The sequence below is a fragment of the Cervus canadensis genome, chromosome 5, assembly GCF_019320065.1.
Source record: "Cervus canadensis isolate Bull #8, Minnesota chromosome 5, ASM1932006v1, whole genome shotgun sequence".
Taxonomy (NCBI): Eukaryota; Metazoa; Chordata; class Mammalia; order Artiodactyla; family Cervidae; genus Cervus; species Cervus canadensis.
Genome location: NC_057390.1, coordinates 96,104,883 through 96,174,322, shown reverse-complemented (window position 1 = coordinate 96,174,322; position 69,440 = coordinate 96,104,883). Strand labels below are relative to the sequence as shown.

Here is a 69,440-nt window from a genome sequence, read left to right as displayed (position 1 = left end):
GGATTTCGTTCCATCAGCTCGTCTCTCCCTCCTCAATTATCTCGGCACCAGGAAACTGAGAGAATGAAATGTACCGCGACGACCGCCTCTCGCAGATGAAAGCCGTGGCCTTCAAGTGGGGCTGAAAGCCCCATGGCAGGGGTGCCCTGCTGGAGCGTGGGGGCCGTGGGGGAGAGCCGGCGTGGGTGGGGGTCTCCCCTCCAGCCTCTCCCCCTTCCTGCCAGCCAGCGGTGGGCAGGGTAGGTTGTCTTGGTAACTCAGACTGAGTTGATGTTAGTCATCTTCCTGGGATTTTTTGTTTTTCTTCCCTGTGATGAAAGGTGGGAGCGGGAGGGGCAGGGCAAGGGGGGAAGCCAGAAGGAATCTGACGCCCTCCTTCCACGGGGGCTGCTGACTTAATAAGAATAAAGGCAGCTCTGGGGAAGCTGGAAAACCCCAAGTGCAGGTTTGAGATAGGTCCTGGGGGGGGTGGGGAAGCCAGGCCCGGGTGTGGGGAAAGTCCTCGGGTCCCATATGTCCCCCCAACCCCGGGGGCGGGGACCGAGCCTTGGAGGGACCCCTGTGGGTGAGTGACTCCACAGACTTGGGCACAGCTGTCCAGTGGTTAGAGCTCACCCTGGTTGACCTTGACTCCCCTCTTTTCACAGGCGGGGTGGCCTTTTCCTCATCAGAATGGGGTGGGTGGGCTGTGTGTAAGAGTGTCCCTGCCCCTGGGGTGGGGGGTTGAGTGAGATGCTGCCCTTGGTGGACGCCCCCTCCAATAGGCCAGCACCGCCCTCACTGTGGATGTGGTGGGCTGGCCGGCCTGGCTGGGACGTCCCCCCGAGACCTGGAGGGCACAGGGCCGAGACCAGGTTCCCTCCTCCTTTCCTTTTTCTTTGAACCAGCCTGCAGGGCAGCAGAGTATCTCCCTTGGACTGGGAAGAGAGGCTCGCCCTGGCCTGCTCGGGGCGAGGGCACGTCTCCGCCTTGACCCCTTACTCACGCACGTTGTCCCTCATTGTAGACGTGGCCACAAGCCTGGGGGGCAGCGTGGCTTGCCCCGGGCTTCCCAGCCAGTTAGGTCTTCTCAGACCCAGGCGGGGGGCCTGGGGTGGGGGTGAGGGGGGTCCAGGCGGCCCCACCCACGGCTCTTTTTTCTGACAGCCCATCGGCTCTGCCCTCTGCTCAGAGACCCTCGAGGCCTCCTGGATTGAGGATGGTTCACGGTAAAATGTCGTCACTCTCTAACCCAGAGCCCTGCCTGGCCTCAGCCACACCTCCAGGAGACGGCCACGTCAGAGGCCAAACCCGCTCCCCTAACTGACCACCCCCAGGGCACCAGCCCATGGCCTGAGAGTCGGGCAGAGCTGTTCTAATCACAGAGCCGAGCATGAGAACTCTGATGGGAAGAGGTGGGTGGGACAGGACTCAGAGGCAACTACAGATATTTTCTTTCTCTATTTTTTGGCCACGCCGCATAACATGCGGAATCTTAGTTCCCCAGCAGGGGATTGAACCCTTGCCGCCTGCAGCGGAAGTACAGGGTTAACCACTGGACTGCCAGGAAGTCCCAACAGACATTTCTAAATCTGCTTCTCCCCAGTCACTGGGCAGATGAGCCGGGACAACCCGACTGCCCGAGGGGCAATGCCTCGTTCCTGAGCACCCTTCCTGACAGGGCTGCTGTGTGTTCCCCAGTAATCAGAAGAGATGTCATTTCGTGAGCCCTTACTGTGTGCCAGGCCCTACGCTAAGGCCGCTCGTGCTAACAGTGGGGGGTGTTACGTCCATTTTACAGATGAGGCAAGTAAGGCTCAGAGAGGCAAAGTCACCTGCCATGTTAGGTGGATTCTTCCAGGAGCAGACCTGAGTGGAGGATTTCAGGGCAAGTGATTTTATGAAGGAAGTGCTCCCAGGAGAAGCCAGAAGGAATAGGGGAAGCAGGACCAGGAAGGCGAGAAGGCCAACGAGGGTGTGATTTCAGGTGAGGCCCCGGGCTCAGCTCAGGAACGTAGATTGTACCCTCGGCGTTTGTCTCGTTCGAGGAGCGGCTGGCCTTCTGTGTAAACTGAAGCCAGTGATGGTAAACTGTTCTCAGCAAAGCTGGAGGAGCTGGCGGATGGGCACCAGTGCCGTTAGGGGGCTCTGGGGATCTAACAGGCTTCCCAGGTTGTGCTAGGAGTAAAGAACCCTCCTGCCAATGCAGAAGACCTGAGAGACGTGGGTTCGATCCCTGGGTTAGGATCCCTCAGAGGAGGGCATGGCAACCCGCTCCAGTATTCTTGCCTGGAGAATCCCATGGACAGAGGAGCCTGGTGGGCTACAGTCCATGGGATTGAAAGGAGTCGGACACCACTGAGTGACAGCACGCTCGCACCCAGCCAGACACCAGAGTCCCTGCCTTACTTGCTGCGAGTCACACACCTGGCAGGTGGTGGAGCCAGGATTCAAACCCAGCACATCCAGGTGCCGAGCCCTGGGTTCTCACCCACAGCCCCCTCATGGCCCCTCCTGGGGCTGGCATGTCCTCACTCAGACGTCGGTTCCCCTCTGTTTCCTGCTGTCTGCTAGGAAGCCGCGGGGCACGCTGTAGATGCCCGAGTGACAGGCGCACACATCACACACTTCCACCACTCCACGCGCTGCATCCTGCCTGATACAAGTCTCACCACGGAAAGCATATCTCAGGGCCTCATGTATCTTTCATGCGTCAGGACTTTCGGCGCAGGTACAATGGGGGAGCCCTGGATATATACCAACGTGGCCCTGAATGCCTGGAGCATCTCCCGTGTGCAGGGGGACAGTTAGACACTCCTGAATTAGGGCCCATCTCCTTGCCTGGCAAAGCAAACAGGATTTAAAGAAAAGGATCTGAAAATGATGTGACAGTCGGCCCGTGGATGTGGCGGGGTGACGGAGGTTTGGATCAAGCTGCCCACGCGGCGTTAAGGGAACAGAGGGGCAGGGACAGGGAGCAGGCCTGGGGATGTGGTCTCGGCAGTCATTCCTGCCTACAGCGGGCATCGGCTCGTGCCCTCTGGAAGTTAGACACGACTTGCCCTGGCAAAGGAAAGCTGACATGGAAAGATGGGGCCACTACTGGGCCAGAGCAGGCAGATGGGGTGCAGGAACCCCGGCCCAGCTCTCCCTCCAAATAGTAGAGCGTCTCTTCACCTGGTCCCCACGGCCTGGGAGCCGTAGGTGCTGACACAGACGTCGGGAGGGTCGGTCTGGGGTCCGCACAAATGGGGCGTGGGGGTGGTGGGCCCCGCACCCTCCGGCTGGGTCCCCAGCGGGCTGGGGGGGCTTGTGCAGCCCCAGGGGCCACCTGAGGCCCCAGCCCACCTGCTGCAATTTCAAAGGCAAATGTTCTGAGAAGAAGCGAGGCATAATAAACCAGGTTGATCGATATTCCACTGAAGGAGAGGGACAGAGGGAGGGGGAGAGACTGACCTAGAGAGACCCGGAGAGACACGGAGAGACACAGAGAGACCCAGAGAGACACGGAGAGACCCGGAGAGACCCGGAGAGACACGGAGAGATCCAGAGAGACCCGGAGAGACACGGAGAGACACAGAGAGACCTAGAGAGACACGGAGAGACCCAGAGAGACACAGAGAGACCCAGAGAGACATGGAGAGACCCGGAGAGACACAGAGAGACACGGAGAGACCCGGAGAGACACAGAGAGACACGGAGAGACCCGGAGAGACACAGAGAGATCTAGAGACATGGAGAAACCTGGAGAGACCCAGAGAGACAAGGAGAGGCACAGAGAGACACAGAAAGGCCCAGAGAGACACCAAGAGATCTAGAGAGACACTGAGAGACATGGAGAGACACGGAGAGACCTATAGAGACACAGAGACCTAGAGACATGGAGAGACCTAGAGACCTGGAGAGACACGGAGAGACCCAGAGAGACACGGAGAGACCCAGAGAGACACGGAGAGATCTAGAGAGACACAGAGAGACCTGGAGAGACCTGGAGAGACCCGGAGAGACACAGAGAGGCCCAGAGAGACACGGAGAGACCCAGAGAGACACGGAGAGATCTGGAGAGACACGGAGAGATCTAGAGACACGGAGAGACATGGAGAGACCTGGAGAGACACAGAGAGACATGGAAAGACCTGGAGAGACACAGAGAGACCCAGAGAGACGTGGAGAGATCTAGAGACATGGAGAGACCCAGAGAGACACGGAGAGACCTAGAGAGACACAGAAAGGCCCAGAGAGACACAGAGAGACCCAGAGAGATATGGAGAGACCTGGAGAGACACTGAGAGATCTAGAGAGACACGGAGAGACCCAGAGAGACATGGAGAGATCTAGAGGCACGGAGAGACCTAGAGAGACACGGAAAGGCCCAGAGAGACACAGCTTAACAGGAACGAGAGCAGAGAGACACTTCTGTACGGAGAGGTACGGCAGAGAGAGACACAGGCAGAAATCCACAGAGAGAGGGGGATGGAGAGAGACAGACACAGATAAATACACGAACAACAGGGAGACGCACAGAGAGACGGACAGTGAGATACCCACCAGCCCCACCACACGCCGGACACGTGCGCAGACACAGACAGGGTTACAGGCGGGTTACGCCCAGAGAATGGGGGACACGAGCGATCGGGGGGCTGTGGGAGAGGGATGTAAGAAGTGGAGGAGGAGAGCTGTGGAGTCTGAGCCTCCTGGGGAGCTCAAGTGAAGCTGCTGGAGCCCTGGGCCCACTGTTATTCCAGCCTCAAGGTCTTGTCTTTGGTCCTCCAGCTCTAAGGCAGTGGGGACAGGCATGTGGTCACCCCGACCCCAGTGCTCAGAAGGACGGTCAGAGGGATGGGCAGGGCTTAGACCTCCCACCTGGGGCCAGCCCACCTCTCACCTGCCTCAGTTTCTACATCTGCAAAATGGAAGAGACCCAACTCTTGCCTCCCAGGGTGGTCTTGAGGGTTAAATAAAGTGACAACCACAGCGACCATCAGCAGCTTTCCAGAAACTTCTGATGTGCCAGGTCCATCTGGGGACCCGGGGAGCCCAGCGGTGAGTGAGGCACAGAGACCCTGTTTCCAGATGAGAACACGGGGCCAACAAAAGAAGTGACTCACCTGGGGCCACAGAACTGCCTTCACAGAGATGAGGTTGGACACTGGCCCCTTCCTGTTCTTTCAACCTTAAAATACGTTTCTACCACTTTTAGGAGCAGGCAGCCCAAGTCCTGTGTTAAGTATGGTGAATGGATAGCCTAGAAATAGAAGCAACCTAAAGGTCCATCAACAGAGGAATGGATAAAGAAGACCTGGTACATATACACAATGGAATATTACTCTGCCATAAACAAGATGGGGATGATGCCACTTGCAGCATCATGGATGGCCCTAGAGATGATCCTACTAAGTGAAGTCAGTCAGACAAAGACAAATATCATTTGATGTCACTAATATGTGGAATCTAAAAAAATGATACAAATGGACCTATTTACAAAACAGAAACAGACTCACAGACATAGAAAACGTATGATTATCAAAGGGGATTATCAAAAGGTCAGGGGAGGGAAAAGTTTAGAGGCTGGAATTAACATATAACACGCTGCGTGTGCGCTGAGTCACTTCAGTCTTATCTGACTCTTTGCGACCCCATGGACTGTAGCCGGCCAGGCTCCTCTGTCCGAGGGATTTTCCAGGCAAGAATACTGGAGTGAGTTGCCATGCTCTCCTCCTATATATAAAACAGATAATCAAAAAGGACCTACTGTATAGCATAGGGAACTCCACTCAATACTCTGTAATGACCTATATGGGAAGAGAATCTGAAAAGGAACAGGTATACAAGTATGTATAGCTAAATTACTTTGCTATGACAAACCATTGTAAATCAACTATACTCCAATATAAAATAAAATAAATTAAATTAAAAAAAAAACAGGTGAACATCCACCCTGGAGGGCAGAGAACCATTTACTCATTCATTCCTCCATCTGCTCACTCAGTCATTCCTTCCCTTCTTGAACATGTGTGAATTGTCTGGCTATCACAGATTACTGATAACTAAACAACATTTTAGGAACCAGCTATCTCCTGTCCCTTCTGCTGTTCCTCGGAGGCTGTTCTGAGTGTCCTTGGCCACCCGCGGACACTGGACCTCAGGCCTCCTCCTCCGAGCTCAGCAATAACGCTCATCCTCTTCTGTGCAAGGTTCACATTTTGGCTGGTGTGCCCCAATGTTCTGGCTGGTGTGCCCCCCAGAGATGGGCAGGGGACAGGGCGCTGAAGCTGGACATCTGTCTCAGGGGCCTGCCTGTCTCGCCCCATCAGACCAGCCTGGGCCGCATCCATGCGGCTACCACTGGAGCATCTGCTGGATGCCCGCCCCGTGCCAGGCCCACAGGCTGCCCCCTCTCAGCTTCACCACTGTAGGAAGGGGAGATCTTCACGGCTTTGTTAAATAGCTGGGAGAGGGAGGGGTCAGATCCAGGTCACACGGCTTGCGATGGCAGGACTGGGACCCCAGCCCACGCTCTTGGCCACCCTCCACCCACCAGGCTAGGCCCCTCGCCCAGCAACACCTCCTGGGGCCTGGGGCCTCGCTCAGGGCCCACACTGGTGTGGTCACTTGGGACACGTCCCTGGAGCTTGGTCCTGGAGTCTTGCCTCCATGTGGAGCAAAAAGCCTTCCCCACCCTGGTCTAGGAATTGTCACCATAACCCAGCGAAGCCACGACTGGACTCTCTTTCTTTTTCTTTTTTAATAACTTATTTACTTCTGGCCTTGCTGGGTCTTCGCTGCTGTGTGGGCTTCTCTCTAGCTGTGGCGAGCAGGGTCTGCCCTTTAGCTGTGGGGCTTGGGCTTCTCCTGGCGGTGGCCGCTCTGATCGTGGAGCACCGGCTCTGGGGCATTCGGGCTTCAGTTCTTGCAGCAAGTGGGCTCAGAAGTCGCGGTTCCCAGACTCTAGGCCACAGTGCTGGCACATGGGCTTGGTTGCTCTGCAGCACGTGGGATCTTCCTGGACCAGGGATTGAACCACGTCTCCTGGCACCGGCAGGCGGATTCTTTACCACTGAGCCACCAGGGAAGCCCTTGGACTCTTTTTCTGCAGAGCACCGGCTCAACAGTCCAGGCTTCCTGCAGTGTCCGCACTGCACGGGCCTTGGGGCTCAGTAGAACAGGGTTTGAGAGAAAGTGCTCCCCTCTCTGTCCCATTCCCCCTCTCCCGAGAACTTCCTCTCCAAACATACACTTCCTGAAGATCCCCCCTTAGGTGTCTGCCACCCAACCCTGGCTGCACATCAGAGGCCGAGATTCCTGCGTCTCACAGAGCACAGTCCTGTTCCACCAGCCTGGATATCTCCTGATGACTGTTTATGGTGGTAAAACACCCAAAACAGAAAGCTTGCTGTTTTAACCATTTTAAAGGGTACAATGCGATGGAATTCGATCCATCTACGGAGTCCTGCAACCATCTGCATCCTCTGGCTGCAGAACTTCCCCATCATCCCAGTGGAAACCCTACACCCACTGAAGGGTCAGTCTCCATTCTCACCTCCCCCAGCCCCCTCCCCCACCCCAGCAACCATATATTCTACTTACTCTACTGCCCGTCTCCGCGGACTTGCCTATTCTGGGTATTTCATACAGGAGGGGACATACAGTATGCAGCCTTTTGTGTCTGGCCTCTTTCGCGTGCCATGCCGTCATGTGCGTCAGAACGACATTCCTTTTTATGATTCAGCAGTTTTCCAGCGTACGGGCATACCACATTTTGTTTGTCCATTCATCCATCCACCGATGGACACTGGGTTGCATCCATCTTTTAAAAAATATTTGTATTTCTTTATTTGACTGTGTCAGTTCTTAGTGGCAGCATGTGGGATCTCTAGCTTTGGCGTGTGGGAGCTAGTTCCCTGACCAGGGATCAAACCTGGGCCCCCTGCCACGAAATTTCAGAGTCTTAGTCACTGGACCACCACAGAAGTCCCTGCTTCCATCTTTTGGCTATTGTGAATAAAGCTACTATGAATGTGGCATACAGATATCTCTTTGAGACTTTGCTTTCAATTCTTTTGGGAATATATTTTCTTGGAATGTACCCAGAAGTGCAATTGCTGACCATTCTATTTGTAATTTTTTGAGGAAACACCATTTTACATTTTATCAGCTGTGCCTAGAGATCCAATGTCTCCATAACCCCATCAACATTTGCTATTTTCTGCTTTTTTTATATATATAGCCATCCTAATTAGTGTGAAGTGGTATCTCTGGTTTTGATTCGGATTTCCCCAATGGATGCCTTTTATTTCTTTTTCTTGCTTAACTGCTTTGGCTAGAACTTCTAATACTATGCGGAACAGATGTGGTAAAAGCAGACAACCTTGCTTTGCTCCTTCACGGTGGTTTTGCCCAGAGTACTTTTTCAGGATCAGGATGATTCTGATGGGCAGCCTGTGGTATGTGCTCCTGGCTTGCTCTGGTCAGTGTTTCCCTGTCTTATCTCATCCACTTCTCACAGCAGGCTTTTGAGGCCCCGTTTGCATACCCACTTTATAATCAGAGAGAAAACAGACATCATAAGGTGGCAGTTCTCCACAGGATGGGTGGTGGGCAGCAGAGCCAAGAGGACCCAGGCAGGGAGGCAGGGTAACAGGTCCCCATGTGCCCTGTTCACAACTGGCATCTGTTCCGATAGGTAGAACGAAATTGCACAGCTTGGTGACTATTTCAAAGGTCACCGCTCCTGGCCCAGGTCGGCGTGATTCCAAAGCCCTTTGCTCCTCCCTCTCTAGGTAAGCTACGGTAGCCCCGGCGTTGGCAAACTATGGCCCACAGTCAAATTCAACTCCAGCCGGTAAGCTAAAGGTGTTCACGTCTTTAAAGGGTTAAGATGTACAAGCAGACAAAGCCTAAAGCATTTACTGCCAGCCCTTTATAGGAAAAGTTAGCTGGCCCAGATTGCCCAGAGAAACTCTATTGGAGGGACCCTCCCTCGCCAGGTTAGGTTGGCACGATCAGCTCCCGTGGGTAGCGTCTCCCAGCTGGGCTTTGTCCAAGGACCAGGCACTGGTCAAGGGGCTGGGCCTGTGTCCCCATCCAGGGCCAGACATCAGCTCTCAGCAGCTCAACTCTCGCTCATCCCAGGAGGTGAAAAACGTGACACCTCAAAGTGGGCCATTAAAGTTTAAAGGTGGCGATGCATATTTATTGGGGCTTAACAAAGCATTCTTACAGAGGCTCAGACAGCCCCCCCAGGGGTGGGGGCAGGCTGCAGGAGAGCTGCCCTGCCCATGGCAGCCCCCCTCCCACCCGAGCCCCCTCATCTGTCTGTGGTAGGACAGCTTGGCATTCCAAGCTCCTTCGGGAGCCAAGTGCAGGCCCTTCCATTATTAATATCATGCGGACGTCTGAGGAGCTGTGTGAGTAGGGTTGCAACTCAGGCTGGCCTGGCCCCGTTCCAAGCAGCCCCCAGCCTGTGGGACAGTTGTGGGAAGGCTGCCCCCCATCTCACCTCCATCCTCTGACCCTCCACTTGTGTTAGGGTTCATTGCCAAGGGCGAGAGGTCAGCAGGAGGCATCCGTGGGAGTAGGGCATGGAGACAGCTGTCCTGGGAGTTTTGCTTGTGACAGGTCCCAATCTCTGAGTCAGAGAGCAGTGTCTGGGAATCAGAGGTCACAGATTCCTAGATTCACAGCATCTTAGAAGAGCTGCTACTGACCCTCCTGCATCCCAGAGGCCCGGCAGCTGTGAGTTCTGACGAACCCATGTGAGCCACAGGACTCACTTTGCTGCTCCTCACCATCTGAAAAGCAGAGACATCACTTTGCTGACAAAGGTCCGTCTAGTTGAAGCTATGGTTTTTCCAGTAGTCATGTACGGATGTGAGAGTTGGACCATAAAGAAGGTTGAATTGATGCTTTTGAACTGTAGTGCTAGAGAAGACTCTTGAGAGTCCCTTGGACTGCAAGGAGATCAAACCACTCCATCCTAAAAGAAATCAACCCTGAATATTTATTGGAAGCACTGATGCTGAAGCTGAAACTCCAATACTTTGGCCACCTGATGTGAAAGAAGAGCTGACTCATTGAAAAAGACCCTGATGCTGGGAAAGATTGAGGGCAGGAGGAGAAGGGGACGACAGAGGATGTGATGGTTGGCTGGCATCATCCACTCGATGGACATGAGTTTGCACAAACTCCAGGAGATAGTGAAGGACAGAGAAGCCTGGCATGCTGCAGTCCACAGGGTTGCAAAGACTCGGACACGACTGAGCGCCTGAACCAGCAACCATCCACGTGCCTGTGTGGGCTCTGTCTACGCTCAGAGCCACCCAGAGCCTTCCAGGGACCCCAGGGGTTTCCCACAAGGAGGCCCCCAGTCCTTACTCATGTCCTGCACTGGCCACTTGATGGAGGAAGCTCTCCTTGGCCACACGGCAGGTGCCCCGCCCAGGATGGTGACCTGGAATTCTCAAGCTGGGGGTCCCTGAGACTTGCCACGGCATCTCTAGCCCTTGATCATCCCTTGTTCAGAGATGACACATGACCCGCACCCACAGTTCTGCACGTGGACCTCTAACTGCCTCTAGGACGTGCCTCATGGAAGGTTTCAAGGGTTCCCCCCCAGACTTGCTGCATGGAAGGTTTCAAGGGCAAGGCTGGGGGGAAAAGGCCCCTTCTCAGAGCAGACATGCCAACCCCCACCTCCTTCAGTGACCTCTGCTGGCCGATATCCGGGCCCCTGCTCAGCTGGTCACAGATGCGAGCAGAGTGGCTGGCCAACCTGGCAAGGAGCCCAGGCTCCCTTGGCATCTGAGGAGCTGACCCATTGTCTTAGACTCCGAGGGTTTTCCAGTGTGTGCAGGTTTGATGTTACCTCTGCAGAACATCCCTCCAGGCCAGGGGTTAAAGATGTCTGTCTCGCCAGCTCAGGTTCTGTGGAGCGGCTCTGCGGGGCTGAAGGCAGGAGGGGCTGAAGGGGGTTGCTGGCAGACCAGCAGGGGGGCCAGGGGCCTTCAGCAGCCCCTGCCCACCCTGCCCAGAACAACTTTGCTCTCCGACCACGGGGTTCCATAAAAGATCTCTTTTAAACAGAGTATCTCAGCTAAAATCAAATCCAGAGACCTCATTTGAAGAAGGGGGAGGTGGGGCAGGGCCTGGGGGAGGGGGCGCTGGGCTGGGGGCTCGTCCTGGTCACAGCGGCATCCCAGGCTAGCAGGGACCCAGCCACAGGGGCTGGAGTTAGCAGGAGAAAGTGGGGGCGGGTGGGGGGCTGCGAGACATCTGGAGTGGGTATCAGTCTCTGGTTCCGGCTCAGGAAGCAGCAGGTGTCCTGGCAGCCTCTCCAGCCCCCCCTCCGTGTTCCCACCCCCTCCCAGACACCCCGCACACACCCGCCAAGAGGCACAAAGGAATCAGCCGTGCTCACATTTGGGAAGAATTACCAAATTCCTTTGCCATTTGCTATCTCTCACTTTTCTTTTTTTTTTAAAAAATATTATCCCAAACATCCTGGGAGGCCCATGATTTCATGATTCTAAGAGCCTCTGGTCCTCAGATTCAGCGGTCGGAAGATTCTAGAGGCTGGAGATCCCTCTTCAGTGTCTGGGCCCAGGGCCCCCAGCCCGGCGGTCAACAGAGCCCACCCCGGCCTCAGGCCACCTGCCTTCTTCCCACTTTGAGGCCTCACGACCTGTCGTGTGAGCTGAGAGATGGTCCCAGGGCCTGAAGAGGGGAGAACTGACTTTTCCTTTCTGGACAGAGACTTGAGGTGGATTCATGAGGGTCAGAACCATCTCTTGGCCCACCCTGGTCTCGGCAGTTGAGACTGGAGTCGCTCAGGACTAGACATTACTCCCACAGAACCTTCTGGACTTGGATGCACACTCACGTCCCATTTCACCTCCTGTTCACCATCATCGTCCCTGGAACCAAGCTCCTTCAGGGGCCTCCGGGTTGGGGCGACCAGGGTCTGGGGCAAGGTCCCCGATTTCCTGGCCAAACTGTATCCTATGAGAGCCTCAATTTCACCCCCGTTTCCAGGTCCCTTTGGGGCTGGAGCCCTGGGGTGGCCAAGTGCATGGTTTACCCCATCCTGCTCCTTATAAGCCCTCTCGACTCTGATGCTGACAGTTTATGGAAAACAAGGCAGACTGCAGTCACGTGGGCACCTAAATGGGGGCAGCACAAGGGCCGATGAGGGCACTTCCTGCTGGGCCATCATAGGCGGGTGTCTCAACCTCTCTGAGCCTGGGTTGGGACCCAGCACAGGCGGTGGAATGGGACAACATATTGGTCCATAGGCTTGTAGGAGAGGGCTCACATGGGGACGAGTGGTAGCAGCCCAGAGCCTTGGGATCCACGCAGGAGGCTACCCTGCCACCGATCCCCCCCACCCAAGGATGGACGGTCCTCACCCTAGAGGAGAGGACCCAGTACCTCCCGGTGGGTTAGAAGCCAAAGCTCCCCCCTGCCCACCAGTCTCAGAGGAGGAGCCTCGGAGGTGAGGAGCTGTTCTGAGCAGCTGAGCTATGGGTCCCGGGGATACCAGGCAACCCAGGGCTCTGCCTGGCTGCCTGGAGGAGGTCATCACACATAGAACCCACTGTCATCAGGGTGGCAGGGCCTCTTGGCAGGGGGGACCTCCAGGCTGGGCTGCAGCCCCCTCCGCAGCACCCAAGCTGTTGATAATGGGGAAAACTGGAAAAAAAAAACAAAACCAGATGCTTCTCTGAACATTTTTGGCATTCATGAGTTTCATCCCAAACGCAGCTAACTTCCGCTCCTCTGCTGCTGCCTGTCTTCTGCCCTACGCGTCCCCCACCCTCCAGGCGGGCAGCAGGACGAAGGGAGGGCCCTCTCCTCCCTCCGGGTCCCCCTCTGCCCCCTTCCCCTCCCTCTACCCTCCTTCCCCACCCCCAGCCCCATCGGCTTAGCCTCCCCAGGGAGCCACATTTCTGGCCTGGCAGCTACAGCTGGCCCCCTGCCTGGGTCCCTGTCTGATGGCCCCTCACCTGCTCCCTCCTCCTCACTCGGGAGGCCGTGGCCTCTGCCAGCCCCTGGGAGCCTCCAGCGGAGCCAAGGAGGCCCCAGCTGTGCTCTGGAGAAAGGTGACTCACGACAGGAGCTTGCTCAGCCAGCAGCCGGGGAGGGGCGGGTCTCTGGGGGACTTCTGAGGGGGCTTCAGTTTCAAGGGAGGTGGTCCCATCTGCCAGTTCCAAAGGGGCAAGAGATCTGGGCTCCGGTCTTTCCTGGACACCTGCCCCGGAAGGAATCTGGGGAGGGGCCTCTGCCCCACGTGCTGAGGGCCTTGTGGCCTCAGTTTCCCCTCCGGACATTGAAGGGAGTTAGGCTGGACGGCCTCATGGCCTTTCTGACTCTGACAGTGCAGGATTCTAGAGCAGCGACCCCCCATAACCTCACCTCCATCGCTAAGGAAAATAAAAGGAAAAAATAACACCCACCCCATCTAATCCTTTGCTGGCTTATACCACGCAGCTCAGCTCTCTCACCGGCTCCTCTGGGGGATGATGGAAATGTGAATTTAAATAGAGTTAGGCCGAAAGAACATTAGCCAGCATGGCCCCAGCAGGGAGAAGCCCCGCGGAGCCAGAGGCAGGCCACGCGGTCCGCGCGTTCACGAGGAGGCCGGCACCTTCGGACAATTACAATCAGGAGGCTTTGATTAGCCCTCCTCCCGCCTTGCCCCCTTCCCAGGTCTCTCCTTAATAGCCCGCCGCCTCCTCTTGGGGAGCCGGGGGCCGGCTGCTGGGGACCAGCCGGGTGTAGATAATCTCCCGGTGGTACCACTCTGCCATCCACGACGAATGGGGACTCCGAAGCAGCTCTCCGGGGGCTCAGGGCCCCCTCCAGGCTGGAGGCGGCTGCCAGCCTGAGACGGGATTAGCATGGCTGTCAGCACTGAGTTCAGGGCTCAGCCATGGGGCTCCGGGCAGAACAGAGCTGGTGCCAGGAGCTGGGGGCATCTGGGAGGCCCTGGCATCCCCCCCACCCCTGCACAGCCCTGAGCGAACCCCCTCCTCTGTGGTCCCCACACTCCCTGCTCTTTGCCGTCACCTGGGTGCCCGGGAGGGAGGGGACAGTCTGTCTCCCTGATTGCCGGGCACAAGGCAGACCCTCAGGGCGGGGCTGTCCCTGCTCTGGGCCAAGGGTTTTGTGGGGTTTGGAAGGTGGGCAGGGCTGACAACGAGGGCTTGTGTTGGAAGCGCACTCCTTGGGGCGGGGGGGGTCCCAGTACCCCTAAGCTCAGGCCAAGGGGGCAGGGCAGGCCCCAGGGGTGCAAGCCAGGAGGCAAGTGGGGGCCCAGTGCAGTGATGCTGGGGAAGGGGGGTGGACATGCTGGGTGAGCCAGGCCCCAGATTGGGAGCAAGAGGCCTGGACTGAGCCCAGAAGGCAGGACCCTCATGCGGTCAGAGCAAGGGGCCTCTGAGCCCACGCGGGGTGGGGTCAGCATGGGGAAAGGACTGTGCCTCCCACTCTCCTTCCTGACACTGTGCGGCCTGATGTGGCTAAACGGTGCCTGCTTTGGGGTGAGGTTCCAGAAGCTGCTGTTACCACCCCCACCCCCAGAAGCGGTGGTGATAACAGTTATGTGTGGGCTCCCGGGATGAACCAGGTGCATCTAGAGGGCCCCCCTGGCCCAGGGGAGGCCCCAGTCCTCGCGCCAAGCTCTGGTTACTGCTGGAGGTTCCGGGGTGGGCTCTCAAGGCCCCAGGAGCAGGCAGCTCCAGTTCTGTGCCTGCAGGTCCTACTCCAGCCCCCCGAGTAGGCTCCTGGCCGGGGAGGCGGCAGGGCCGAGGTGACTGCGTCCATGGAGCTGTTGGACTCACCCTTGCATCTCAGGTTGGCATGGTGACAAGTCCCCTTCCCCTTGCTGAGCTGAACTTAACCCCCTCCTGCCCATTAGCTACACTCTTGGGTCCAGAGTCTCGTCTCTCCAGGGAACCGCTGCTGGTTCGAATGTTCTGGGTGAGCCTGTACCATCCTCTCCAAATGCTTGCCTTCTAGCCACATGCTAAGGCCTCTGCAGCCCCACCATCCCATCCTGTGCTTTAGGTGAATTAGGAAACGGTGCCCATTTCAGCTCCGCCGCCTTTCCCAGCCAGGTGCCCTTGTTTTTTTCTTTTTGTTTTTAAATAATTTTTATTTTTCTATTTATTTGGATGCACTGGGTTTTCCTTGCAGCACACAGGATCTTTAGTTGTGGCATGTGGCCTCTTAGTTGCAGCATGTGGGATCTGGTTTCCTGACCAGAGATCGAACCCAGGCCGCCTGCCTTGGGAGCTCGGAGTCTTCGAGACTGGAACACCCAGGAAGTCCCATGGCCGAGTGCCCTTGTGCAGTGCACAGCCTGGACAACTGTTCCAAGCAACCCTGCCTCATTTCTCCTCCTGAACACCTAAAGCAGAAAGTCTTCTTGCACTATTTGCCTCTTGCATTAGATCCCTCTTGCATTGGGATCTCCCAACTGTACCAGTTCTTTGAGACTGCAGACAAATCCACTCTGGATCCCAGTTTTGACTCAGCTGTTGGTGCCATTTGACATAGACTTGGTGTTGGATAATTGTAATCAGGTTGGGTGCTGGGTAGATAAAATAAAACAGAGGGTCTGCAGGTGCCCAGCGCCAGGCTCAGAGCTTGTCAGACACAACTCCATGTATTCTCAGCACCCCTGGGAGGCAGCTGTAGTGGGTTTTTTTTTAATCCATTCCTTTCTTAGGGAAAACCTAATTCCCCTCCCCCTGAGTGTGGACTGTGCATAGGCACTCCTTTCTGATGAACAGAATGTGGAGGAAATGATGGAGTATGACTTCTAACCATAAATCATAAAACGCACTGTGGCTTCCCCTGCTCTCTCTGACCCGCTCCTATGGGGGAAGCGGGAGCCCACACTGTAAGGATGCTCATCACCCTCTCGAGAGGGCCATGTGGCAAGGAGGAACTGAGGCCTCCCACCAAGCAGCCACATGTGCTCTCCACCTTGGGAGCGGGTCCTCCAGCCCCAGTCAAGCCTTCATATGATGCACCTCCGTCAGCATCTTCTCTGCATCCTCCAGAGGGGGCCCTGAGCAAGAACCAGACAGCCCAGCTGCTCCTGAAGTCCTGACCCCCATACACTGTGTGAGATGGTAAGTGTTTGTTGTTTCAAGCTGCGAGGTTTCGGGGTAATTTGTAATGACGCAGTTGATAACCAGTACCATAGGCATTTTTGTTCCCTGCTTTGTTCAGACCAGAAAAGTGAGCTCCAAGGTGTCCTGGCAGGGACCTGGCTTAAGCAAAGGTGCCCTGGCTGGAGCACTCATCTCAGAAAGAAAAGCACTTGTCAGGTGCCCAGTGGAGATGGGACCAGGAATGGCTCTGGGGCTTTGGTTGCAGAACTGAGGGATCCCTTCCCTCCTGCCCCCCAGTGGTGGGGAGCTGCCCTGTGGGCATGGCGGCTGGCCCTGTGGGCTCCAGAGTGGGGAAGCTGCTTCAAAAGGAGCTGCTGGGCCACCAGCAGTGGATCCAGGCAGGCCAGGCACCTTCTTTGTTTGTTCATTCATTCAGTGATAACCAAGCCCCTACTGTGTGCTAGGAGCAACCACAGTCCCTCCATGAAGACCCTCCTGTCCTCCCCTCTCCCAACCTTTCTGGAAAAAAAGCTGACTCACTGAGAGCCTCTGGCCTCCTTGGCGGGGATACAAGACAGGACCTGGGATGTCAGGCTGGAGGTCAGGTGCAGATCTGGGCACGCAGGGGCCAGGTGGAAGGAAGCCAAGGCTGGATGCTTCCCGATGATGCTCGGCTCAAGACAGTGTGGGAAAGAAGGCAAGAGATTCCAGAAGCAAGGCCGGAGCAGGGCGATGGGGATGAAGAGTCTTAAAGACAGTCCAGTCCTTTGACCCTGTAATTCTCTTCCTGGAAATCCACCCTAAGGAAGTAATTAGCAAGGCCGACAGCAATAGGGGGTGGTGGGAGGCTGTTAGCTGCACATTGTTTACAACAACTGGAAAATAGAGATAAACGTCCAAAAATGAGGCAGGCTTGTAAACAGCATGTCCCCTTCCCACCCCAGCTCTGGAGTCCCACGACCCGGATGTAAATCTTCAGCCTACAGCGGCAACCTCTCTGTGCCTCTGCTTCTGATGGGGAGAATAACGGGCCTGAGCTCTGGGCACCTGTACGGGTCTGATGAATCAGCGCTCGGAGCAGTGCTGAGCTCAGCTCCTGGCGCAGAGATCCCCGTCTGTCCATATGAGCTAACAGCTTCGTGGCGGTGGCGTTGCTTAGTCACTAAGGCGAATCCGACTCTTTGTGACCCCAGGGACTGTAGCCTGTTAGGCTCCTCTGTCCGTGGGGTTTCCCAGGCAAGAACACTGGAGTGGGTGGCCATTTCTTCTCCAGCGGATCTTCCCGACCCAGGGATGGAACCCGTGTCTCTTATGTCTTCTGCGTTGCCAGGCGGCACTGTGCTGCCTGGGAAGCTTTGACACAAGCCTGACTCTAACAGTGAGTTCTGGAATCATGAAGAACATGGGACAATTCTCACAATCAGGTTACTCGAAGCTGTGTATTGCAGACCCTCCATCTGGTAAAACATGATGTGTGCCAGAAATAACCACCTCTGCCGCCGCCTGGGGCCCTCCTCTGGTTCAAGGGAGAGACCTGGTCACTGGGGCACAGATGCCGGGCCACTTGCATCGGAACATTGGTCGTGGTCCACGTCTGGCACACAGCAGCAAGTAAGCAGAGTGCGGTGACGCTAGAATCTGCTGAATGACTGTGAGAAGGAATGGAGATGCACGTGAAGCTTATACACAGAATACCTGGTTGCCTTATGTGGGCTTTCCCAGAAGCAGAGACGTAAATACAAGCGGTTTGTTTGGAGGTGATCCCAGGAAGCGCTACCAGGGGAGGAGGAGGGTGAGATGGGGGGGAGGCAGACAGCACGGGGCGGGGTGTGTGTGTATCAGATCACACTGCAGCATCTGGGGCACCAACCCCAGGGAACTCTGGGAAATGGGGCAGACCACGCCCTCAACAAACAGCGAGGGAGCTGGGGATTGGCCAAGGGCTGCCCTTGGGGGAGAAGGTACAGCACCTTCTGGAACCATGAGTACCCGCATGGACAGAGATCCAGCAGTGTCCGCTGCACTGATATCTGGTAAATGTTGAATAAATGCTGCTGATATTTTCCCATCTCAGCCCCACCGGCCTGCCCAGAAAAACACTGCCAAGATCCTCTCCTGTCTGTGTTATATATCGGTACATACAGATAGACGCCCAAGCCTTTGCAAGTCCCACAGCCTGTAGTCTCTAGCAAAGACTTAGAAAAAAGACTGGAAGGAAGAACCCCCAAATGGTAACCAGAGTTGTGTCCGGACACAGTTAAACTAGGAGATTTTTACAACTGGAAAAACTGATGAGATTGAAGACAGAAACACAGACGGGACAGATGGCATTAACTGCGAATCTAACCCTGAAAGGCTCCCGTCTGAGTTTTCCCATCCCTGGGCTCCTCACGGTCGCCCCTGCCACAGTCTGTCCCATCTATGTTTCTCAGCCAATGCTCAGCGGGTCTGGTGTTGGGTGCACAGGGCTTCCAGATGGGTCTCCAGAAGGGGACACGGATGGTACGGGAACCACGGCTCTTGAGCCCTGGGCCCTGGCGGAGGGCAGGCCAATCCCCACCGGGATGTTCTGACCCAGAGGAGCTCCCTGGGGCCTGCCTGCCTGCCGGGTTTTCTCTGTCTGGCCTCATCTGTCACCCAGGTGAGACTTGGCGCATGAGACAGAGGCTACCTGGAAGCTCCCACTCCAAGGCCTTGAGATCCAGGAAGGCAGGGAGTCAGAACCCAGCAGAAAGCCAGGGCCACACCCTCAGTGAAGGAGCAGACTGAGGACATTCCCACCCACGGTGAAGGAGCAGGAGTTTAACCCGGAAACATGTCCACCACCAGTGTGCGGCCAGAGCCTTGTTCTCGTGGAGATTTGGGTTTTTGTTTTGTTTTGGCTGTGCCATGCAGCATGTGGGATCTTATTTCCATGACCAGGAATCAAACCTGTGCCCCCCGCAGTGGAAGCGTGGAGTCTTAAGCACTGAACCACCAGGGAAGTCCAATCGGGGCTTTGAATTTTATTTTCCCCCTCATGCTGCTAATGGGAATAGCAAATGCTACAACCACGTCGCGAAGCAATTGGACCACTGTTTCAGGAGGCACGGCCTTCAGCTCTTGATGCCGCTGGGTGCCGGGCAGTGCGGCTAGTGAGAGCAGGGAGGGGCAGACTGGGAAATAGAATGATGATTGACAGGCACTTCCACACGCTGACCCGTTCCTGAGCTTTGAGCAAGACATCAACTTCAGAGCACAGATGACAGCCGAGCTGCCCTCCCGACCACGGCTGCAAGACAGACCCTCAGGCGGGTATGATGGGAGAGGGCACCCTGATGGGCAGAGTGGCACCAGTGAGCAGGCTGCCCAGCTATCCCGAGGCCCTAATGAATGGGACAAAGCAGGGTGGGCAGGCCTGCAGGGGAGGTGCTCAGGAAATGTTTGCAGAATGACTGAGGGAGCAAGTGATGGGCTCCGAGCACCCACATCAGAGCCGCCATCACCCATGCGGCACCCACAGGCGCACTGGGAGGAAGCCAGGTGTAAGCCACAGGGCACCTGCACCCCCCCAGACACTGCTAGTGGGGTGTCAGGGTGTACTGCCACGTTGGAAAGCAACTTGGCTGTTTCCTATAAAGTTAAACTCACTCCCACCCTATCACCCAGCAATTCCAAGGACTGTGTACATGTGTGTACCAGCACGGGCGTACAAATGTTCACAGCAATGCTGGGCTTGACAGCCCCGCATGGAAACAGCCCAAACGTCCATCACCAGTGAAGTGGTTAAGCCAATTATGCAGAACCATAAATAAAATACTATTGCAGTAAAAAGGAACAAACGGCTGAAATACACAACATGGACGCATCTCCTCAGCCGAACGCTGAGGGAAGGAAGCAAGATCCAAAGGAACACACACCATGTGGTTCCACTATGTGAAATTTAAGAAAAGGCAGAACGAAGCTGTGCTGATAGAAGTCAGAGCAGTGGTTACCTCTGCGGGGGCTGTGTGTGATGGGGAGGGGCAGGAGAGAACGTCCTTGGGCGACAGAAATGACAGGAGTGATGGCTGAAGTTCACCAAACTCTACCCTTCAGATCTGTGCATTTTGGGGCTTCCCTGGTGTCCAGTGGTTAAGACGTCTCTTTCCAATGCAGGAGGTGTGGGTTCAATCCCTGGTCGGGGAGCTAGGATTCCTACCTGCCTTGTGGCCAAGAAACCAAAACATAAAGCAGAAGCAATATTGTAACAAATTCCATAAAGACTTTAAAAATGGTTCACATCAAAAAAATCTTTAAAAAGACCTGTGCATTTTATCATACATAAATTAGAATTTATTTATTTAGTTTAAAAAAGTAAATAAGCATGAGAGAAGAAGGGACTTGTGTTTTTAATAATAGGTAGACTAGACACCTACCTGGTGGCTCAGTCAGTAAAGAAACCACCCACAATGCAGGAGACTCAGGTTCAATCCTTGGGTCAGGAAGATCCCTGGGAGAAGGAAATGGCAACCCAGTCCAGTATTCCTGTCTGGAGAATCCTACAGGCAGAGGAGCCTGGCGGGCTACAGTCCATGGGGTCGCAGAGAGTCAGACACGACTGAGTGACTAAACCACCATCACAGACACCTACAACAACAACAAAAGGCTGCAAAAGTTGGATATGATATCACAAATATTCTTTTAAACGTGTAGTTAGACTGAAAAATAAAGAAGGAATCAACAGGGGCCAGAAACCAAAAAGAACCAGGGGCCAGGGAGCCTGCCTGGAGATGGGCAGACTAGGAAAAATTCCACCTTGGGAAGGAAAAAGGACCAGGAAAAAGCTCCCACTTTGGATTAACAAACACAAATCTGTTTTCATGAGGATTTGGGGTCTGAGTTCATTCTACATACAAGACAAGAACTTAAAGTAGCTCTGAGTTTGAAGCATCTTTGGTTGTCTAGTGGAAACAAAAGCCATTCCTCCAGGGAAGGACAAATTCTCAGCTCAGAACACCCTAGGTTCCCAAAGATAAAGTTCTGACCAAGTTGGAATTTGCAATCCAAAATTACAAAACACACGGGGACGCAGTCACCACGAGTGAGGGTCGACAGACACACGACCAACAGGGTTAGCACTGCAGGGACTCGAGATGGTGAACCCAGTATCTTATAGCACACAGAAGAGGAAGCAAGCAGAAAAATAGGCATGCCATCGTTGAAGGTTTGGCCACTTGTAGGTTGGGATGTAGCCACTGGTTGCAAGATTTTTTGTTTTCTACACCCAGTTTCCTTCATTCAACAACAAACATCAGGAACCTGAGGGTTAGCTACATAGGGGTCCCCAAATTCTAAAGGAGTGAGCTCTGGGACCAGAGGGCAGAGGTCAAATTGAAGCTGTGATGTTTATCAGATGTATAACCTTGAGCAAGGTGCTTGACCTTCACATGCATCAGCTGCCCCTTTATCTGTGAAGTAGCATAAGAAATGCTAGCAATCGGCCTCTTAGGTACTGCCCGGGGTTTCCGTGAGAAAATTCAAGTCACTTACACGGTGCATAGTGGGCATTCAGTAAAACAGCACCTATTCCTCTATCACAAAAGCTTAAGTCACCTGCCGGCTGGATTTGTGCTTGGCCTGAATTCTGGACCACCGCCGTAGCATCCCTCCCGTCCCCTGCCATAGCGGACCCTTCACTGTGCCTTGTGGTGACCTCGGTGGGGGCAGGGCCCACTCCCTTCATTTCTCCCAAGCCTTTCCAACACAGGTTGTTGAGCAGAGCAGACTCTTAACCAACGACCAGGGGATAACAGATGGGATCTCCTGTATCACAGCTTGGAAACCACAAACATCCCGCTCGCACTCACATCAGTGCTGGGGTTCCCAGGCCAGCCTTCTCCCCAGGCCTCCACGGACTGGGTGGGCTTCAGCCCCTCCCTCTCTGGTTCCCTCTGGCTCCCTTCCTTTCCCCCATCCCCCACATCCCCTCCCCTTCCAGCTGCTTCTGCCGAAACCACATTTTTCCCTGAGTTTCATGCCTCCCCGTCTCTCCAGGTCCTGCCTTCCCCTCCCCGGTGAAGCTTGCGCCTCAGCGTTTTACACCCAACTAGTCCATCGGGATGTTTTGCTGAATAAAAAGCCAGAATTCTGCCTCCAGCTTTAAAAATACCAGTGTCCCCTCCCTGCTCCGTATTTCCAGAGCACTGATCACGTCTCAGAGGATCTGGAGAAAGGGTTGGGGACACCGAGACCCACAGGGAGGTCCCGTCTTGCCCGCCCGGCCTGAGTTATCCTGCTCCTGGGTTCTGGCCTCAGCCTCGGCCTGCATTTCCCTGGTGCCCCCGGACAGACAGGCGGCAGAGGTGGCCACACACAGCATCCCAAGGGACTCGGGGCGTAAACCCACCCGCCCATGCACAGCGCATCAACGCCAAAAGCTCACACGCTCACACATGCACGTTCACTCCATGCTAATTCCTGCCTTTGATCGCGGCCTCTAGTCTGTCATCACCACTCAGCGTTGACAAAGCAAAAATAAAAAATAAAACGAAAGAAATCCGCCCTGTCATTTGGACTCCCCCCCAACCCCGCCGGGCTTGGCAGCCCCCACCCCCGCCCCCGCCTTTGTATTATGGGTTTATGTCAAGGTATGTTGGATTCTAAATTAAATGTCAGCCCACTGTACGTTTCTGGCTCCAGCCGCAGAAAATGAAGAGCTAGCGCTGGAGACCATCCAGTTGTTCCGCTCCCCGTGCCTAACCGTGAGGGGTGACAAGCCCATTGAATCACCGCACGGTAGCTTTCCATGCCACAGGAAGCCAAGATAAATTTATTTTTAATGATAAATGTGACTGTCAGAGTGAAGTTGAGACAGCTTTACGGTGAGAGTCAAGCGCCCTCGGCAGCGCGGGGCAGAGGCCGGGTGGACGAAGGCCAGAGGTCCCAACCTCCCAGCCAGCCGGTCCCTGGGGCCCCATGAGATGAAGCATATTCAACATTCAGCCCACGTGTGCTGAGTTCCTGCCACAGGCCGGCTCTGTGGCGCTGGGCTCAGGCCCAGAGCTGGCCAAGCAAGAGGACAGAGGTGAGGAAGAAAGGGAGATGCACTCCAGCAGTGCGGAGACCTCAGTTCACATTCTGACTCCGTCAGTTGCTGTGTGATTTTGGCTGAGTGCCTTAACCTCTCTGAGCTTCAGTTGCCTCATCTATGAAATGGGCATATCAATAACATCCACGGGTTTTTGTGGAGAACCGCATGAAATGAGATCTATTGCTAATGAACGGTACACAGCACTTGAAAAATGCTTTCTGAGTGGAACTATTATTTATATCATTTTTGCTAATAGCACTTTTACCCAAGTTATGTAACTTACCTTTGGGAGTCAATTTTGTCATTCGTGAAACAAGGGTAACAATAGCTCTCACTTACGAGGGTGGCTGGGTGGACGCGGTGTGCCCGGCGCAGGGCTGAGTGTAGGAGCGAGGGGCCGTGGATTCTAGCCGGTCGGACAGCAGTAACCCTGCATGTTGTCACCCGGCATCTCTGGCCACGCTCGTCTCCTTGATGAGAAGGCTCTCTTCCTTTCCATCCCTCTCAGGCTGGCAGGCCTCACAGCCTGCCCTGTACCCCCTCCCTGCAAAGAAAAGGGGGTACCATGCACAAGCATCCCTCCTTCACACTGCGGTGGGCACCTGGCCGAGGACAGCTGATGACCTACGAGGGACATGTCCTGGCTCCAAAAGATGAGCAGGATGAATCAGAGCCCTTCTCCTGGGAATTTAAACTAGAAATCCCCCAGGAGGGGTTTCTGTTGGTGTGACCGTCATGTCCCAGTGGCCAAAGGCAGGAAAGACAGGAATACAGGGAATCAGTGAACCAGAGGGAGAAGGGTGAGGGGATGTGTAGCGAGTGGGCAGGGTCCCAGAGCAGCCTGGGGGTCCTGGGTTCCAGCTTCCCTGAGGTCCTGGCTGGAGTGCCCTGTCTCAGGCTGGCTGGAAAGCCCTGGTCCAGCCCTGATTCCACTGAGCACACCTGGGCTCCTCCCTGGGGCTCTGCAGACACCAACTGTGTCCAGAGGAAATTAGAGGGAGGGGCTCTGTCCCCTCTGGGGGGTCAGCTGTGCTTTTGCTCACATAGATCCCTCCTCTCCCCCAGCCAGGGCAGCTTGTAAGGCACTGAGCAAATGCCGGCGGGGCTCCTTCTTCTGGGTGGGCTCTTCTTCTGGGGGTGCTGAGCAGGGGCCATCATCACAGCGGGGGTGATGGGTGAAGACCACTCCCACACATGCACTCACCACACCCCTGCGGGCAGGAAAGTGAGCAATCTGTGGCCCAGCATGTGAGACAGGCTGACCGCAAACAGTGCCAGGAGCAGCCGCTAGGTGGCCCCCGCTCACCTGTCCACGCGCCCTTCTGCAGGCCTGGGAGCAGGTCGTCTGGCTGGTGTCCTCTGGTTGGTACCTGCCTGTGCTGGGGGAACTGTCATTTTCCATCCTCTGCCTTTGCCTTGCAGCTTCGCTGCCTGGAATGCCTTGTCCCCAAAATTCCAGGTGTCTCCACCTTCATAGCCCAGCACCCCACCCCCTCCTCCAGGATGTCTTCCCCGCCCATCCAGAGCAGATACCCCCAAAACTCTGCTGGCCCTTAGCACCCTCTCCACTCAGAATCTCAGCTCAGGGACCCCCAGAAGGGTGACCTTCTGTCTGTACATAGACACTTCTGGAGCTTACCTCCTCTCCCCAAATCGGACTCAGGTTAGGAGTTCCCGCCTCACGTCTACAAACCTCACGAGTCCCCATTTAGAAGGGGGAGGTGGCGATTTCTTGTTCAATGAGGAGACCCAGACTTGGAGAAGACAGGGAATCTGCTCAAGGTCACAGTGGGAAAGTCTGAAGCCTCATCTTGTCAGATGTTTCAACGCACTGTCTCTCAGAACTTCCTGAGAGCCCTCTGAAGAGGGTGCTCTTGGCCCTTTAGCAACCGTGGGGAAACCGAGGCTCAGAGGCACAGCTGTTTGCCCCACGCCACTCGGCCACCACACGCCTCTCCACAAGGCTGATGGCCCCCCTGCCAATCCATTTAACCTACAGGAAAGGCCTCAAGTGAGAGATGCCATCCAGAAAGAGCCCAGGAACCAGGACTCCAACCCAGGTCCCCAGCTCCCAGTTGATGCTGGGGGACCCAAACTCCCAGGTGGCCTGACTGCCTCCCTTGGGCCCGGGGAGTGGGCTGCAGGTGAGGCGGGCAGATAGCTCTGGAAGGAAGAGGCGGCTGGCAGGTTGGGAACCCACCTTCTGTGGGTGAGTTGACAGTCCACTCGGATGCCAGGGGCAGCAAGTGCCCCCAAACCCCAGCTTTCCGGGGCCCCCACCCCCAGGCAGTCTGCTGCACCCCTGAAGGCCCTGGGGAGAGGGATGAATACGGGGCGACAGACTGGGAGCCGGTGGGAGAGAGACGAAGACGATGCCAGGGAACAGCCTGGCGGGCCAAGGCGCCCCGGGAGCCCGAGCATAGCTCTGGGGAGAAGCGTGGGGAAGGGAACACAGGAGTCTATTCTGAAGCTGGGGGAGCCGAAGATTGGGGGGGTTGACGCCCCGCAGAGAGGGGCGGGGGAGGGGCAGTCGGTCAGGATCTCATGGCGGCCCGGGGGAGGGGGCGGCCGGCCGGGAGCTTGGCGTCGGTCGTGTGGGCGCCTCCCGGTCAGGAGTCACAATAGCAGCTCGTTAACAGCGCAGATTAAGGACTTTTGTCAATTACCACTGAAGGCTGCACCGGGCGGATTAAATGCTTTTTAAAGTGCTGCTGGTGGGAGGGGGCCACTAAGAAGCCCCCTCCCGGCACAAATCCCTCCTCTCCCGAGCAGAGGAGGAGGCGGGGGCCGAGGCAGCGCTGGGCGCGCCCGGGGAATGCGGGCGATCGGCCGCGTGCGCGGGCAGAGCGCGGAGCGGCTCGCACGCGACACCGCGGGCCTCCTGGGCGAGAATAAGGCGTGGGGCCGGCTCTCCGTACGCGAGCACCGGACTCAGGCCTACCGGCTCTGGCCGAGGAGCCCCCAGGGCCAGCCTCGCGGGTCGGGGTCGGGAGAGGGCGGTCCCTGGTGGCGGGAGACTCTGGGCCTGGGTGCACTTGCCCCGGGACCTGGACCCAGATCTCAGACACCCGCAGCGGGTGCCCTTCAGCCGGCCCCCACCCCCGGGACCCGCCGGGTCTCAGGGTGCGCCCCTGTGCCTTGAGGGGGCCGGGAGGAGCCCGGCACCTCTCCCCGGAGACGCCCGAAGGCCCCTCGGGGGCGCCCCCGGGGCCTGCCCGGCGCCGCGCTCCCCGCGCACGGTGAGTTGGCGCGGGTCCGGCCCGGGAGGAAGTTTGCGAGGAGGCGGCCCTCGGGGTTCTCAAGCCCCTCCGGGCCCGGCGAGGGGAGGGCTGCCCGCGGCTCTTTGCTGTCCTCCCGGGCTGGCCCCGGGGGTCTGGGCCGGCCCGCCTCTTCTCTATTAATTAGCCTTTGGGGAGGTGGAGTTTCCCCATCGCCGTCCGCGGTGTGTGCGTGCGTATCAGAGGGAGAGCGGGGGAGCAATAAAAGGCAAAGAGAGTCCAAGACAAAAAAGACACGGAGATTGAGAAGGAGGGGGGGAGGAGGGAGGAGCGCGCAGGGGAGGCGCGGGAGCCGGGAGCGGGGACGGCGCGCAGCGCGAGCGGCGGGCGGGCGGCGGGCGGTCGGCGGCTCTCGCGCTCCCGCTCCCGCTGTCGCCCGCACACACCCGCGCACACGCCGGCACGCACACACACACGCACACACACACACTCGCACACCCGCCCGCTGGCCCGGGCCGTCCCGGTGCGGGGCACCGAGGCGGGAAGCCGGCGAACAGAGCGAGCCCGCGCCCACCTCGGCGCCTTTGCGCTCCGCAGCGGCGCGCCTCGCCCGGCGTCCCCGCCTGCGGTCCTGCCGGAAGATGGTCAACGACCGGTGGAAGACCATGGGCGGCGCTTCCCAACTTGAGGACCGGCCGCGCGACAAGCCGCAGGTAAGCGCGGGCCCGTGGCGTGGGGATACGGGGGCCCCGCGCGGTGGGCGAGGCGGTGGCGGCTCCGGCCGGCGGGCTGGGCACCCGGGCTGGAGTTTGGGGCGTACCCCTCGTGAGGCTCGACAGGCCCGAGTTGGGGCGGGCGCCCTCCTTGGCTCCAGAGGAGACACTTGAACTTGGGGTTCGGGCTGCGGATGAGGGCGGCCCCCCTGCAGGAGCCCTCTTGCTCCTCCAACGGACTCAGGTGCACGCCTGCGCAGAGAAAGTAAGGGACCCATAGAGTTTACAGTGTCACCAGCCCTTGAGCGCGAGCCTCTGTTTCCTCATCTCTACAATGGGCATCTGAACCATTTACTAAGTATCCCACCCTGGGCACCACCCCGTGCCAGGCGCCTGGCATGCGACCCCCTCCCCCTCATCTCCTCTGAATCCTCACACTGTAGCCAGCCTACCCCCACCCCATCCAGCAGAGGATCAATAAATATTTGCCTCTTGTAAGAACACTGGGTATTGTGGTTCTCCAGCTTTAAGACAAGGGAAGCAGGATTCAGAGAGAGTTGCTTCTGCCCCAGGCCTTGTGGCTCTGCTGGGATTTGAACCCCCGGTCCTTGGGCTCCAGGTCTGTTCATCCCCCGCTTTGTGCTGCCTCTTCAGGGGGCCGTGGAGGAGGCCCAGGGCTGTGACTGGAAGGGGGGATGAGGACAGAGCTCCAGGGCTGGCCGGAGAGGGGCTGGGGCTGGGAGCCGAGTGGAGGGGCAGCCCCGGGGCCGCCCCAGGCTGGCCTGCCAAGGGACTGGGGCAGGCAGGCGAGATGCGAGGTCTGCTCGCCAAGGAGAGGAAATAATGGAGCTGCCCGTTTTAAATTTCAAATTTCTCCCAGACAGATGTCATTGGGGAAGGAACAGTTCTTGTTTGCAGAGGCAGGAGGGGGGTGGCAGGGGCGGGCCTTGGCGGGCCCCTCACTCTCTCGGGAGCGGGAGCGGCAGCCTGAGCGTTGTCTGGAGCCACATGCCTCCACACTTTGCAGAGCCCTTTCCCAACCGTCTGCACAGCCTCGCGGTCGGCAGCAGCCTGGGTGGGGAGGCAGGGGTGCACGTGCCCTTGTCGCAGGAGGACGGCGGCGCAGAGAAGTCGAGGCATGCCCCCAAGTCACACAGCACGTTAGTGGGAGAGCAAAGTTTCCAAGCCAGGTCTGACGCCACGCCTCTCCCAGCGCCTCCTGGCCCATTCTCCTTTCCTGTGAGCCCCCTCACAGGTGCTGACTTCTTGTCATTTGCTAACAAGCAAATGACACCAGACTGCCTGTTTCCAAACGTTTGCTGCCTCATTGTCCCCCAGACACACACACACACATACACACACACACACACACACACACACACGCTTCACTCAGGGAAACCCTGTATATACTTCAAAACGTACTCAGGTGCTACCTCCTCCAGGAAGCCCTCCCTGATGCCTGATACCCAGTGGGCTCTGCCGTGATTCCCAGCAGCATTTAGCCTGTGCCACTCAGCTGCCTTTATCTCCCTGCCTTGTTCCCTAGCCTTGATCCCTCCTGTAGCAGGAGCTCCCTTTGGACACATGCTTCTTCTGGGCCCCCATCCTGGGGTCTCCCCCTGGGTCCAGGCTCCTGTCTTTCCATGCAGCTCAGGCTGGGAGCTGAGGGATTTTTGCTGAACTGAACTGCATGAAGCCTGGCCAGGAGGAGCTGGGAGAGCAGCGAGAGCTGATGTGTCTCAAGGGGAGGTGGCTTCTGGGGGATCTATTTGAAATGTGGTTTTAAGGCCTCCTGGGTCAGCCCTGGCCTCTCTGCTGCTTCGTGGGGTATATATTCCAGCTGCCACCAGGCCAGAGCCAGCTGTCTGCCCCTTGGCATCGGAGGCTGCCAAGAGCTTGTGGTCTCAGCGACCTGGGCCAGTATCAAACACCACCTTCTCACTCCACCCCTTTGGTGATCCAACATGTAGACAGGCTGTCCCGTTGCCAGCTCCAGGCTAGTCTGAAGCTTCAGGTAGGAGGCAAGCCCTTTCCTGTGCCCACCGTCAGAAGGGTTCCCTTGGACCTGGCCTTCTTGCATCCATAGTTTCATCTCGACCACTGACATGCTTTGTGACTGGGTAAGTTACGTCCCCTCTCTGAGTCTGGGCTTTACCATCTGTAAAATGGGAACAGCAGTCACTGCTTCCTCCTCACTTCACAAGGGCTTAACAAGAGTTGAGTGAAATACTGGTGTGCTTTGCAAATTGTGACGCGCTGCACACCCTTGAGGAAGGTGGTTCTCAGAGTAGCCTGACCCCTTTGCCAGGCTGTCAATGTCCTGATCATCCCTTTGCCCACCAGGGAAAGCAATATGACCACCCAGTTCCCTCCGGAAGGTTCTGACTGAGGTTCTCTAATGAGGCACTTGCTCCAGAAAAGGTGCCAGAGCCACACTGTGAGTGCCCTCTGTGCTCATCTGTATATCTTCTTGTTTCTTAGTCAAACCGCTCTGGGAGTTTGGCAGCAGGAATGATCAACCCATTAAACAGATGAGGAAACTGAGGCTGCGAGTTGCAGTCAGGACTTGAACTTGGGTGACCGATGAGCCTTGTTGGGAAGACTAAGGAAAGAGAGGCTGGCTGCCCTCGACTCCGCCCGCTTGGGCGCATTATGTAATTCCCAAGGAGAGGGCTCTGGTACCTGGTGCGTGGTTCCCCAGGGCGCACACCGTACCCACTGCCATTGAAGGCCTACATCCAAGTGTTGCTGTTTTTGTGGACAGCCTCGGGCCGGCTGTGTCCTGGGCCTGTCCGGCCTCAGCTCCTCATTTGCCAGGTGACCTTGGACAAGGTGCCGACTTCATTAGAGCTTCACTTCTCCCCCTGCAAAGCCAAGGGGCTCTCACACCCTTAGGGCAGCAGGTGATGGTGGAATATTTGCCAGGAGTTCGGAGTTGCTCAGATAAAAGGACCTAGAAATAGCCACAGTTCTCCTAATCACCTAGTGTGGGGCAGAAAGTCACCCTGTAACTATCTCCTCTTGTTGCGGGGGGCTGGGGGTGGAGGCGGCTCATTTCTGAGCAGTCCCTGAGTCAAACCACCCCCCAGGGAGGTCAACCTCTGAACCATCCCAGGCAGTGTCTCTTGATATTTTCAAAACTTTGAAAAATATTCCAGACAGGGAATACAATTCTCATTGGGAAGTTCTTCTTGATGTCTAACCTAAACCCTGCTGCATTTAATTCACTCAGTGGCTATTTATAGAGTCGCTCCCTCCTCTAGGAGAGACAGCTGTAAACCTGTGCCTCGGGAACTTAGAATCTCTTGGGAGGAACACACTCGCATCATGGGATTATGACAAACCACGATGGGCATTATAAAGAAAACCATGCATGCCTCTGTCCTCATTGCCTGGGCTTTGGGTGGAGGTCACTGTGTCCGGGTTGGATGAGAAGGAGGCTGAAGAGAACAGGGACTGCCAGTCAAGGACTCCTTCCTTCTCCTTCTGTTTCCTGGGCCCCTCCCCATGGAGCTCAGCTCCTAGCCCAGTGGTGTGGCTGTGATGAGGAGGCCGGAGGCCAGGAGAGGCTGGGGTGGGAGGGCAGAGACCACTTCCCCAGGGAGGCGGCATTTAAGCTGGACAACATCTGTCAGATCTGTGACGCCAACGTGTGTTGGAAATGACAGAGGGGGTGTCCCAGGTGATGCTAGTGGTAAAGGGCCCGTCTGCCAATGCAGGAGACTTAAGAGATGGAGGTTCGATCCCTGGATGGGGAAGATCCCCTGCAGGAGGGCATGGCAACCCACTCCAGCATTCTTACCTAGAGAATCCCAGACAGAGGAGCCTGGTGGGATACAATCCATAACGTCGCAAAGAGTCGGACACAAGTGACTTAGCACACACACACAGGCAGCTGGAGAGGACTGGACAGGAGTTGGGGGGAGGGGAGGGGACAATAGCGGAGGCTGGGGGTGGGGCGGGACCTGCTCCCGAGGCCTCTTAGTCCCGGAGTGGTCTGAGCGGAGTGTCCTGGGCTTTTTGCCATCAGGAGGGTCCTGGGCCACTGGGTGGGCTATGGGAGGGCCTGGGAGGAGGTGGGGAGGCTAACAGGGAGATGGTTGCGGTGATTTTAAAGTAGACGATGGGGCTTGGACCAGATCAGGGCTGGGGGGGCCATAGGAACAGAGGGGCCCTGGGGATTCGAGGAGGTAAGAGTGGACACAGCCAGGTGCTGGCTGGGGGTGGGGGTGAGGGAGGGGAGCCCAGGGAAGCCCCCAGTTTTGGAGGGGGCTGGTGAGGCTGATACCATCCCTGGGTGGAGGTTTCAGGGTGGCTCAGGTTTGAGGTGGAACAAGCCTGGTTTAGGGGTCAGTGGGCTGGAGGTCTGGAGATCTGGGGGTGGGGAGGGTGAGCAAGACCCTCACAAGACACATCAAGAGACCTTCCCTCATTGGAAATGGACTCAGAACTGAGTGCTCTCTGGGGAGTGAGGGCTGGCGGCTCAGCTCCTCCGGGAGGGGTGGACGCGGGCAGTTCCCAGACCCTTCTTTTTGTCCCTAGAACACCTCCGGCCACTCTTCTGGGGCCTTCCTGGTGGCCTGAGGCTTCAGACGGCCTTTAGTGTGGGTCATGTTCAGAGGCCCCTGGCAAGACAGGGAGCTCTTCCCCCAGGACTCATAGAGTGAGCCAGCAAGCCCTCTTCCTAAATCTTTGGGACCCCCCGCCACCAGAATTTTGAGCAGAACAACCACCTCCTCTTTTTAAGGGGTCTCTGGGATCTTCCTTCTGCCAGGGCCAGAGCATCAGAGCCCAGCCCAGGTCAGGCGCTGTTTGCCTGGCCGGGGAGCAGATGTGTGTTCCTGGGGAGAGAGGAGGAAGACGCCCCCAGGGCCTTTGGGCTGGGCAGGGGCTGGGCTGCCCCGCTTGTGACGATGTGTGAGCCCAGGTGCAGCTCTGAGTCTCTGCCAGGCTCAGACCACACCGCCGCACCTCGGTTTTCCCAACGCAGACCCACACAATGTGTTTCTGGGGCTGGGGTGCTCCTAGGAGGTGGGAGGCTGGGAGCGGCTTGCACCTGGATCTCACCTTGCCTGGCCTCCCCCTGGGGGAGATTTTCTTCTTCCTATCCTGGTATAAGGAGTGTAGTCTCAGCCTACTCATGGGACCACGACCCAGCTCCTTTAAAAAAACAGGGAAAGAGACTTCTCTGGTGGCCCGGTGGTGGCCCCCTGCACACTCCCAATGCAGGGGGCACAGTTTTGATCCCTGGTTGGGGAACTAAGATCTCACATACTGCACAGTATGGCCTTAAAAAAAAAAACAAGGAAGAAGTGGGGTGCGGTGCAGGCAGAGCACTGTAGCCGTGAGCCCTTTCTTCCAGAGCCCTCTTAGCCTCAGCCAGACCCCGTGGCCATCCCTGGAGGCTGGGGACTCAGAGGAGGCAGTTGGGACGCACACCGCCCCTCTAATGAGGCAGCTCCGGGCTTTCTCCTCCCACCTCCCCTGGCATGAGCCCACTGTGTCCTCCCCTGACTGGGGTGTCCTGGCCCGCCTTGGACTGCGGGCCAGCACTAGGAGTCATGCAGGGGATGAAGCCACATCCCCCCAGCCGGGAGCTTGCACAGGGGTTTAGCACCAGCAGCAGGTCTCAGACCCTGGGGTTCCTCGGATGCCCCCCAACCCCCGCCTGGGATGCCTTCCCAATCTACAGGCTCCTTGCCCCTGGGAGATGGGGACCCCAGGTATGCATCACTCTGCCCTGGCCAAGGGCTGATGAGTTAAACACCAGCCCCCCGCACGCTCTACTGGGCTGCTCGCACCTGAAGCCCCCCTTATGGTCTCAGATAGATTTCTTTGCAAGGCACGTAAACTGCAGCCTATAAAAGCGAATAGCACTTCATGTTTAAGGTGATCTCTGAAGACTGATTCTCCTCTGCTGAGTGGCCGGTTTCATCTCCAGGCCCTGCCCCTGGGGGGACCCCCTGCAACCTTCTCCAGCTCCCCCCACTCCTCTGCGCCCTTGGCCTTCCCACCAGGGACCAAGGGCCTGGGTGGAAGCAGATGCCCAAGAGGACTGTGGTCCTGGGGACACACCCGGGGGACGTGGCTGGCCGCTCTGCCTCCCCAGCTGGGGACCTTAACGCTTTCCTGTGGAGGACGTCGCTCAGAGCTGCTCGGGGCAAGGTGTCTCGTGACGGAGTCCGGGAAGGGACTGACAGGGACTCACTGGCTGACACAGGGCTTTGTCTCAAACCCCGGCCAGGCTTCCCACAAGGCAGGACTGCGGTCGGATGGCTCAGCAACAGCCGCACAAACGGGCAATGGGTTTGAACCCAGTCACCCAGGCCTGGGTTCAAATGCTCCTGTGACCTTGGGCAAGGCTCTTCTCTCTTTGAGCCTCAGTTTTCCCATCTGCAAAATGTAACCAACCACAACAAGGGGATGTTTGGAGGTTTCAGGTGGGAAAACAGCATAAACTCAAGTAATAGCGGTGACAATGCGATGCCCGCCCCCGTGGATCCTGCTGCCTCGTGGCAGGGTTGGGGCAGCCTGGAGGCAGCCTTCATTCTGTGCCAGGCCTTCCTGGGTGGGCACAGGGCTCAGTGTGGAGGTCATGATCCTCTGCCCTGCCAATCACCATGGGTCCCAGGGCCTTCACCTCCTCCCACGCCTCCAAGGTCATGGAGAAATGTCCTAGCCCGTCTGCCCTGTCCTCCATCCATCCAACAACCAGTTGCTCTATGCCTTTTGGGGGAGGGTGGGACTCACGGTTTAGAGCAGGTCTCCTAGACCTGGGCTCTGCTGGCCCCAGAATTCTAGCTTCCCTTGTATCCACAGCTTTCATCATCTCCAAGGGGATCCATGCCCCCAAAGAGTCATAGTCCATGGGACACAAGCTCCCTACAGGCAAGGCTGGCATGACTGTCCACTGCTACCCCTCAGGGACTGGCTTGGACCCTGGCTCGGGGGGAACACCAGGTAATACTGAATGGATGTTTGAGTGAATGAATGCAGTCAAAGGTGATGACTGTATTTGTTAGGGCCACTGTGGGGGCAGCAAGGGCTGTGGGAACACTGAGGAGGCGCCTCACCCAAACTGGGAGGAGGGCTGAGGAGACAGTCCAGGAAGGCTTCCTGGAGGAAGTGACATCTACCTGAGCCCTGAAGAAAGAGAGTTTAGCTGTGGAAGAGAAGCAGGGGAGGCTGATGCCTCGGGCCGAGGGAGCAGCCTGTGTAGAGCTGGCGGAGGGGAGCTGGCGTGTTCAGGTCTTGCTGGGGTAAATCGTGCACTGTGTGGAGTCCCAGCATGTCTGAGCAGGTGTGGGGAGAGGTGGGGTAGAATGTTGAGTCCCATCACTGCAGGGACAGGCTAAGGAATGCTCTCCCTCATCTTTCCAACAACACAGACCCCTGACCCCCATCTCCTCTGGTGCCAAATAGGAGATTCAGGGGTTACGTGTAGAATTTGAATTTAGGGAAAAGTAGCTATTTGTTCTGCCATATTTTCTCATAGAAAAACACAGTATATAAGAGGCTATTTTTTTTTTAATTTGGCTGCACCTTGCTGCACATGGGATCTTAGTTCCCTGACCAGGGATCAAACCTGCGCCCCCTGCAGCGGAAGCATGCAGTCCTAACCAGTGGACCACCAGGGATGTCCCTAGAGGCTATTTTATGTATCACCAAGAAAGAAAATTGTCAATCACAATTGTAAGATCCTCCCAAATGTCAGAGACGTTGAGATATGGAGACCGAAAAAAAACCACAAAAAAACCAGGGAAGGGACATTCTAGCATCAATGACACAGAAATAGCACTTTAGGTGGAAAATAAAAAACCCGACACCTCCAGATGCTCTATGCACATTGATCATGAGATAATAAAAGCCGCTAATATTTATTGCACAAACACAGCGTGCCAGGCATGGCTCCAAGTGCTTTAATATACTAACTCATTTAAAGATGCCTCTTGGATTCAGAAAGTTGAAAACGTGGGGAAAATTCAGCGCTTGGACATGCCTGGCCCCGGGAGGAGGCGGAGGCGGGGGGGCCCAGTCTGAGCCCAGCTTCTCATCGGCGGGATGACTGTGGGCAAGCCCCTGGCCTTCTCTGGGCCTCAGTGTCCCCGTGTGTCAAAGGCTGAGTGATCGCTCTGCAGGCTTCCCTTGGGCCATGAGGGATGCGGGCCAGTGAGTCTGGATTTGTGCTCCATCACGGTGCCTCCTTTAATTACAAGCTGCGCTGGGTCCAGGGGGTGGGGGGGTGATTTGTGAAGAGGGGGAGGCAGGCAGGGGAGGCAGGAGAGGAAAGGGGGGCGGGGAGGTGCTCAGGAGGCCACCCCCGGCCTGGGGACTCATGGCAGCTTCATGGGCCTGCAGTGGCTTCAGGACGCGGGGTATGGGTGCTCTGGGTTGAAAAGACCTTCAGTGACAGCAGCCCATGACCCCAAGGCATCCATTCCGCTGAGACAGCGCGATGATTTGTAGCATCGCTGTGTCACCATCGCAGCTGTCCCTTCCAGAGTCTGCATGGTGTCGGGCGCCTGCCTATGCGGTGGGCATGTCATCATTGCCCCCATTTAACAGATGAGGACACCGAGGCTCAGGGAGGTGAAGACCCTCACTCAAGGTCACCCTGCAGGAAATGACAGCTTGGGGACCCGAGCCCGGCCTCTCTGGCTGCAGAGTGGGAGTCCACCTCCCGCTCGCCCTTACCAGACCCAGGAGGGCTCCACGTGGGGCGATGTGCCCGCCTGGGGCAGGGGCAGTCAGGGAGAAGGGACTGTCCCTCCATCTCCTGGCTCTTTGCCCTGGTTCCTCTTGTCACCGTCCCCATCTGTCTCCCTGCCTCTCTTGCTGTCTTGAGCTTGCCGTCTTTGGTGGCGGCGGGTGGGGGCCTGTTTCTCTGTCTCCCCTCTGGGGCTGTTTCTCTGCGACTCCCCTCCCACGTCCCCCAGAAGGGGACCCTGTGAGGCTCGTCCAGGCTTCACAAAGGCCAGAGGGCCCCATCCGAGGGCTGAAGCCGGAGGCCCGGGTCTGCCCCTGACGTTGTTCCTTCTCTCTCCTCGTCTGTCCCTCTGTCCGTCTCTGCGTCCACGTGCCCGGGCTGGCCCGCAGCGGCCGGGCTGCGGCTACGTGCTGGGTACTGTGCTGCTGTCCCTCGCGGTGCTGCTGGCCGTGGCGGTCACCGGCGCCGTGCTGCTCCTGAACCACGCCCACGTGCCCGGCACGGCGCCCCCGCCCGTCGTCAGCACCGGGCCGGCCGGGGCCAACAGCGCCCTGGTCACCGTGGACAGGGCCGACAGCTCACGCCTCAGCATCCTCATTGACCCGCGGTGCCCTGACCTCGCCGACGGCTTCGCCCGCCTGGAGGGCGCCCAGGCCTCTGTGCTGCAGGCGCTGAGCCAGCGCCAGGCCGAGCCGCGGCTGCCGGGTGAGCAGGAGCAGGAGCTGCTGGACACGCTGGCGGACCAGCTCCCTCGGCTGCTGGCCCGGGCCTCGGAGCTGCAGGCTGAGTGCGCCGGGCTGCGGAAGGGACACGGCGCCCTGGGCCAGGAGCTCAGCGCCCTGCAGAGTGAGCAGGGCCGCCTCATCCAGGTAAGGGCGGGGGTCTGCGCCTCCCTTGGGGTCTGGGCAGGGGTGGGTGGGGCGGCTGTCACTGCCTGCTGGCCCTGCTGAGTGCCTGGTGCCCACAGCGCCCCTCCGTCCCCAAGTGCCCCAGGGCCAGGGGCTGTTGCGATTCCCGTCTACGGACAAGCAGATGAGGCTCAGAGAGGTGAGAGTCTCACCCAAGGTCACACAGCTGGTGACATGGGTGTTAGTGTAGCCTCCATGGCATGCAGTAGTCCATCCATCAGTCAAATCCATCCATTGAGTCAAATCCAGGCCTGGAAGGGCTTCCCAGTGCCCCTGGGCAGGTGGACACAGGAGAGGCAGGACATGGCCTCCATCAGGCTAATAGAAGTTCACGGTCACGTGGTGCTCAGGGGCAAGCCACCCCCACCCTCGGCTGGGCCATGTGGCCAGAGAGAGCCATACCCCCTCCGCCAGGTCCCCCCATTCACTGCCACTTGGTGCCCACAGCTTTCCAGGGAAGGGGGGTACCAACTGAGAGCTCAACCAGACCCTTAGTGTGTCCACAACACCTCCGCCCTCTCCGGCCCCCACCAGAGCCCGGCCAGGTGGGTCCCAGCAAGCACCTGGTGGATCTGGGTGAAGGGTTTCTAACACTGACCATGCCTGCAGCACCAGCAAGAATTTTCCCCCTTGTAGAATCAGGGCTCAGGATCAGCTCACTGACCCTCTGCTGTTTTCCAGAAGAGAAAACTAAGGCCCAGAGGGGGGCAGTGATTTGTCCGGGGTACAGTAGCAAGTCTCCCCAGGTGGTGCTAGTGGTAAAGAACCCACCTGCCAATGCAGGAGATATAAGAGACACAGGTTTGGTCCCTGGGTCGGGACGATCCCCTGGAGGAGGGCGTGGCAACTTATGCCAGTGTTCTTGCCTGGAGAATCCCCTGGACAGAGGAGCCTGGCGGGCTACAGTCCACAGCATCACAGAGAGTCAGACAGGACTGAAGCAACTCAGCACACGCACATGCTCAGTGGCCAGGTCAGGCCTGGCATCCGGCCTCTGGAGCACTGCCCAGCCGCCAGCCTTCACCCTGTCTGCTGCCCACCCCCCACCCCCATGACTTAGGTCCTTAGGGACTGAGACGCGAGCCCCACTTCTGCCATGGGTCCAGCCCCTTCCGGACACATGAAATGACCAGGCATTTGGTCACTCACCAGCTCGAAAGTGACGGGCCTTTTCCCTCCCCCGAAGGCTGCAGCTGGAGAAATTACAGTCCTCGTCATCCTGTCTGGGTGACTGATGGGGAGGCGGCCTCCCCATCCTGGGGGGGGTGTTCAGCTGCCCTCCTGCTGCCCATCCATCTGCAGCGTCCCCGCCCCTCATCCTCAGGGCTCGGGGAGACCTCCAGACTTTCTGGGGCATCTGGGCACCTCACTCTGCTCTCCCCGTGGCTCAGCCCTGGACAGCCTGGCCCGCCTGCAAACGCTCACCTTCAGGGCAGGGGCAGAGGACTGGGTGGGAGCTCAGGGCCTCCCACCCGCTCACCTGCATGGAGGCCTGGAGCCGTCCCCAGAAGACTAATGGCTCTTCTGGGGCCCAGCACTGCCTCGGCTCACCTGATATATTCACTTCTCACAAGAATGTTTAATTTGACTCATTTCCCACAGAATCAAGGTGATTTCAGAGACCATGTGTCTTGCAGAGCCGTGTTGCCATAGCTCCTAGTTCCCCTTCTACGAGCTTCCCAGACCCTCCGCTGTCAGCCCGAGACCTGGGCTTCTCAGAGCAATGCCCACGGCACTCCCTGTCGGAGTGACCAGAGCTGCTTGTTAAAAGGCATGTCCCTGGACCTCACCCCCAAACCCCCGGGTCCCAGCAGGTCAACAAGCACCTGGCTGACTCCTATGCACTGATGTACAGATGTCTAAGACCCACTGGCCCGGGAGCCGCAGAGCTGAGTGTTCCTGCCCTCACGGTTTGAGTCAGTAGAGTCAAGGCTTCACCGAGGACCAGCTGTGCATCCCTGAGCACCTCTGGTGCCCTCCCGGGGCGGGGCACTGCCCTCCTCACCAGTGACATGGGGCTAGCACGGTCCATGCCCAGTAGGATGCTGGCGCTCATAGATGTACTGGTCTCGGCGGGCGTGTGGCATGTGAGAGATGCTGTCTACACATCCCCACTTCTTTTATGATGACGGTAGAAACTTTGTAAACTGAAGTTGCAGCCCATGGGGAGCCACCACTGAGAATCTTTTTTTCGGTCCACACTGTGTGTAATAAGCACTTTGCAGTACAGTAGCCCCAGGAGGTGGTGAAGTGAAAGTCGCTCAGTCGTGTCTGACTCTTTGCAACCCTATGGACCATACAGTCTATGGACTTCTCCAGGCCAAAATACTGGAGTGGGTAGCTTCTCCCTTCTTCAGGGGATCTTCCCAACCCAGGGATCGAACCCAGGTCTCCCGCATTGCAGGCAGGTTCTTTACCAGCTGAGCCAGAAGGGAAGCCCAGGAGGTGGAGGGAATCATTACCCCCATTCTACGGAGCGGCAGACTGAGGCTCAGTGTGGCAAAGCGCCTTGTTTAAGCTCCAACAACTTAGAAGTGCTGGAAGCAGCATCTCCGATTTCACTGCCTCTGAAAGTCGCCAAGTCCTCTTGAATGCAGCTGTGCGGCTCAGCAAGCAGGGACTGACTTTCCCCATTAATTCGGGGCATGTTTTTATGTACATTTTCCACTTTAATCATTTGCTGATTTAAACTGAGGTCTTCCTTGCCCGTTAGCAAGAGCTGGCCATGCCTGAGTTTCTCGAGTGTGTCTGCCTTGTCACAGGAGGATGGGCAGTACAGATTCGACTGAACCAATGGGCTTAGTGATCTTTCCTGCTCACATCCCACAGGGCCGCCCCCTGCCCCTGCTCCCTGGGGCTGCCTGCATCCCGCTGCAGAGCTCCTCCAATGGGGCTTGTCTCCAGGACACTGCAATAAGACCCCAGGAGAAAGCTGCCACCCTGCCTCAATGCTCTCTCCACCCGTCTGGGTGCCTCTTCCCCGGGCCTGAGCCCCCAGTGAATCACCTGCTCAGCAGAGGGGAAACTGACAAGGAAACTAAAAGCTTTGTCCGGCCCCTGCTCCCGGACACGCCGAGAATCATATTTTGTGAACTGCTGGCACTGTATATTTCTATTTCCCTTCCTCGAACGAGCTATTATCTGGCCAGTGACAGATTCGGTGTGTAAAGAAAGACCCAGCAAGCTGCATGCTCACTGGCTGGCTGCAGTCTGCCTGTGACCCTGCCTCCCTCCTCCTGGAGCCCTGGGGTGGGGAGGTGGCAGACCACAGACCCCTCAGGCAGCAGGCACAACCAAGAGACCCCAGGTGGAACAGAGCGGCACTAACTGAGCCCCAAACCCCTGGACCGTGACCACAGTGGGAATGGTACAAATCGAGAAAGCAGACTGAGCACATGCTGTCGAGAACCTTCCCCCTCCCTAGAAAACAGGGCCCACCGTGGTGGTTCTCGGGGAGGAGAATAATGCGAAAGGGGTTTGGTTACCCTTCCAGGGTTATTTGAAAGTGATTGGAGGAAGGGCCTGAGCGAAAACCCAGAATCAACACCAGAGCCTGGGTCCAAATCACGGTGCGGCCTGCCCCCACCTTAGGCTCCCTGCACAATGGCACAGTCCTGGGTTCCTTTCCTGCCAGTCAGTTTCCACGCGGGTCATGGCCTGAGTATGTCCTCCACAGGGACCTCCCCTTCTGGGCCTCAGTTTCCCTGTCTGTAACAAGGGGACAACACCTCAAGCCCTTCCACTTGGCAATGCTGTGGGGTCAGGTGAAGGGATGGACATCAGAGAGCCCTGGAAAGTCAAAGCTGGGTTCTCATGGGGATGCATGGGGCGGGGGGTGCAGGCCTCCAGGGTCCCACCTGTGGAGTTCAGACCCAGCACCCCTGCTTTGTAGCCTTGCTCAGCAATGAGAAGAGATGTTGGGTGAAGGTGTTTTGTAATCTGGAAGGTGCCTCATGAATTCCCATACTGAGGCAGGCACCCAGGTGCTGAGTGCTGAGTCCCTGCTGGGGGCCGCACGCTGTGACTGATCCCCAAGGCACCTGGTCCAGGGAGGCTAGGTTAGCCCTGTCTCAAGGCTGGGTTAATCACTCACCTGCAGCCGTGTAACTGGCAAGTGGGTGAGTTGGGGTTTGAACAGTGGGGTCTCCTTTAGTCAGCTCAGCGGGGCTGAAGGCACAGAAATGGATGAAGGACAGGGCCTGCGGGCAGCAGCGGCACAGGGGTCTCCTCCCACCTGGGCCCCCGTCCTTTGCGCACCGGGGCTGAGACCGCCGTGGGTGGCGGCCAGAGTAAGTCAGGAGCTCGCACCAGGAGCATGCCTCCGCCTTGTGTGTGCACCAGAGCCGTTGCTACGCCAGTGCTCCACTCACTCAGGGCTCCGTCCCCCCAGAGCTCCACCCACCTAACGATCCACCCACCTGGAGCTCCACCTACCTGGAGCTCCACCCACCCGGAGCTCCACCCACCGAGTGCTCCACTCACCTGGAACTCCACCCACCCAGTGACCCCACCCCCTGGAACTCCACCCACTGAGCGCTCCACCCACCCAGAGCTCCACCCACCCACCTCTGTGCCCTACAGCTTCTCTCTGAGAGCCAAGGCCACATGGCTCACCTGGTGAACTCGGTCAGCGATGTCCTGGACGCCCTGCAGAGGGACCGGGCACTGGGCCGACCCCATGTCAAGGCTGACCTTCAGAGGGCACCTGCCAGGGGATCGCGGCCCCGCGGCTGCGCCAATGGTGAGTGGGAGTGGAGTGGGGGCTGCCCTCCTTGGATGACCTGGGTGCCCAGGTTCATCCCCACAACGTCCCCCACCTACCCCACTGACGAGACTATACTGCGTCTGTGTGCCGAGGACTTCCTGCTGCTGGGCAGCACTGAGCACCCTACCTATACCCTCCCCCTCTCCCAGCCGGATGAGGTGGAGCTCACTGCACCCATTTTCCAGATGAGGAAAGTGAGCCTCAGAGGGTGCTCACTCACCACATCCACCCAGGGAGAGGCAGAGTCACAGCCTGCCCCCAAGGCCAGTGCTCTGGAGCCCACTTGACCTTGCTGGACAGACAAGTCAGAGACCCAGGGACACAGGAGGGTGGGGAGGAACGTGGGTGCGGGGCCCAGTGCCCTGACGGCCTTCCCTGTCTCAGGCTCTCGGCCACGTGACTGTCTGGACGTCCTCCTGAGCGGACAGCAGGAGGACGGCGTTTACTCCGTCTTCCCCACACATGACCCCGCTGGCTTCCAGGTCTACTGTGACATGCGCACAGACGGAGGCGGCTGGACGGTGAGTCTCCCTGGGTGTGCGGCCGTCTGGGCCAGGCCCCGCCTCCTCTGGGCCCTGCAGATGTCTGAGCAGATCCTGGGGTGACCCAGGAGGCCGTGCACGTAAACCAGGGGTGTTTTTCCTGGCCCTGCCCAGAGGCTCGCCAGCCCTCACAAACCTGCCCGTAATCTCACCAAAGCCTGCACAGGGCAAGTGCGGGGCGTGTGCTGACACGTGGGGGCCACTTGGGGGCAGGTGTCAGATCCCGATGTCTGAGTGGAGCCGCCTTACACTCCCTGCGCCTGCGGCCCCCACCCCCACCCTGGGCAGTGGTTCTGGAGCGGTGGAGGGGTACTGAGGTTGGGTCCTGGGACGGCCGGCTGCTACTGTGAGTTCAAGGGCAGACGTTTTCCGTTATTCAGTAGGTGGTGTGTGTGCAGGAGACACAAGGGGGAGCACGCATGGTTGCTGTGAGCAGAGACCCCCCCAGGGTCTCCTGGGGAGGAGCTGTCGCCATCTCCTTGCACATCCTGGTTCCTGCCCAGATGGGAATTGGGAGCGATGGAAAGTCAAGGGTGAGAGTCGCAGGTGGCCCGAGACCTCCCGGGGCCAAGAGAAGGAGGAGGTGGGCGTGGCAGGGCGGCGGCCCTGGTTTGAACACCTGGAGGTCTCCTGATCGGCCAACGGAGAAGCCCCTTCTACAGCAGGGTCGGCACACAGGTCTCCCCTGGTCTGCGCCACAAGTCCTCAACTCTGCCTTCGCAGGGGGAATGTAGCCACAAAACTAAAACGCCTGGGAGGTGCGTGGTGGCATACGAGGGTGAGGGCAGCGGCAAATGGAGCAGGAGGCGAGACAGGAAGGCCCGAGCGAGGCAGGAGGGCAGGGCCCAAGCGGATGCTCTCGGCGGGCAGATCTGCCATCAGGAGCTGGTGTGAGAGCTGCTGAGAGCCCCCCGAGGACCCCGAGACAGACATTCCTCTAAACGTCCCTACAAGCTCCAGAGAGGGGAGCGTTTAGCACTGGACTCACATCTGAGCCTAAAAGCACTTTTGTTTTCCTATCTCGGAGCATCTGAGTTATGGCCTCCACCTCTGGGACCCCCTCGGCGGGCAGAACAGCTCTGATACGCCAGCCAGAGCCCAGAAATCAGAGTTAAGGGTTAGGACAGGCTTAATGAAAGACCAGGATGCCGACCCAGACCATGCATCTTCCACTCGGGTGGAGTGGAAGCCAATCTCCCGGGAAGTCAATCAGGGTTGGGGCCGGGAGGCGGGTAATTCCTCGGGCCTGGGCTTCGGGGGTGATTAGAGGGGAGTCGATGAGGAGCACTGGCCTGCCCAGCCCTCCCGCCCAGACATCTGGATCAGCCAGCCTGGAAGAAAGGCCATTCTCAGCAGAGAAGGGCTAGCGAGGCCCACAGACGTTAATATCCATTTGGGCTTCCGTCAAAAGCAATCTTTTCCCGGATACCTCTGGGCGTCTGTCAGGATCACCTCCCTGCCACACGGGATCTCTTGGAAACTCAATTGCTGTTTGGGAGGGAGCTGGCTGCCACCTTGCTGGACCCCGATACCATCCATCCTCATTTAGGCTCCATGTCCAAACTGCCGGGCCTTGAGTGCCAACACGGGGGACAGGGTGCCTGGGGCCAGACACACTAACCAGAACCTGCTTCCCAGAAAGCCGGGACTGCAAGAGGTTGGCACTCAGCATCCCTGGTTGCCTCAGGGCACTTTACAGTTTATATACCCTGGCCCTGCTGGCATGCAACCCCTGGAGACTCCCAGGGCAGCCTCAGCGAGGGCAAGCGGTTTGTTCAAGGTCATCCAGGTGGTGCTAGCGGTAAAGAATCTGCCTGCCAATGCAGGAGACAAAAGAGATGAAGCTTCGTCAGTCCCTGGGTCGGGAAGATTCCCCTGGAGGAGGGCATGGCAACCCACTCCAGCATTCCTGCCTGGAGAATCCCACGGACAGAGGAGCCTGGCTGGCCACAGTCCATAGTGTCACAAAGAGTCAGACACGACTGAAGTGACTCAGCACGCACGCACCTGGCAAATAAGCAGCCCGGCCTCATGCAAGTTTGTGGAACCAACTGTTGCATGGTGTCACTTGTCAGTTTACGGCTCAACCATGGGGTGCCAGCCATGGACCTGAGGATTCCGCCGCAAGGTGCCAGCCTGGCAGGGAGCTAGACAAGTCAGCCAGCCTGTGTGGGGGCCACAGGGCTAGGGGTCCAGGGTGACCCCAGAGGGGAGCCCCCTCACCCCGCCTGGGGTGGCCAGAGAGGCTCCTGGACTGGGAGGTTGGGGTGCAGGGGATGAGGTGAGGAGAGTGTCCAGGCAAAGGGAACATGTGCAGGGGTGGCAGGGAGGGGGCAGGGCTTGTTCTGGGACCTTGGTGGCTCTGTTCTGCTGGCGTATCGCTCAGGGGCCCGGGGACGGGTGGGAAAGCAGGCAGTGCCTGGGTCGCGTGGTTTTGCAGATGCTATAGGAGTCAGGCTTTCTCCCTGGGGGCACGATGGGCTCTTGGGAGGAAGTGACCCAGAGACGGGGGGCCCAGGGGGAGAGTGTGCGAGCAGCTCAGGAATGGGGGTTGCAGGGGCCTCGAAGCCTTGCAGAGGGCGTGGGAGTCACCATGTGGGAATGAGGTCAGGGGATAGGGGTACACAGGCCTCAAGGTGGCCTCTCTGATGATGTGGCCACTGGCCCTGGTGGAGCCCCAGCCCCTCTCCACACTCACCATTGACCACAATGACCCAGGCCACACGGGGTCAAGCTGATCAGCCAGGCCGCTGCTGAACCTGCCACATGCACCCCACCCACACCCACCCCGCAAAAGGAGGAGGAAGGCAGGATGGAAGGTCCGCCCCCTGTTCACCTGTGACCCTGGGCAAGGGGCCCAGCTTGGTTGCCGGGTCATTTGAGAGTCCTCCCAGGTCCCCCCTCGTGCTCCCTTTTTGCATCTGTCACAGGTGTTGTCCGTCTGTGTCCCCACCAGGCTAGAGCTCTGCAAGGCGGCAGCTGGTCACCCAGTGGCCCCCATAGCTCAGGGGTCCACACGGTGCTTGCACACCATCTGTGCTCCTAAATACTTGCCGGACGGGTAACCGTTGGCATCTTCTGGCAGCATAACTTCCCCTCTTGGAACCTCAGTTTTCTCATCCATTAAATGGGAATAAAGTAGTGCTCTTCATGGTGGGGGGGTGTCAGAATCCCCCACAGGCTGCTCACTTGTGGGGCAGGGGCAGAGGAAGGGGAAGGGGCACCAAGGGGCCCCCTGAGAACAGAGGAACTGACTCTACCTTGTAGGATCTTATGGTCAAACCGTGTTTTTATTATTATTTTTTACTTTTCTGGCCGCACCCCACAGCATGTGGGGTCTTAGTTCCCCAACCAGGGGTCGAACCCACGCCCCCTGCATTGGAAGGCAGAGTTGTTACCACTGTACCACTGGGGGAATCCCAAGTGGTGTTTTTGAAGAGGAGGAAGATTTGTTAAAAACAGAAGCCAAATTTCCTCATTTGGAAGGGTGATGCGTGGGACGAAGCAGCCATTTCCAGCTCATCCCCGGGGCCCTGAGAGACTGGAAAGGTCACATTCCCTCTGGGGGCGTCCCCTTCCTCCTCTGGCCAGTGGGGTGGCCCCTGTGTGTTACGTGGTCACCTTTCAGGGCCTGGGAAACAGGGTGACCAGGCCCAGGGCCCGGTTGGGGTTTTGTGGCTGGGAGGAGGGTCCAGCCAGCGTCTGCAGAGTGGGTCCCCCACTGTCCTGTCCTTCGACCCCGGGGGCACAGCCTTGCCCCCACCAGGGTCGCTTCAGTGGAGCTGCCAGCCGGCCTGATTGCCAAGCCCTCATCTTTGCATAATCACCAGTTGAGGTCACAGAAATCAGGTCCAGTTCAGCGTCTCCTACCGCCGGGACCTGCAATAGGACTGGCTCTGCTCTGCGTCCCCCGCTCAGATCCACGATGCCGCCAGCTTTCCCCCGGCCCTACCAGCCAAGTGCCCGAGCCTGCGTTCTCTGCCAGGCATTTTACTGCCGTGCGGGGTCAGCCGGCTCAGACGGGCCTCTAATTGGCTCCACGGCGAGAGCAAACCTCCCCTCCCACCGTGTCCATTCCCTCCCTACCTGCACGCCCCAGGCTGAGGAAAATCCTTCTCTTACTGGGAAGACATCAAAAGAACTGAACCCCTGAACAGAGCCCAGCCCAGCAGGGGATCAGGCTCAGGAGAGATGAAAGCCTCAGCCAGGATGCAGGTGATGGGGGGGGGGGCTGTGGGACTCACTGGGGGTGCCACCTAGCAGGACTTGGGGGTCCGCCAGGGTGCGGTCTCCCTGCTGTGTGCCAGGGGCTGCAGAGGCAGGAGGAGACCTGCAGTGACATCAGTGGCTGTCGCCTGGCTCCCCAGTGTTCCGGGGGAGTCCTCCGAGCGCACGCTGATAATGACCGCGTCCACTGCTGATGGCACCCCTCTGGTCTGTGAGTGATCCGCTGGGAGCGGTTAGGATTTTTCAAACTTTGAACGTAGACGGGGTGGGGGCTGCACGTGGAGCTCAGCCCGGCGCCTCAGCATCTGATAAACGGCAGCTCTGAGCGCCGTTTGCCTGGAGCCGACAGCCACCGCCTGCCAAGCCTGGGAAACATGGCGGGGCGCCAGGCCCAGGGGTACCATTTGCAGTCATAGACAAGGAGTGGGCCCACTTCCTTCTGGGCTTCGGCGGCTGGTTCTGAAGGAGAGAGAGGTTAGACATACCGTGCCCCTCCCCCACCCCACCGGGCTCACACCTACCTCTTCCTGCCTGGTGTCTTCACTGTGACCCTGCAGGGCTGACGAAGGGGTTGCTGATGGGGCCTTTGAAAATACATATATTTATTTATCTGTCTGCCCAGGTCTTAGTTGCGGCCTGTGGGATCTTGAGTCACGCCGTGAGGGATCTAGTTCCCTGACCAGGGATCAAACCCAGGCTCCCTGCATGGGGAACTCGGGAGTCTTAGCCACTGGACCCCCAGGGAAGTCCCTGATGGGACCTTTTTTTTTTTTACAGAGAGGGGAACTAAGGCTCAGAAAGGGTCCCGTGACTTGTCTGAGGTTACACGACCCACAGCCAGGGGCACAGCCAGGATCTGAACTCAGTTCGGCCTTATTCCAGCAATTGTGCTCTTGCTAGCAAGCCCAGGCGCTGGGAGTTGCTGCCCAGAGGTGTCCAGAAAGGACTGGAGGAGCAACCGCCTCCTGGGAAAGCCGGCAGAGCGTCCCCAGGGGCCGGCTTTGAAGGGCTGCGTTTGTTCCACGTCTAAGTTCTTTGTTCTTTAGAGACAAGAATCCGCCTCTGCCATAGCCTGCCACCCCTCCTCCCAGAACCGCCTGCTCAGGAGGCCTGGGAAGGCTGGTGGAGCACAACCAACACAGCTCTGCCTGTAATTGGTTTCCAGAGCAGCTTCCTCAGAGTCGAGGAAAAATCTCAGATGCTGCCTCCTGGGGACCCCGCCCACCACCACCACCTCATAGCATTTGGACCCACCCTGTGTCTGTCTCTTGTGCCTCAGCTCCTCTGACCACCTACCAAGACCCTGCTCAATCTGCAGTTCATCTGAACACCTCCTCCTTCAGAAAGCCCTCTAGGAACCCACCCTCCCAACCATCCCAGCAGGTGGCTCATCCTCCTCTGAGCTCTGGACAAATGTAACAACAAGCGTGACCCTGATGGAATGCTGTGTTATCAACCAGCCCATTTAACCATGTCACCATATGCTGGTGGGTTGGAGCTGTTATAATTCCCATTTTACAGATGAGAAAACTGAGGCATGAAGATCAAAAGAACACCTCAGATTGGGAGCTGCTCAGCCCTGAGGCTGCTGGCTTGTGCATCCATCTCTCCTGGGGCTGTGAGCTCTCTGAGAGTCATAGTCCCCCCACCGCGAGTCCAGGCACACCACATGGAGTCTGCAGGAGCAACCCTATCATTTTGCAGAAGAGAGAAACCAAGACTCAGATGGTCGCACTACCCTAGGCTGGAGCCTGGATAGAACTTGAATCTCCTGGGTGCCAGCCCAGTGGGTTTCCTGGGACCCGCTCAGCACAGCTATGAGGGAGAGACAGGGGACTCACAGGCCTAGAGGGGCAGTATCCACCCCCTCAGCCAAGGGGCACCCCTGGGCCACCCACAGTTTTTGTGTCAATCTTCCGACTTCAGGTTTCAGTGGGCCCCTGCCTTGAGGCACTCCTACTCCGCAGAGGTCTCCCCACCTCTCCAGACCTTAGTCTTCTCATCTGTCAAATGGGAGCATGAATCCCTCCCTCCTGGGTTGTGGTGGGCAGGACTGAGATCATCCTTGAAGGCACTGGGTGACCGCAGAGCCAGGCCCCAACTCTCAGGAGGTCTCCGCGCTCTGGGCAGCGTGGCTAATGCGATCAGCTGGGGCCCATGGGAGGAAAAGGCCCAGAGGACACTGAACCTGTGGAGCGCGAGACAGGCCCCAGGAGCCTGTCTGACACACGGGACAGTCGGCCGCTCTGCTGCTCCCCCACCCGCTCCCGCCGCCCAAATGCAGCGGCTCCTTCCTTTGAAACCTCCGGGCACCATCTGCAGGACCATGTGGGCCCAGCGCTCCCTTGGCAGAGCCTCCCCGAGCAGCACTTGGAAGACGCTGGGCGGCAGGCGGCTGGCTTCTGAGAATCTGCAGCAAAAAAAACGCGCCCGTCTGTCTGCCCACTCGTGGCATCTGCCCAGGAGGCCGCGGAAGCATTTCTCCATCAATCACTTTGCAGCCGGAACCCGAGGGAGAGGCCCCAAGAGCTGGGCCAGTGGATATTTTAGCCCTAAAATTCATAGTTTGTTTCCCCACCTTATCCCCACCATTTTTGCCTAAATGGAGACTCCTGTTCCATGGCCGGGATGGAGGAGGGGGAGGTGGATGCCTCAATCCTTTACTTGCCTCCCCCCATTTTTTCATTTGGCTGTGCCAGTTCTTACTTGAAGCATGTGGGACATTTTAGTTGTAGCATGGGGGATCTAGTTCCCTGACCAGGAATCAAACCCGGGCCCGCTGCATTGGGAACGCTGAGTCTTAGCCACTGGATCACCAGGGAAGTTCCAAGAGATCGTTTTTTTTTTTTTTTCCCTGCTACACTGAGCAGCCTGTGGGATCTTAGTTCCCCAACCAGGGATTGAACCCAGGCCTTTGGCAGTGAAAGTGTGGAGTTTTAACCACTGGACCACCAGGGAAGTCCCTTGCTTCCTTCTTTGTATCTTCTTGTCTGGCTGATCCTTGCTCTGTAATTGAAGGTCTTCTGGTGGGTGACATCCGGCCCTCCAGGGTTCCCAAAGCCCAGCTGGTTTCCAGAAATCTCAAGCCACAACTGCAGTTCACCCTGAACCCCGAGTCAGAGAAAACACTCCTGGGAGCCTGGGAGGACCTGCGGATGACCTGTGGCCTGTGCCCACCTGGGACACATGGCATGCTGTGGTCAGTTCAAGGGCAAGATGCGGGCTTTTGAGTCTGAGATTCCAGCCATTGCCCAGCGTGCTCGGTCACCCAGTGTCGGAGCTACGGGATCAAGACAGCTCACGGCAAAGGCTGGCAACTTCAAACTGCGGGTCGTGACCCATTGGCTGGTGGAGAAATCAATTTAATGGGTTGTGAGCAACATTTTTTTTTTTTTTTAATGAAGTGGAGTGGAGTAGAACAGAATAACAGGATGGAAAATATTAACGCCCATCTATCTGAAGGACAGCTATCATTTCGGAAAGCTTTTGTTTCAGATACAAAAAGCTGTGAGTATGCACGTCAGGAGGTCAACTGCATTTCCCTGGGTCACAGTCCGAGAGTCTGAAAGCCGCTTCTTTGGAACTGCAGCAGGGCTGTGTCTCAGCCCCGGAAGGGGTCGGTCACGGTTTGTTACCACTCGGAAGAGCGCCCGTGTTGGCAAATGATGCTCTGACCTCTGAGCTGCGGCGGATTGGAGCCAAATTGTCAAGACGTCTGCTGCTCTCAGCGATGGCAGGTGCTTCCCAGGTGGAGGAGAGAGGCCAGGAGGCCCCGGTGGCCTTGAATGTGTGCTCACCACCTCTGATCATTCACCCAGACCGAGCGTAGCCGGGGCCCTGCCTGCTACTGGCACCCAGCCTGGAAAAGTAGCAGGAAAGGAGGGCTGAAGACAGGGGGATGCTGAGAGATCAGCTCTTGGCCTGAGAGGCCTGGCAAGGAGACAAGGGGGGCAGGTTTGGGACTCCCCTGGTGGGTGGCAAATGAGCACGTGGACGTGGGTGGTGAGACGCGGACTTCGGGTATCCAGCACGGCCTCAGCTACGGAGTGAGGGGTGAGTCAGACTGTCCACTCATAGCTGCCTGACTTCTGGCCAGTGTCCGAGCTTCTGTCTCCTGGAACGGAAAGCGGGGCAGGTCAGGGGACCCAGAACTGGGCTCCCAGAGTAGGGGTAAGGAAGTGTGTGCACCGGACAAGGAGAACTTAGCCTGAGCGTCGGCTGTGGTCAGCTCTCAACCCAAGCCGGCCTGCCTGTCCCAGTGGCTAGGGTTCCTGTCCTGCCTGTGCCTGCAAGCGTGACACGCCCACTTTCCACTTCATAATAGGGGAAACAGGAAAAACAACAGCGATGGCAATAATGATACCAACCACTCTGATTTATTCCTCGCTGAGGTCTGGGAGGCCGGCTGAGCGGTGGGTGAGGCAAGCATGGCCTCGGGGGCAGGAATGATGCTCCTGGGCCACATGTTGGGTCATGCGGGGGCCAGGACGGGCCCTTGCTCCGGGGTCACCCTGGATCCCCTCCCAGAAGCCAGGCCCTCTGGCCATCCGCTATTCCTCTGATCTGCCCTGCTTCCCACCTGGGTGGGGAATCCCCTCAACCAGGCATCACCCCGTGCTACCCTGCCCTAAGGGCCCTTACTTGGATTCCCCAGCTGGTTCCTGACACGGATGTTCTCAGTGGGACATTTGGGGGAACAGACTTGGGACAGCCCCCCTGGGCAGTTCTGGAGGAGACACGCCCAAGTCTGGGAGCAATGTGGCCTAGGGCCAGGGCTGCGAGAGAAGGGAGGCCCTGGTGGCCTGTGTCCTGGGGCTGTGGGTCTCCTCAGCTGGTATGGGCTGACCACTGCCTATGTGCCAGGCCCTGAGCTGACTGTCTGTGGGTGAAAGTTAAAGTGTTAGGACTGCAACCCTTCGCAACCCTTTGGTTGCATGGAATTCTCCAGGCAAGAATATAGGAGTGGGTTGTCATTCCCTTCTCCAGGGGATCTTCCCCACCCAGGGACTGAACCCAGGTCTCCTACATTGCAGGCAGTTTTTTTTTTTTTAAAACCATCTGAGCTATCTACAGCCAATGGGCAAGGGCCGGGGGGTGAGGGTGGTGGGGTGGTGTTGATGCCGAGATCCCCATTTTACAGATGAGGAAACTGAGGCTCAGAGAGGCGTCGTCACTGGCTGGCACTGTAAGTGGCAGAACCCAAGCTCTAGAGCCCAGATTGGGAACCACTGTCCTCCCCGCCCCTGCCCCTCTCCTCCGCCCCTGCAGCCCTCCCACCGCCCCCCACCTCCAGCCCTGTTCTTCCTGCAGAAACAGGCTCTGCTGTCCGAGGCCTTCTCGGGGGAGTGTCTGAGCTTCTGCCAGGATTAGGCCTTTCAAAGGGCACGTGCTCAGGGTCCCAATCTGCAGCCATCAATACCCGCTCTCCACCGGCTCTCTGATCTCTGAGACTGATCGAATTTCCTTCTGCTCGCGTCCCTTCTGAGGGCTTTCACGTGTCAGGGCCAGGCCGGGTTGAAGGTAGCCAAGCAAAGGAAAAAGGTGTCGCCTCCCTCCCCTCCCGCCACCTGACGTCAGAGCTGCCTGAGCGGCCGCTGTGATGGACGGTGCCCCGCGGACAGACCCGGAGCTGCAGGCAGACGCCGCACAGGGCGGTTCCGGGCGGCTGAAGTTGGGCTGCTTAGTAATGGATCGGGCGGCTCTGCTGGTGCCGCGGCCAAACCTCTAACACCTCAGACGCGGGCACAGATGGAGGCGGTGGGGGCGAGTGCTGCCTCTGCAAATGAGCAAGAAAAAGGCTTGTTAGACAGAAAGGCTTGGGGGCGGAGGGGGGGCGGGGGGCGGCAAGCGGGGGAACAGGATTGTCAGCGGATCCTGTAAATACTCAAGGCAGCTCTGGCCTGGACCAGCGTGCTACTTATTTCAAAGCAATTTAACCGATGGGATTCCGGACTCCCAAATCAAGAATGTTATTAAAATGAAGAACAGAGGCGGCCAGCGGCTGGCTGCAGACTCCTGGTGCTCCCCTGAGAGGTGGCCCGGGCTCTGCTTTCCCAGGGCCCCCTGCCGATCCCCTACCAGGGGTTTTTTAATAGGGTTGGCGGGGATGTGCATGAATGTAGCAGGGGTGTATTGAGAGACCCAGCCAAGCCGGTGTGTGTGTGTGTGTTAAGTGCAGTGTCAGTCACTCAGTCGTGTCCGACTCTGCAACCCCATAGACTGTAGCCCATCAGGCTCCACTGTCCATGGGATTCTCCAGGCAAGAATGCTGGAGTGGGCTGCTGTGCCCTCCTCCAGGGAATCTTCCCAATCCAGGGATCAAACCCGGGTCTCCTGCATTGCAGGCAGATTCTTTGTCATCTGGGCCACCAGGGACACCCTGTGTGTGTGTGTGTGTGTGTGTGTTGTTGGGCTTTAAAAACTCAAGAATGGCTTTTTGTTCACTTTTGTTTTGGACCCAGGAAAAGGTACAGGGACCTTTGTTCAGCCCCTTATTATTTGACCAGTGGGGAAACTGAGGTCCCTGCAGGGATGGAATCAGTCCAGGGTCACACAGTGAGGCAGAAGAGTGGGTCTGGAAGTCTGTTTTTCTCCACTGCACCCCAGTCCACCCCGGTTCCTCCTTGAGGGGGCATTTCAGGGCCTGGGGGCATTTGGTCAGTTCCCCCGCCTCGGAATATCATGAGCCTCCCAGGTCCGGGTCCCAGCGAGAGCTGTTGAGAGATACGAGGCTCAGCCCCTGTGCTCCCCAAGTGGGCAGGTGGAGGGGCAGTGGGACGCATGTGGGGTCCTGGGAAGTCTGGGGCCAGCTCTCCATTCTCATCCACTCTCAGGTGTTTCAGCGACGGGAGGACGGCTCCGTAAACTTCTTCCGAGGCTGGGAGGCGTACCGCGACGGCTTTGGCAAGCTCACGGGGGAGCACTGGCTAGGTGAGAGCCCCGCCTGATGCCTGGCCCGCCCTCTCCCTGTGCAATGCAGGCTGTCACACACGAGCCCCCTCCTCACGTGGATGCCAGCCAGGTCTCCGTGACCCCCCCGTGCCCAGGTCAGCTCCCAGGTTCTGCGTGGAAAGGGGACCTGTGCATCCAGTGGAATGTGTCTAGGAGCAGGAAGCCCAGGGCGGTGCACGCGCCGTGGCTGGGTCCCTTGAGGATGTGTGCTTGTCCTGCTGGGGGTGCCCTGGGACCTGGTTGCTGTGGCCGATGCAGGTGCTGGAAGACCAGGATGACCCTCACGCTCCCCTTGCCCTTGAGGGTCAGCGCCCACCCCCCAGAGCAACAGAGGTGCCCCTGCCACCCCTGGCATCTTAACTGAAATCTGTTGGCAGCCATTGAGTGCAGCAAAAGCATCTAAGCGGAGCCTTGAGCACCTCCTGGCAGGCAGGGAGCCCCAATGAGAATGTCAACGGGAGCCCAGTCCTCAGCTGCCCTGTGATGCGCCCTGCCTCTGCTTTTCCACATTCCCCTGCCACCTTTTCATCAAGTGTTTTGTCTTTTCCTATTGAGTTATGAGAGCTCTTTATATATTAAGGTTATTGATTCTTTGTCAGATACCCCTGATACATAGTTACTCCCAGTCATTTGTCTTTCAGCATCTCTTTTTTGGTAACATTATTGCTTATTTCCTAGGAGTTTTAACTTTTTTTTATGTAGTTGATTGCTAGTCTTTTCCTTCATATCTTTTGAGTTTTAGGCCCTGTTTTTCTCTCCCAGTGTCATAAAAATGTCTATTTTTAAAATGCCTTTTCAGTGTTCGGTGGTAGGTTCAGCTCTTTAATCCACCTGGAAGTTCACTGGGGTGACGATGGGGGTCTGAGTATGTTTCCTCATCTTCCTCCTCATGCTCTGTGATCTGAACTCTGATGGATGCTGGGGATGGAACTCCAATCACCCCAGGGGCCCAGGGAAGTGGGGGTTGTGAGCATCCTGGTGGATCGACAAGGACTGGAGAAACCCAGAGGGTAAAGATGAGGGAGGTGGAGGCAGGAGGGAAGGGGGCCTTGAGGGAGGAAGGGTAGAGAGAAGGGAGACCCTGGCCCCTCCCTCAGGACACCCGGGGCCCCCCATAGGCACTGGGCTGGCTCATTAAGGAGTGGAACTCTGCTTATCCCGGCAGAGTGGTGTCCTAATGGGGGTCCGTGGGGCCCACTCGGGGGTGGGGGAAGGAATCTTCCATCATCCCCACGGGGCTGGGCTCCCTCTTGCCCTACACCTGGATCAGATCATCTGTCCTGGGCAAGAACTAAATGCGCGCACACAGTCTGGGCTAAGTCTGGCACTTAGCAGCTGTGTGACCTGGGCCAGTGACTTCACCTCTTGGCACCTCATTCTCCTCACCTATAAAACACGGATAATACTAGCAGTTCGTCTCATGGATCACGACAGCAGTGGCAAACACCTGGACCATGTGTGCAGTGGGCCAGGCGTGTTCTAAGAGCTGTACAGGGACCCTTTAATTAAATCGGACTCACTCGAATCCCCCTGGCTTCATTAATCCACGTGAAACGCTCATAGCAGCACCTGGCATTTGTAAGTGCTGTCTGCGGGGTGGGGGCTTCTGTCAGCGGTGCCTACAGCCTGCCCTTTGCAGCTTGGGAAGCCCTCTGGCCCTCACTCCACGGTGTGCAGCCTGGGGCCCAGAGAGGGCCCCAGCTTGCTATGAGGCTCCAGCCCAAGGAGACAAGGCCCCCGGGCACCAGCAGCCGAGTCCTCGGTGATGGATGCCAGTGGATGCAGGGAGGTTCCAGCTGTCTGGAGGCTTTTGCTCTTGTCATGGTTCCTTTTCCTCTGCCCGGGACCTGGACCAGAGTCTTCCCTCTGGGCTGGTTGGGGAGGAACCCACATAGCCCTCCCTCCCGCCCTGGGGGCGTCCACACGCTGACCCACGCAGGAGAGGAAGGCAGGAGGGACAGGCTGAGGAAATGTCACTTGGTGCCAATAACTTGTAAGGCGTTTAATTAAAAGCCCTCTTAATCAAGAGGTAATCAAACTGGCAGGGAAGCATCTTGAGTGTGAGTGGCGGAGAGGGGGGGTGGAAGGGGAAAGGGAGGGCCTGGCATGAGACCCCAGGGTGGGCACAGGAGAGCGCAGGAGGGGAGGGACAGTGGTGGGAGGAAGGAAGTAGGACAGGGTGTGCTGAGGGGTGTCCGGAGCCAGGCATGGTCTTCTGCCTCTCGTCCACTAGGCCAGTGTTTATTGAGCACCTATTGTGTGCTGGCCCACCTCAGATGCTGGGATTCCACAGTGAGCGGGACAGTCATGCTGATCACATGGAGCTTCCACACTGGTGGAGGGGGGAGCCCAACATGGAAATAGGCAGCTGGAATCAGAATGATAAACACCAACAGGGGGCACCTGGGTTGGCAGAGGTCCTCCACTTTGACAGGAGGGCAGGCAGTCTTCCTGAGGAAGTGAGATCTGAAAATGAACAGAAAGTAACCAGGTGAGGGGGCTTCCTTGGGGGCTCAGTGGTAAAGAATCCACCTGCCAATGCAGGAAATGTGGGTTTGATCCTTGGGTCAGGAAGATCCCCTGCAGAAGGAAATGGCAACCCGCCCGTATTCTTGTCTGGAAAACCCCATGGACAGAGGCGCCTAATGGGCTACAGTCCATGGGGTCGCAAAGAGTTGGACACAACTGAGCGACTAAAGAACAACATCAAAGCAGGTGAGGAGAGTAGGGAAAAGTGTCTCAGGCAGAGGGAACAGCATGTGCAAAGGCTGTCAGGCCAGGGAGTGCATGTGAAGACCAGATCCCATCTAACCGGAGCCCAAAGTGTCAGAGAAGATTAAGGCACCATCACCCCCAACCCAGAAGATTTTCCAGACTCCTCTTGACTCCTGCAGCCTTTTACCAGCCTTCAGCTTAAAACATTTGGAAAGCACAGCCTGATTTAAAGCAAATACAAAACACACAGAGCATGAAAACCCGTCGGTCCTGTTTCCTGCCAAACACAGCTCTGCAGGAAGAAGGAAGTAGCCTGGGGCTGAAAGGACACCCTTGGCGGTTGTTGTTCCTTTCTGTCACCAACCACATCAGCTTAGCTCTCATGTCCCCTTGGTTCTCTCCAGGGAGGTCACTTCCTCAGCCCCCAACTTCTCCCATCATTCTCTCCCCTATTTCAGGGCTCAAGAGGATCCACGCCCTGACCACTCAGGCGGCCTACGAGCTGCACGTGGACCTAGAAGACTTTGACAATGGCACAGCCTATGCCCACTACGGGAGCTTTGGCGTGGGGCTGTTCTCTGTGGACCCTGAGGAAGACGGATACCCGCTCACCGTGGCTGACTACTCTGGCACGGCAGGTAGGGGTCCAGGCTGCAGTGGTGGTGGAGAAGGGCTGGGGCCACCTCCCCACCTGGATGGACAAAGGAAGTCTTTTCAGGCCAGGGGCCAGCATCAAGGCTGCTCATCGGCACCACCAAGGGCCCAGCTGGTCCTCATCCCAGCCCCGTGAAGCTCGCAGGGCCTCTCCCACAGAACCACTCATTTTGCAGATGAGCAAAGAGCTCAGAGCCAGGAATCAGGCAGGACATCTGGAGTTTGAGCTCTGCTGAGCCTCTCCATCGCCTCTGGGCTGGGTTTCTCCTCTAGGGGCCAAGGCAAGAAAACCCTGAAAAGGGTGTGTGACAAGTCTAGGAGGAGAGAGAGGCTGCGGGGACAGCCGCCGGGACCCTCAGGGCGGCACTGGGGCTGCCTGTGGGCACCAAGGGGATGCGAAGGGGCAGGTGCGCGCGCGCTCACGTGTGTGCATCGTGCACGGGAAGCTGCGTGCACGCACCCGTGCCCCACTGAACACACCACCTGTGTACACCTGCGCAGGGGACTCCCTCCTGAAGCACAGCGGCATGAAGTTCACCACCAAGGACCGCGACAGTGACCACTCAGAGAACAACTGTGCCGCCTTCTACCGCGGCGCCTGGTGGTACCGCAACTGCCACACGTCCAACCTCAACGGGCAGTACCTGCGCGGCGCACACGCCTCCTACGCCGACGGCGTCGAGTGGTCCTCCTGGACTGGCTGGCAGTACTCACTCAAGTTCTCGGAGATGAAGATCCGGCCGGTCCGTGAGGACCGCTAGACCGGCGCGCTCCGGCCCTGCCGCATCCCTGCTGCCCCGCCCACCGCCACGCCCCCACCACGCCCCGCCCCCCGCCACCACCACGCCCCGCCCTCGCCCCGCCCCCACCACCACGCCCTGCCCCCTCGCCCCGCCCCGCCGTCACCACGCCCACCCCAACTCCGCTCCTGCCCAGATGCCCGCCTGCCCGTGCATGACTGACCTGCTCTCGCCATGGAGTGGGCCAGGCCAACCCCGACCCGAAGCACCCCCTGAACGAGTGAGGCCACACAGCACCTTCACACTGTCCCCACCCCCAATTTGCCCCTGCTGATGGGGCGGGGCAAATCTGACCACCCCGAATTCTGCCTGCCCCGACTTTAGCTCCACGGGCCACGTGTCTGCCTCGGCCTTGGCCAGGAGTCGGCCACGTGCTCCTGGCAGCCCTTCCACTTTGCCAGCGCAAACATCTGGAGTCATGGACGGTGGAGGAGGGGCAGCTAGCACCCCTGGAGTCCTTTTAACAGACAGAGGGAAGGGTCAGATATTTCTAGTCGGCCCGAGGCCAGCCTCCTCTGACCCTCTAGACCTCCAGTTTCTCTGGCGCCTGGAGGTCCCCCTCTCTCCCAAGGACTGGGGAGTGGTGATGCTCAGGGCTGCCTGTGCCCATGGGCTAGGTGGCCACATCCCTGCACGTCCTGAGGCCAGGCTGGGGTGCAGCTGCCTCCAGGAACTCACACCCCGAGGTGGCTGAGATCCGTTCCCTGGAGCCCTCCCCACCCACCCACCCACCCTGATTCCCGATGTCTTTCCAGGCCTGGGAGGCCCCCAGTCCCCTTGGCTGCTCTGCCCATCCTCCTGCCTTCCGGGCGCAGCTGAAGTCTGGCCCCACCCCATCCTCTTGCCTGTGGGACGCACAGGACCCGTGCTGGGCCAGTGAAGACCTCTTGATTTTCGGGGCATTGGCAGGGCTGTGCCACCCCCACCACCAGTTTCCAAGCAGGGACTCTGGGATCCTAGGTCCTCCGAGGAGCAGGCTGGTCGGAGACGGCTGGACCCAGAGGGTTTGGTGGCTGGTACCAGTCAGCCTGGACACGGCTGTCTCAGTGGAGAGGCTGCCCCCTGCTGCTGACTGTGGGTGTTGCCACCTTGGGTCAGGGGGAAGGGAGGGCGTCACTGGGCAAGTGGGGGAGACTGAAGCACCTCCCAGGCACTCAGAGACCTTTCTCATCAAATTCTCTCAACGCTCAGTGCACGGTTACTGCTCCTCTGTAACAAGAACCGCAGGTTCCCCAGGCCAGCGGCCAGGAGGGGCAGGGCTGGGACTCCAGCCCGTGGCGCCCTGTTCAACCAGCCTTGGGATCCTGGTGTCAGAACCAAGCCCGACGCTGTTTTGCCGAGTTTCTGCCTGTCCGGACCTGAGAGGGTCAGGAGGTCAGCCTGGAAAGCGGCCCAGAGGGTGGGCATCCCAGCGACCCCCTCCTCAGGCAGGGGCTGGGAGTGATTCCTAACTAGGACACCTGAAGGCAGCCGAGTGGGGGAGTGTGGGATCCAGCCCTCCCTTCCCCTCCTGCCAAGGTCTGTGCTTCAATAATAGTAAACTGGAGTTGGCCTCGGACAGCAGGAAAGGCCCCAAGGGCCTCTGACGTGCCAGGGGACCTGGCGGGTCCCCTCCAGCACCACCTGGTTGTTGGGCATTTGTCAGGCTTTCCGGACAAGACCCAGTTGCTGCTCTCCTGGCCCTCAGCTGGAATCAGAGACAGCCAGGGAATCAGCGATGACAGCCCAGAGTCACCGGGGCAGTAACAGGAGTGCCAGGTGCAGGCAGGGTGGGGACTGTGTGCTGGAGATGTGTGCAAGACGACCACACGGGCCCCCCTGCTGGCCCCTTGCCCATCCTCTAGAAACCAAGAGAGCCAGTCACCCCTGCCCCCGGCCGCTGGGACCCCCCCAGCCAAGGAGCAGAGGCCATGTGGAACCCTGCATCCTCCTCCTGGGGACCCCCCTCCCCCCTCCAGCTCCAGACCAGAGCTAGCTTCTGCTGCCAGCCTCGCGGTGCCAGCCACTGTTTAGAAAGTGCCAAGTGCTTTCTGATCTGTCATCAAACACGCTCCTGGTGAGCGTGATGTTAATGGATTCACAGATGTGCGTGTGCGTCAGAAGGCTCAGGGGCGCTCATGCCAGGGCTTGGCCCGGGAACAGACGAGCCACAGCTTCTGCCTGGTCCGGGGCTGGGCGAGGGTGGCTTTTAGGAGTGTCGGACCAACCTGGAGACACTGGTTCGTTCCTGCTGGGGATCCCCGGTGCCCCTCCGCAACCCAGGTTTGGCATTACTAGGGACACGGTCGCACCAAAAGCTGGCTAAACAGGCACACGGCCCGCTGTGGTGAGGACAGCCAAGGCCAGTGCACCCCCCTTCCTAAAGGGCACCCCTTCCCAGGGCCAGGAGGCTGGGGTGCATGAGGCAGGCCTGGACCCCGGCTTGGAGGAGCCCACAGCGTGATTCCAGTGCCCGTGGCTGTCACCAGAGATGGGGGTGACCACGGAAGGAAGGTGGTGCTGGGGGAGCCGGAGGGGTAGCAACAGCACGACAGATGGAGAGATGACGGATGCGTGTAAGGGCCACCCGGGACCCACGGTCACTGCGCCCAAACGCTGACCCACCATCACGATGACGGAGTCGATGGCTTGATGGTGGGCTACCTGTGACCCAGCTGTAACACGCTGCCTGATCAACCCCCTCCTGCTGTCCTTCCTTCTCCGATGAGGAGAGAACCAAGCGGGGGCGGGGGGCTCTCTGCCCTGGGACCCTCAGGTGGGGCATTCACCCTCCCTGCTTCCGAAAGTCCCTTTCCAAAGGCACAGGTAGGTTCTGTGGGATCAGCCTCAATCCTTGCCACTCAAACTCTGGATCCATCTCTGAGACGCCACCCAGCCAGCCACCCCCAGCTCCCCGAGTCCAGAGGGTGGACGGGCCCTGGGTTTCCAGCCTGAAGGCCTCAGCGTGGTGAACAGGAGCTGAGCACGGGGCCGGGGGCCGTTCTCAGGTAGCATGTCCCCCTGCAGCCGCATGAGAATAGGTTTGGTCACGTTGGTCTTGGAGCAGAAGTGACAGCCACACACCCCAGCACCCACCGCCTCTGGGTCCCCCAGGGCCACACACCCTCATCCACGCAGACCTCTGGCCCTGAAGCTGGGAGCCCCGTCACCCAGGGCTAAGAGGATTCGTGAGGACCGTCGACAGGACCCGCTGGCCACGTGCACTTCAGCAGGAGGGGAGGGAGGTGGGGATGCCGTGTGCGCTGCCGTCGGGAGACCGGGGCCAGGGCCCTGATGTGGAGTTTGAGGACGGACACGCTCACGGGAGCGGGCAGGGACGTGCGGACAAGGACATGAGGCTTCGGTCCGACAGGCCGGCCGGCACCTCCCCAGGGCCTGTTTCTTCATCTGTGAGGAGGGAGAGGGCTGCCCCCAAACCCTGAGTGCCCACGCAGCTGGCAGGACTTGGCAGACCCGGGGGGCTGATGCTGGACCTCGGTGGGGATGGGGCAAGCAGCGTACACTGGGCTCTCACCTGGCCACGTCCGCCTGATGCCATGCCCACAGGCTGCCCGGCTGTCCACACGCGGGACGAGGCCCGGCCCGGGACGGGTGCTTGTGGGGCCCGTCTGCACTTGGCGTCATGTGTGGTCCTGTCTCCAATAAAGTCTCGTGGTGACCGGCTTGGGCCTCTGCCTCCCGCCTGCTCCGTGCCCCACAGGGTGGGTCAGACACCCCAGGGTGCCAGGACCGCCTCGTGCACACGTCCCAGCGCGGCTGTCTCGACGTGGGCAACCCCTCTTCCCCAGACAGCTCTGTACCCCCAGGAACCACACGAGGCCCCAGGCAGAGCCGGCCCCACGCCTGGCCAGCACCCTGGGCGTCAGGGTCGGGGATGGGAGGCCTTCCCCCCTCAAGAGCACACCTCCCGGGCCTGAGCCTGAGCCCTTGTTTCCCATCACGGTCCCCAGGGTCCCAGGCGGTCCCAGTGGGTCTCTCTTGTGGCCGGGCTGCAGTCCTGAGGAGTTGAGACTCTTCATTCAGAAAATCAGTCCCTGTGCTCAGGCACTCAGTCGTGTCCAACTCTTTGTGACCCCATGGACTGTAGCCTGCCAGGCTCCTCTGTCCATGGGATTCTCCAGGCAAGAATACTGGAGTGGGTTGCCATTTTCTCCTCCTGGGGATCTTCCAGACCCAGGGGGCGAACCCAGATCTCCTGTGTCTCCTGCATTGGCAAGTGGATTCTTTACCACTTCCCTGGTGGCTCAGATGGAAAAGAATCCGCCCGCAATGTGAGAGACCTGGGTTCGATCCCTGGGTTGGGAAGATCCCCTGGAGAAGGGAATGGCTACCTACTCCAGTATTCTGGCCTGGAGAATTCCACAGACTGTGTGGTCCACGGGGTCGGAAAGAGTCGGACACGACTGAGCAATTTTCACTTTCACTTTCCCTGGTGGCTCAGCTGGTAAAGAATCCGCCTACAGTGCAGGAGACCAAGATTCGGTCCCTGGGTTGAGAAGATCCTCTGGTGAAGAAAATGGCAATCCACTCCAGTATTCTTGCCTGGAGAATTCCATGGGCAGAAGAGTCTGATGGGCTACAGTTCATGGGGTCGCAAAGACGTGACTGAGTGACTAACATGACACTTATTTACCACTGAGCCACCTGGGAAACCCCATTCAGAAAATCAGTCCCTAATGACTGTTTATTCATAAAACAAATTTGAAGCTTAAAGACACGGCAGTGCCGCGAGTTGCTGTAATGAAATCCAGTATTTATCAAGCGCCTGCGTTGGGGACCTGGTGGGGGCCAGGAGACGTGAATGTGCCCAGTGTCCCGCCTCGGGCCGGCCTGCGAGGGGACCCCCGGCTGGGGCGTCTGCACTGCTGGCCTGTGTAGATGGACGTTGCGGCCCGAGGCTCCCTGGACCATCCTTAGCATTGGTCCCCTGCACAGAGTGTCCTCGCTAACAGGCATGTGGTCCTGCCCGCTGACGGCTCCGTATCAGGCCCACGGGGATGCCGCGGGGTCAGACCTCTGAGCCAGGCTGCGGGAAGTCACCAAGGTGATCATGGCTGCCTGGTTCCCACGGGCCACACCCACCCCCCCAGGGGGACCCCTCTGCTCCACCATCCAACCCAACTCCTCTGGCCCGGCACACAGCACCATTCTGAGGTCCGGTGACTCAGGCACACAGAGGCTCTCCGAGCTGACGAGCGGTGTTGGCATTTTAGTCACAAATAGTGAGCTTCCTTAGTGGCTCAGCTGGTAAGGAATCTGTCTGCAATGCAGGAGACCCAGGTTTGATCCCTGGGTTAGGAAGATCCCCTGCAGGAGGAAATGGCAACCCCCTCCAGTATTTCCTGCCTGGAGAATTCCACGGACAGAGGAGCCTGGTGGGCTACAGTTCATAAAGTCTCTACGAGTCAGACACGACTGAGTGACTAAACCTACCCAGGGGAGAATCCACATGGTAAGAGAGTCCCCAGGGCAGGGAGGGTTCAGTTGGCATGCCCCGGAGCTCTGAGGGGGGTGTGCTGACCTGGGAGGCCCATGCTTGTGAAGAGGGCACCGTCCAGGCTCCCCTGGATGCCAGCAGCCTCCACCCCGGCCCCACCGGCCTTGTCCCCTGTGGTTCACCCTCCCCTCCCCATGGTGTGGGCTCTGCTGGGGGAGTTGGAGGTTCAGACAGTGACGAGACTTGCCCGAGGCCACAGCTGGCTCATGGCTGAGCAGTGGGGAGCCCAGCCCTAGGGGCTCACGTGAGGCTGAAGGGTGGCGGGGTGGGGGGGAGACATCTGAGATCCGAGTCAGGGGCCTGGGCTCAGCACAGCCAGGCTGTGTCGCCCTGCAGGTTCCTGGCAGGTTCTGCCAAGGCAAAGGCCGCCTGTCAGCTTGGACATCCCGGGACACAGCCCCGCCACTCCGCAGGGGCGGCTTCCCAGGGAGCCTGGTGGCCCCGGGACCCCCCTCCCCCACAGCCGCCCGCGTTCCCTTGGGGGTGCCGGGGAAAGCCTTTGCTTCTGGAAGCTGATCCTGACAGATCCCACCCACCCTGCTACAGAGTGTCACAGTTGTCACCTCCACGGGTCACAGTCACCCCCGCGTGTTACCGTTGTTACCCCCTCCTGCTCAGGAGTGGGGCTCATTCCCTGGAGGAAGTCCAGGGGTTTTGTGGAGCCCGGGAAGGGACTTGAAACCAATCTTTTGGGCCAGGTGTCCAGGGGAGCTGCTGGCAAGCCCCTGGGGTTGGGATGTTTGACACCAAATCTGACATCAGACTTGGTTCCAGGTGCCCCTACTCCAGGGCTGGGGTGGAGGACTCCTGATCGCCCCCAGTCTTGCCCCCTATCCCGCCCACGCCCAACACTTGGGACCTTCTGTGGCCACTTCTCCGAGCCCTGGGCCCCCCATCCTGAGAGGGAACCACACGGGGGGCTGTTTTCACAGCAGAATTGTCTTGGGCGCCGTGTGTTAACAGTCAGGTGGAACTTTCCTCCTGGCGGTGGGGGGGCCCTCAGGGCTCGCCCCCACCTCTGCCGTCCCCACTGTCCACAGCCGTCCCTGAGGATCCGCAGGGCACAGCTTGGGGACCACACCTGCTCATTTGATGCCCATGGGAACTGAGGCACAGAGGGCAGGCATCCGGCTCAAGGCCCCACAGCGAGTCCGTGACCCCGCGGCAGGCTGCGCTCCGTCGTCAACCAGCACCCAGTGTCACGGCCGGCCAGCACTCACCGGGGACAGCGCACCTCCCAGCTCACAGGTGCACACTCACACACGTGTGCTCACGTGCACACGCGCACACACCTGCCTCTGCCTCTGCTCCAGTTGGCACATGGCGTGCCCTCTGCCTGCGCCCGCCTGCAAAGCCCTCGCCCTCATCAAGCAGGCCGAGCACACCCCTCCGAGGGGCCCGGAGGCAGCCCGCGCCGCCTGCCTGCTCTTGACCTCGTTCCTGCCACAGACGGGGCTGGAGACAGGAGCGCCAGGACACGGCTCTGAGTTCGGCGCCTCTGTCCCCCGACCCCATCACCATGAGGGGAGTAAAGACTCTAGACCCTTCCTCAGGTTGCTGGGCGTGGGGAAGGCCGTCTGTTCCCATGTGGGGTGATTCCCACCCCTCTCCTTAGCACGTCAGTGGCGCAGTGGTAAAGAACCCACTAGCAATGCAGGAGACACGGGAGACGCGGGTTTGATCCCTGGGTTGGGAAGATTCCCTGCAGAAGGAAATGGCAACCCACTCATCTTCTTGCCTGGAGAATCCCATGCAGAGGAGCCTGGTGGGCTGCAAAGAGTCAGACACAACGGAAGCGACCGAACACTCATGCACACCAGCACCTCACAGGCAAAGGTGATACAGGTCAGCTGGGTGAGGGCCCTGGAGCCACAATCCGCTGGGCTCAGTCCTCAGCCCGGCCTGAATAGCCGCCCCAGACAACCGCCGGGCGGCCGCAGCCTCGCCGCCTGGCGCACTCTGGAAAATCTAGGCCGGGCGAGACACAGAGGCTGGGACTGTGCTGGGCACCTCCTGCTGGTCTCCCCGGAAACTGACGGTGGACGGTGGAGGGGGAGGGACGGGGAGGGACGCTCCTGGGTCTGTGGGCTGCTGGACAGGCCAGCGGGGGGCCCACAGGAGAGCACGTCCCTGGGCTGGGCGCCGGCCATGCCCCTTTGGCTGGTGCCTTGAGGAACATGCTGCCCAAAGGGCCCCGCACCCTGGCTTAGCCCGCAGCCCACCCCCTCCCCGCCCCGTGCCCAGAGCAGGCCCCAGAGATCACACATGGGCGGAGGGGCGCACCGGACTTTGCGGTGAATAGTCGCGGGGTGAGTGCCCTGACGTGTGAGCGAGATGCCGAGGGGCCAGAGTGGCTCCCGCAGGGACCCGTGTGCCCACGGCGCACCCCCTCCAGCCCTGCACCCCGCTGTGGGGAAGCGGTGCAGGTGAGCACACGTGAAGGCCCCCACCCGGGCCTCCGAGCTCACGGGGGAAACTCCCAGGGAGTGAGCGGCTGGGGAGTGACGAACGCCGTGCCCTCCACGACCGTGACTTTCACCCAGGCCTCGATGAGCCACACATCGGGCTCACAGCCTCGTCTCCACGAGCCAGGCAGTGGGGCCTGGTGGGCCTGAGCTTCCCTGCAAAAAGGCACACCTCCAGTGTTTTAGGGGGTGTGGACTTGAGAGAGGGGCTGGTCTCGCCCCCCTGCACGCCCTCTCCCGCTGCCCAGCTCAGCCTCCTGGCACTGATGCCCCTCGTAAGGCTCCAGAGCAGGTGACCTGTGGCACTGAACACAGCGCCTCGCCTCGCCCATGTGACAGGCCGGGCGGGCTCCAAGCCGTTTGACCTCCTGAGTCCCCCAGGGGCAGAGGTGCTGACCCGGCAAGCAGACCCAACAAAGGCAGGACCATTAGGGTTCCTCCAGGCCGGGCGGGACCCCGGGGCCAAGCCTGTGACTCACACTGAACGAGGCGCCCCGGCTCCTCCAAGCAAGGCCGGCTTTGCGCAAAGGGCAGCCCCATCTGGCCTCTCATCAGACCACATCCTGTTTGTGTTGGGTCTTTTATCAGCACAGTCTGCACAGTTCCATCCTTCACCACCAGGTCCCCAATGGAATCCCAGGGTCAGGAATGCACAGCAATCAGGAGCGCTCAGGGCACGGGCCCCCGGGGTGGGGTGGGGGGCCTATATAAAGCAGGGAGCGCCCAGGAGCTGCACCTCCCGGACGGGAACCCAGAGCAGCTCTGCCCAGCCTGGCCCGGGTCCAGCCGCCCAAGCGGGAGCAGACCCGCAGCACCGTGAGTACGACCGCTCCATCCCCAGCAGGAATCGCACTCAGGCCTCCTGCAGGTCGGGAGCTGGGCACTCGGCGCTAGGAACCCTGGGGACCCACAGGCTGGGAAGGCCCCGAGGGTGGAGACCCACACCTCATCTTGCCGCCTAGAGCAGGCAGAGATTGACCACAGGTGCCCTCCGGGGCTCAGCCCTGGGCCTCCCTCTGTCTTCTCCTGCCAAGTCCTGGATGTTAGGGCCTGAGCCCAACTTGTGCTGGGGCCCAGGTTTCGGTGTGGAGTGTCCCAAGCTCCCACTGGATTCCTGAAGGGGTCCACGGTCCCCCCAAAGGGAAGGAGAGAAGGCGCTGCCCGCCCCCCTTTTGAGACCCAGAGGCCATTTCCAGGTAGACTCATCTACCAGCTGGAGTCCCACCTTTATCTCAAAGCTGTCTGCCTCGCTTCCTGCGGGGACGACACCTCTTGAGAAAGCCCCCACCCCACCCAGACGCTGATGGAGAGGCTTCTCCGAGGCGGGTAAGAGGAGGGCTGGATTTGGGAAGAGGAGGGGGGACATGCTTTGTTTTTTTTTTTTAAGCTTTTGGGCTGAGTACACTTTGAAATGTCTTCAAGGGAGCCATTTCTGGAAAGACCTCTGGGAGGCCTGGGCTGTCTTCTCCAGAACCCACTCCCTGTATTCCAGCCTCAGCTCTCCTCCTCGGAGGACCAGCCAGCTCCCAGTCACCGTGGTCGTTACCGAAGAGGCTTCCTTTGTGAGGGAACGAGCAATTACTGCCAAGGCAGGGGCACTGGGGGGAAGCTCTATTTCTGTCTCGCATCCCCCACGGACCGCCGTGCATGGGGTAGAGGAGCGATTCCCGTGCCCAGCCCAATTAGACCCGGGCTTGCATCCTAGCTTTGTCACTTACAGAACTGAGACCTTGGGCCCGTCACCTGTTTGGGAGTCCTGCCTCCTCTGTAAAAGGGAATAAGGGAGGCCCTCAAGGACAGCATCAGTTGGGGAAGGTTAAATTGGCCCACAGTCCAAGAAGCCCCCTGGCCATTAGAATCGGGAACCCTAGGGCCTCTACTTTCTAGCTGTGGGGCCTGGGCACCGTCTCTTAGCCTTTGTGACAGTTATCTTGCCTGAAAAAAATAAATGGGACTAACAGGGCTTCAGGTTAGGTTTACTGTGAAGATAAAATACAACTGTGCAGGCAAAGGTTTACCTAGCAGCCAGGTTACACAGTTGGAGGAGGAAACAGAAACCCACTCCAGTATTCTTGCCTGGAGAAGTCCATGGACAGAGGAGCCTGGCGGGCTACACAGTCCGTGGGGTCGCAAAGAGTCGGACACGACTGAGCGACTATCACTGTCACTCAGGTACACAGTTAGTGCTCAGTGGGGACTGGCGAGCGCTCCTCTCTGGGAGGACGTCTGAGTTAGGCTGGGCGTCAGATCTGCTTCCTGCTTTCGGGAGCGACTGGCTTCCAGGTCACAGAGACATGAGCAGAGCATCCCCACTAAACAGCTTAACCAGACCCATTTATTATCGAGTTGAAAACGAAGAGGGGTAGATGCTATTAACTCTACCCCATGGCTCTGAGATGATATGGCCCAGGAGTCAATAATTATAATAAGGGAAGAATGAGCCCAAATTTGCTCAGCTCTCCCGGGGCCGCCTATAAGCCATCCCAGCGGCAGCGGAATTAGTGTGCTAAGCTGCCAAGGCCGTCAAAAGATTGCAGGAGAGGGAGAACCAGCCTAATTGGCGCAGCTGGCTCCTGAACCTGCTAAGAAAATAAAGGCCGGGTCCCCCAACGTGGTGACACTTCCTCACGCTGCTTGTAGGCTGGGCTCAACCGAGCCGCCAGCTCACGCCTTTGATGGCGGCCTGGGAACCCGGGAAGCATGCAGACAGCTGTGCGTGGCCCTGGGGTGCAGCGTGTAACCCTCTCCTCTCTCTCCTCTGGACCAGATGCGGAGCCCTTACTCCCTGCCCTACCTCCTGTTCCTGCCCCTGGGTGCCTGCTTCCCGGTGCTGGACACAGAGGAGCCCGTGGACGCCGTGGGGGGCACCGGACGTGAAATGAGTTGGACAGACCCAGCGGGGGGACACCCCTTCCCGTGGGGCCCCCCTGGGTGGCCAAGAGCCCCACACCCATGCGCCCTGCTCGTCACGGCCAAGGAGCTGTGGGCGGCGGGCAGGGCGCGTGCCGGCCTCAAGCTGCGTCTCAGGAGGCAGGACGACGGCAGCGAGGCCACCGGCCTCCTCCTGGGGGAAGCCGAGAAGGCGGGGGGCCTGTTGGGGACCCTGGCTGAGGAGCTCAATGGCTACAGCAGGAAGAAAGGGGGCTTCAGCTTCCGCTTTGGCCGGGGGTGAAGGGGCCAGTGCGTCCTGGGAAGGGCCCCTCTCCACCCGGCCCCATCCCTGCCATTTCCATGCGCTTCTCCTATGGCCTCAAAGACCAAGACACTGAGAAGGTGTGAAATATTCTTATAAAGAGTGACAATAGGAATAATAATAGCAGTAGGATTGGTTAGGTGGGTGCTTATTTTTGATTTCCAACTTTGCTGAAGCAAAAAACCCTGGATGGTATCAAAAAGGAGCTCAAAAAACCAGAAAAGCAAGGGAACAAGAAACACCATGCCTGGCACCACCCCCGGCAGACTGCTGTATTTCAGCCCCCTCCTCTGGGGGCCTGGAGCCAAGGATGCCCTCGGACCACGAATCTGAACAGGCAGAGCTGGTTGTGCTGGCTCTGGCTTAAAGGTAGGTGGCCTGAGTGATTCCGTGGGATAACCGAAGTTTTGACAGTCTCCGCCAGGACGTCAGGGGTTGACATCAGAAGTGTGACTGTGAGTGAGCACATTCCGCTGGGTACAGAGTGTGGTTCTGAAAGTTAACAATGGTGAGGAAAAAAAAAAAAAATCTTGTTCTCCATCCCATTAAGACAACATCCCTCTGGCAAGCAAACCTTGCTGCGGTGTTACGATGCCACTTGGAACCCGCTGCCCAGCCCTTCTGACAACCGTCCTCATCGGTGGTACAGCGTTTGCCAGGCCAAGAAGGCTCCTGGGAGGTGAATGAGGAAGGAATACGTGTTTGTTGTTTTTTCTGCAGCAAGGTTGAGTGTCTAATGTTCAGAATGTGAATGTATTGTTGTCTTTTGAAATAAAAGTTGTAGCGACTGCAAACTGTGACGGGAAGCCCGCCTGACTCTTGCCTGCAGGTCCTCTGTGCCCTGGGAACTTCGCTTCCCGAGTTGCGAGTTGCCTTTACTTTGGGGAGATGGAAATCGTGTTGCCTGTACCCCACACACCTCTCCCGGCATCCCCTT

The 69,440-nt window shown here is 58.4% G+C and overlaps 2 protein-coding genes across 2 annotated transcripts; both read left to right on the top strand.

Annotated features, from left to right (window-relative positions):
- Window positions 1–26,745: 26,745 nt before the first annotated feature.
- FIBCD1 (fibrinogen C domain containing 1) lies at window positions 26,746–61,016 on the top strand. Its single transcript, XM_043469863.1, has 7 exons — window positions 26,746–27,079; window positions 36,176–36,655; window positions 41,276–41,435; window positions 41,844–41,980; window positions 53,062–53,158; window positions 56,353–56,532; window positions 57,050–61,016. The coding sequence occupies exons 1-7, from the start codon at window positions 27,008–27,010 to the stop codon at window positions 57,307–57,309; spliced, it is 1,386 nt and encodes a 461-aa protein (XP_043325798.1). The 5' UTR covers window positions 26,746–27,007; the 3' UTR covers window positions 57,310–61,016.
- Window positions 61,017–65,975: 4,959 nt separating this feature from the next.
- On the top strand, window positions 65,976–68,482 carry LOC122441270 (pyroglutamylated RFamide peptide). The gene is made up of 2 exons (XM_043467675.1): window positions 65,976–66,126; window positions 68,078–68,482. The coding sequence occupies exon 2, from the start codon at window positions 68,078–68,080 to the stop codon at window positions 68,480–68,482; it is 405 nt and encodes a 134-aa protein (XP_043323610.1). The 5' UTR covers window positions 65,976–66,126.
- Window positions 68,483–69,440: the final 958 nt, after the last annotated feature.

Coding starts and splice junctions, on each gene's coding strand:
- LOC122441270 (XM_043467675.1), top strand. CDS start 68,078: ATGCGGAGCCCTTACTCCCTGCCCTACCTCCTGTTCCTGCCCCTGGGT.
- FIBCD1 (XM_043469863.1), top strand. CDS start 27,008: ATGGTCAACGACCGGTGGAAGACCATGGGCGGCGCTTCCCAACTTGAG. Junction 36,656..41,275: donor AGCAGGGCCGCCTCATCCAG/GTAAGGGCGGGG, acceptor TGTGCCCTACAG/CTTCTCTCTGAGAGCCAAGG. Junction 56,533..57,049: donor TGACTACTCTGGCACGGCAG/GTAGGGGTCCAG, acceptor ACACCTGCGCAG/GGGACTCCCTCCTGAAGCAC.